At 38.5% G+C, this 72,089-nt stretch overlaps 2 non-coding genes across 2 annotated transcripts; one reads left to right on the top strand and one right to left on the bottom strand.

Moving 5' to 3' along the window:
- Positions 1-6,108: 6,108 nt before the first annotated feature.
- LOC112787126 (small nucleolar RNA R71) lies at positions 6,109-6,216 on the top strand. The gene has a single exon (XR_003194557.1). It is a non-coding gene; the product is annotated as a small nucleolar RNA R71 (small nucleolar RNA).
- A 33,911-nt stretch (positions 6,217-40,127) lies between these two features.
- Positions 40,128-40,235, bottom strand: LOC112786980 (small nucleolar RNA R71). Its single transcript, XR_003194419.1, has one exon. It is a non-coding gene; the product is annotated as a small nucleolar RNA R71 (small nucleolar RNA).
- Between the last annotated feature and the right edge of the window lie 31,854 nt (positions 40,236-72,089).

Raw genomic sequence — 72,089 nt, 5'->3', positions numbered from 1 at the left:
ATCATTAGGCAGCTGGAAGAAGGGTGCATTTTAAAGCGCGTGGCATATGACAGCATAAGAACCTATAAGTTGGTAACATTACTGCTCGCCTTACGGGTAAGAATGGAGGTAAAGTAAGGCAAGGCAATGGTAAACGAGCCCGTCAGGCTTACATAAACCCTGCATGTAAGCAATGCGGAAAAGAGCATAGTAACATGTCTTGCCAGTTTGGATCACCTAACTGCTATGCTTGTGGAGAACTTGGACACGTTGCCAAGGATTGTCCGAAGGGATTTACTCAAAATTCAGTTAGAACCCAGCAACAAGGACGAGTGTTTGCTATCACTATTGATGATGTTGTGCAATCAAACGCCCTCATTCAAGGTCAGGTTATGTTAAGAATCGATTTCTAACTGTACTGTATGATTCGGGTGCATCGCATTCTTTATTTCTCTAACTATTGCTCACGAGTTAGGATTATATTTCTTTAAATTGAATTTTTACTTGATTGTCTATACACCTGCATCCCAAAATGCTTTGACCAGTTTAGTGTGCCTGCAAGTACCATTCGCTATTAGGAACAGGACTTTTATACACTATCTAATCTGTTTGCCTCCATATGGTTTAGAAGTTATTTTAGGATTAGATTGGTTATCTAAGTATCATGTTTTCCTTGATTATTTTAAAAGAACTACTGTTATTCCATCTGATAGTCTATGTACTAAACCATTTCTATCCCACACCTTATATCTGAATTCTGTAAGAGTTACCTTAGGCGGGAGTGATTGTGAGGAGTACGTTCTGTTAGCAGCTAGCTCGAATGATAGTGAATTAAGCTTAGAACGAATCTAAATGATGAAGGAATTTCCTGATGTTTTCTTGGATGACATACCTGAGTCTCCTCCTCAGCGAGAGATAGAATTCAGCATTGATCTAGTACCTGGAGCCGGACCGATTTCCATAGCACTGTACTGGATGTCACCATTGCTTGCAGAGCTGAAGAAGCTGTGAGATAGGATCGTAGTGGCTTATGGAGGTACAAGAAAAGAATTTGTGTGCCTAACTCTGGAGAATTGCGACAAAAGATTCTTGCTGAAGCTCACCAAAGTAGACTTTCTATGCATCCTGGAGTGACAAAGATGTATCGAGATTTAAAACAAATGTTCTAGTGGCCGAGCTTAAAGAAAGAAGTAGCTGATTATGTCTCAAAATGTTTAACCTGCCAGAAGATGAAGGTGGAACATCAGAAGCTGTCAAGAACCCTGCAACCCTTAGAAATACCACAATGGAAATGGGAGCAGATTACTATGAATTTTGTCACGAGATTGCCAAGAACCTCAACAGGACACGATGCCATTTGGGTAATTATGGACAGGTTGACAAAGTCAGCGCACTTCCTTCTGATTCGAGTTGACTATACTTTAGAAAGGCTGGCACGGATATATATTCAAGAAATCATACGATTGCACGGGATACCTTTGTTAATTGTTTCAGATCGAGATCCGATGTTTACATCCAGATTCTGGAGAGCTTTTCAGAAAGCATTGGAAATAGAATTGCACACGAGTATAGCATACCATCCTCAGATAGACGGACAATCAGAGCAGACAATCCAGACGTTGGAAAACATGTTAAGATCTTGTGTGATGGATAACCAGGGCAGTTGGGATAGGTATTTGCCATTGGTCCAGTTCGTCTACAACAACAGTTACCAACAAAGTATCGGGATGGCACCATATGAAGCTCTCTACGGAAGGAGATGTCAGACACCATTGTGTTGGAATGATGACGGAGAAGCTAGTGTCTTAGGTCCAGACTTAGTGTAAGAAACCATTGAGAAGATAAAGGAGATTCGTCGGAAGATCCAGACAGCATAAGGCCGCCAAAAGAGCTATGCCGATAATAGATGTAGACCCTTAGAGTTTAGTGACGGAAACTATGTATTTCTAGAAGTAACCTCGATTACTGGAATAGGTAAAGTCCTTAAGACTAAAAAGCTTAACCCATGATACATAGAACCTTTCCAAATACTTAAAAGAGTCGGTCTAGTAGTTCATCAAATAGTCCTTCCTCCTTATTTATCAAACCTTCATGATGTTTTTCATGTCTGGCAACTTAAGAAATATATTCCCGACAAGAGTCACATTTTACAACCAGAGACAGTACAGTTATGAAATGATTTGACATATCAAGCATCACCGGTTCAAATCGTAGAAAGAAGTGATAAGCAGCTAAAAGGCAAGACTGTTCGCTTAGTCAAAGTAGCATGGGAACCAAGAGGAGAGGAAGAGCACACTTGGGAACTGGAAGATAAGATGAAAGTTGATTACCCGCATTTATTCCTAGGTAACTGAAATTTTGAGGGCAAAATTTTCTTTTAGGAGGGTAGAATGTAACAACCCTTATTTTCGAGTACATGAGATCTTTTCTGAAAGTACGGATTTCTCCAGAAGATCAGCAAAGGGAACACCTCTGCTATATCATCAAGCATCTCAATCCTCATTATCATTATGTCATCCTTAAGCTAGAACCTCCTTTAAGGCAAGCTCGATAATACAATCGCGAAGAACCTAGTTTTTGAACCGTATCGGTTGGCAGTTTTGATTCTGATTTTCGTAAATAGTCTCTGTTTGACGAACCGGACTCGATTCATGAGAGGAGAGAGATAATAGTATAATATTATCATTATATTAGTATTAGAAAATGCTTGAATGACATTATAAGGTTATCTGGTCTGTTTTTGTTAAAAACAGAAAATCGGTTTAACCGGGTTTACGGTTTACTAGTGCAGCTTAGCACCAGCACTCTCTGATGAATTTAGCAATGCTAAGGCCTCATTATACATGTTCTATTCTCATAATAAATATGTTACTAGTGTCATTTATGCTAGTAGCTCAGAAAATAATTTTTAGAGATGTTTTTACGAGTGTTCCGGTACACCTAGTTTTAGTAGTTGTACACCAGAGATATTTTAATATTATTTTAATCCACCTCCAAGCCAACCAATAACAACTCACCTTACACCCCCAAGACCTCCAAGGCTGTCTCATTTCATCATTTTGGCCGAAAATAACAAGAGAGAAAAGAGAGAAACTTTCATGAACACTTAATCTTCAAAGCTTGATTTCTTCTGAACTAAAACTCAAATCAAAATTCCGATTTCACCAAAATGATCCTCTCTTCTTCCTCTACATAACCATATAACATATCAAGGCTGGAAATAAGGTGAGATGGCTGTCTCCCTCCCATTTCAATTCGGTTTTCAAGGAAAACCATGCAAAACATGTGTTTTCTTGATGTTCTTCCTTAGGAATCATGCTTAACTTGACTTGAGGGCCAAAAAACGTGAATTTCCAGCAAGTCTAAGGTGAGATATCTCTTCCTAACATACTGAGTGAGATTTGGTCAGTTGAGAGTTTTTGGATTTAAAGTTGTTCTTGATGTGATTTAGGAGGAAAAAGTGCTTAAGGACCACCTGAAAGTTTAACTGGATTTGGAGCAGCAAATCAAGGTAGGTATTGACGAATTTAATCTTGATTGATTGTGTTTGAGTTGTGTGATTATGATATGGTTTGGCTGTGCTTGAAATTGATTGTTTGTATGAGTAATTCTTGTTGAAATTTTGGTGAAAATTTGATGAAATTTGATGAAATTCAAGCTATGAATGTGTGTTCTTGTGGCAGCTGGAAAACGAAACCCTAGAGCTTAAATTGAGGTTCAATTTGTGTTAAAATCATGTAGAAAAGATGGGGTTTTAGTGGCTGGAAATTTATTTTGAATTATGGTAAAAATCGGTTGCTGAAAAGACTGAAAAACGGGTAAAAACAGAGAAAGAATATGAAGAATTTATGAAGAACATGAAGAACACTTTGAGTGTGGTGAAGAACAATGAAGAACACCTTTTTGATTCATAAAAGGGCAAGGAAGTAAAATTTTTGGTGTTTAAGGGGTTATATGGTAATTTCTGGAAGTTAGAATGGTAAAAGTAGAAATATTAAAAGTTACGGGTGGTAAAAAGTGAATTTTAAAGGTTAAAGGTTAAAGTAAAGTTAATTTTCGAAAATATATTAATAAAATAATAAATAATAATAAAATATTAAATAATAATATTTAATTAAAAATAATATTTTAATAAAAATAATAAAATAATACAGAAAAGGCAGTTTTCTGTAAAAGCTTTAGAAAGACAACTTTAAGCGCAGAATCTCATAATTACCTTCATAAAACACCTAGGGAGTGGTAAGAACATATTAGTGAGGTAAAGATAAATAAAAGATAAAAAGTTAAAGAAAAGATAAACACCAAAGAAAAGTCTGTAAAGTTTTAATGACAGAAAAACAGACAGAGACTAGTGAACGAACTAGGGCAACTTAGTTAGTACTTGAGTTGCGACTAAGGTTAGGTATTATATTAAAAGTTAAACTGTTTCAGTATAGACTTAATGAACCTATACTTGGGACAGGCGAACTATTCATACCGAAATTTACATAAACTTTAAATACATACGTTAAGCAGAGAAATCAGAGTAGAGTAGAGAAACACAGAAAACAGAGTAACCAGAGTAAAGTAAAGAGATAAAGAGAAAAAGAGTAATATAGATACAGATGAAAAGAGTAATCAGAGAAGAGAAAAGAGATACAGAGAACAGAGTAATTAAAACAGAGTAAAGAGATACAGAGAAAAGAGAAACTAGAATAGAGTAAAGAGATATAAAGAGAAGAGTAATATAACAAAGAGCTATATTTATATATATTAGTTGCTTGATGCAACCCAGAGCTATATTTATATATATATTAGTTGCTTGATGCAACCCAGAGCTTCTGTAGGGAAACTAAGTTACCTACAGCTATTTTCCGCTTCCCAAGAGCAGAGCAGAGTATATATATTTTCCTGCAGTAAGCAGAGGCTGTCTCAAATGAGCGGCTATTATTATATGCGCATTTATTTAGGAACGGAAAATCGCATTCAGGAAATCGGGATTACTCGTGACCGGATAAATGTCGGGATTGCGGGCAGCCAACCGACACATGAGCTCATGGCCTGCGCTAGGGCTAGACATGCATCATTCTTGTCTGCGCATCATTCTCTGTTGCATTCCTTTCTGTGTGTGATCTACTTCTTTATGTTTGTCTGCTCGTATGCTATTTTTGTGCTTTATTTTCTTGTATTCTTTTGTTTGTGTTCTACTTTCTGTTCTTTCTACTTTCTCTTTCTATCTTTATCTTCTATTTACTGCTTCGCTATATTATGTTACTCGTCTACTAATCGACCCCAAATAAATGAACTTAACTAATAACCCCGACCCTACTAAGAACTCCCCAGTTCTTACCCCTTCTCTCTCCCTTTCCCCTTCAGATGGAAGTAAGAGTTCCTTTCTGTAGTTCGCTGACGATTGTACGCAAAAAGGGATTCCACTCTAGGCAGTCTTCTGAGTCTAGGGTGAATATCGTTCTCTGATTATATGTATAACTGTGAGACCAGCCAACATCTGCACCCCCGTTCGTATGCACACTTTAACCTAAATCCGGTGTACGAGATTCCTATTGTGTGGCTACTTCATGAGGCACCAGAGAGACGTCCTGTGGAAAAGTCTGATCGTGCAGAGGAGTAGCAGATGATGTTCTATCTTCTGATGACGTTCCACCTGACTTGAGTTTTGAAGACCTAGAACGTACTTTCCCTCGCTTTAGTAGTTTAGAGGGACTAGGTGAGTATAGAGTCTAGGCTAGCCTAGGTGCCAGCTTAGAGACCTTTGAACAGGTCAGGACCTGGGATGTTGTATGTATGTATATGTATAAAGTTAATATCTAGCTATATCTAGGGGTGTTCTAACTAAAGGTCTATACTCTAATAAAAGCTAGATAACTGAATGTTGCTAGCTACTCGTGATGTATTTATGTGTGGTTGTTTATAACTGTTTTATCTGTTATTACTTGTGAATTGATTTTGAGTGATTCCGTCTATTAATCCAAATGTTTTCAAAAAAAAAAATACACCTCACAAATTAACTACGTGTTTAACAACGAATCAGGCTCATATGATAAATAATAGATAATAATTAGGAAGACAAATTGGTAGCGCTCAGTTTCCGGTATGATCTAGACATATTGAAAATTGGGTCGTTACAGAAAGCATGTCAGAAGGACACTTTTTGGTCAGTCCTTCGTATCTCTCCCAAGCTTCATAGAGGGATTCACCTTCTTTCTGTCTGAAGGTCTGAACATCCACTCTAAGCTTACTCAGCTTTTGAGGAGGGAAGAACTTGGCTAAGAAAGCCTTGACCAGCTTATCCCAAGAGTTCAGGCTATCCTTAGGTTAAGAGTCCAACCATACTCTAGCTCTGTCTCTTACAGCAAAAGGGAAAAGCATGAGCCTGTAGACTTCAGGATCTACTCCATTAGTCTTAACAGTATCACAGATCTGCAAGAATTCAGTTAAGAACTAAAAAGGATCTTCAGATGGAAGTCCATAAAACTTACAGTTTTGCTGCATCAGAGAAACTAATTGAGGTTTCAACTCAAAATTGTTTGCTCCAATGGCAGGAATGGAGATGCTTCTTCCATGTAAATTGGAATTAGGTGCAGTGAAGTCACCAAGCATCCTCCGTGCATTATTATTATTTTCGGCTGCCATCTCCTCTTCTTGTTCGAAAATTTCTGAAAGGTGCTTGCTGGATTGTTGTAATTTAGCTTCTCTTAGTTTCCTCTTCAGAGTCCTTTCAGGTTCTGGATCTGCTTCTACAAGAATGTTCTTGTCCTTGCTCCTGCTCATATGAAAAAGAGGGATAGAAAAATAATAATAATAGGGGCCCTTTTTACCACAGTATAGAGGTCCCTGTGTGAGTAGAAGAAAAGAAGAAGAAAAAATTCGAACACAGATGGAAGAGGGGGTTCAAATTTGGGTAAGATGAAGTGTTAGTAGATGAATAAATAAATAGAAGGAGATAAGAGAGAGAGAGAATTTTCGAAAATAATTTTTGAAAAAGAGTTAGTGATTTTCGAAAATAGTTTTTGAAAAAGGTTAGTAATTTTCGAGAATTAAAATCAAAAATTAAAATAATTAGTTAATTAAAAAAAATTTTGTAAAAGAGCGAAGATATTTTCAAAAATTAGAGAGAGAAAGTTAGTTAGGTAGTTTTGAAAAAGATAAGAAACAAACAAAAAGTTAGTTAGTTAGTTGAAACAAATTTGAAAATCAATTTTGAAAAGATAAGAAGATAATAAGTTAGAAAGGATATTTTAAAATCAAATTTTGAAAAAGATAAGATAAATAGATATTTTTGAAAAGATATGATTGAAATTAGTTTTGAAAAAGATTTGATTTTTAAAATTATAATTAATGACTTGATTCACAAGAAATCACAAGATATGATTCTAGAACTCAAAGTTTGAATCTTTCTTAACAAGCAAGTAACAAACTTAAAATTTTTGAATCAAAACATTAATTGATAAGAAAAAGATGTTTGAAAAATATTTTTAAAATTTTTGAAAATAAATATGAAAAATGAAAAAGATTTGATTTTTGAAAAAGATTTTGAAAAAGATAAGATTTTTAAATTAAAAATTTGATTTGACTCATAAAAACAACTAGATTTTAAAAAGTTTTGAAAAAGTCAACTCAAATTTTTGAAATTTATGAGTGAAAAAGGGAAAGATTATTTTTTTTTTATTTTTGAATTTTTTATGATGAGAGGGAAAAACAGGAAAAAGACTCAATGCATGAAAATTTTGGATCAAAACAATGAATGCATGCAAGAATGCTATGAATGTCAAGATGAACACCAAGAACACTTTGAATGTCAAGATGAACATCAAGAACTTATTTTTGAAAAATTTTTAATGCAAAGAAAACATGCAAGACACCAAACTTAAAAATTTTTCATGTATAGACACTATGATTGCAAGAATGCATATGAAAAACAAGAAAAGACACAAAACATGAAAACATCAAGATCAAACAAGAAGACTTACCAAGAACAACTTGAAGATCATGAAGAACACTATGAATGCATGAATTTTTCGAAAAATGCAAGATGAATATGCAATTGACACCAAACTTTCAACTTGACTCAAGACTCAAACAAGAAACATGTAATATTTTTTATTTTTATGAATTTTTTTATTTTTTTGGGTTTTTGTATATTTTTTTTCGAAAAAACATATAGGAAAAAGAAAATAAGGATTTCAAAATTTTTTAATATGAATTCCAGGAATCTTGTATTCTTAGTCTAAAGCTCCAATTTGAAACATTTTTGGAAAAAAAAAAAAAGAAAATTACCTAATTTGAGCAACAAGATGAACCGTCAGTTGTTCAAACTCAAACAATCCCCGGCAACGGCGCCAAAAACTTGGTGCACGAAATTGTGATCTCAGGCAACGGCGCCAGAAACTCTTTACGCACGTCTTAATAAATCATTTTTCATTCACAACTTCGATACAACTAACCAGCAAATGCACTGGGTCGTCCAAGTAATAAACCTTACGTGAGTAAGGGTCGATCCCACGAAGATTGTCGGCTTGAAGCAAGCTATGGTCACCTTGTAAATCTTAGTCAGGCGGATATCAAATAGTTATGGAGTTTTCGAATATTAATAATGAATAGAAAATAAGGATAGAAATACTTATGTAATTCATTGGTTAGAATTTCAGATAAATGTATAGAGATGCATTCGTTCCTCTGAACCTCTGCTTTCCTGCTGTCTTCATCCAATTAATCTTACTCCTTTCCATGGCTGGCTTTATGTAAGGTCATCACCGTTGTCAATGGCTACTTTTTATCCTCTCTGAAAAATGGTCCGATGTGCTGTCACTGCATGGCTAATCGTCTGGAGGCATCACCCTTGTCAATGGCTGCATCCCATCCTCTTGTGAAAATGGTCCAAATGCTCTGTCACAGCACGACTAATCATCTGAGGTTCTCGATCATACTGGAATAGGATTCACCCTCCTTTTGCGTCTGTCACTACGCCCAGCACTCGCGAGTTTGAAGTTCGTCACTGTCATTCAATGCCAGAGTCCTACTCGGAATACCACAGACAAGGTTTAAACTTTCCGGACTCTCATGAATGCCGCCATCAATCTAGCTTATACCACGAAGATTCTGATTAAGAGATCCAAGAGATACTCATTCAATCTAAGGTGGAACGGAAGTGGTTGTCCGGCACGCGTTCGTGGGGGAATGATGATGATTGTCACGTTCATCACATTCAGGTTGAAGTGCGAATGAATATCTTAGAAGCGGAATAAGTTGAATTGAATAGAAAAACAGTAGTACTTTGCATTAATCTTTGAGAAACAGTAGAGCTCCACACCTTAATCTATGGAGTGTAGAAACTCTACTGTATGAAAATACATAAGTGATAATGGTTCAGGTATGGCCGAATGGCCATCCCCCATGAAAGTCTAAGATAGCATAAAACTGATCAAAGATGTCTAATACAATAGTAAAAAGTCCTATTTATACTAAACTAGTTACTAGGGTTTACAGAAGTAAGTAATTGATGCATAAATCCACTTCCGGGGCCCACTTGGTGTGTGCTTGGGCTGATCTTGAATGTTACACGTGTAGAGGTCAATCTTGGAGTTGAACGCCAGTTTGTAACGTATTTCTGGCGTTCAACTCTGGCTTGTGACGTGTTTCTGGCGTTTAACTCCAGATAGCAGCATAGAACTGGCGTTCAACGCCATTTTACGTCCTCTAAACTCGGCAAAAGTATGAACTATTATATATTTCTGGAAAGCCCTGGATGTCTACTTTCCAACGCAATTGGAAGCGCGCCATTTTGAGTTCTGTAGCTCCAGAAAATCCACTTTGAGTGCAGGGAGGTCAGAATCCAATAGCATCAGCAGTCCTTCTTCAACCTCTGAATCTGATTTTTGCTCAAGTCCCTCAATTTCAGCCAGAAAATACCTGAAATCACAGAAAAACACACAAACTCATAGTAAAGTCTAGAAATGTGAATTTAACATAAAAACTAATGAAAAGATCCCTAAAAGTAACTAGATTCTACTAAAAACATACTAAAAACAATGCCAAAAAGCGTATAAATTATCCGCTCATCATTCACCCCATACTATTATATATCGTTGGAAAGATTTAGATGTATACTTTCCAATGCATTTGAGAGCACATCATTTAAAGCTCTACAGCTCAAGTTATCCTCCTTGGATGGTGAAGAGGTCAAATGGCCTTACTGCAGGTTGATACTATGTTCATCTTTGCACTTTCGGGGTAAGTTTTCTCCCTCAGATTTAGTGTCCCTGATGCCAGGGCATTATGGCCTATTTTTCTATGCTTTTTTCAGTAAATTTTAATTCAGTTTTCATACAATTTCTGTTGATAAAGGAGCAAAAGCATGAAAAATCTCTGCATGAAACAAAATCTCAAGCATAGGTGAATTTTAGCTAATATACAGGGTAAATATGATGAAATAGATCACAATAAGTGAAGTGTTGATTTTGGGTATTATTAGCACACTTAATATAATGAAGTTTGTCTTGTATGTTACTTTGATACACTTTGTTTGCTTGATTTTAGACCAAAAGAAGCAGAGAAGAGCCACATTAGTAGCTACGTTAGCGCCACTAACGTGGCCATTAAAATGGAAAGAAGGAAAGCTTGGAAAGTTTGTGAGAACGTTAACGCCACTAACATTAGCAAAAGGCAAGAAGACCCACGTTAGCAACCTCGTTAGCTCCACTAACGTGGGCACTAACGTGGAAGAAAAGAGAAGCCCCAACGTTAGTGAGAAAGTTAATGGCATTAACTTTGAAGAAGGAGTAGCGTTATTGGCAAAAGTGAGTGCCAATAATGCTAGCGAAGTAAAAGAAGACCCACGTTAGCTTCCACGTTAGTTACATTAACGTGGGAACTAACGTGGAAAGAAAGGGAAACGTCAACTTTAGTGGAAAAAGTGAGTGCCACTAACGTTTGCGAAGCAAAGGAAGACCCACGTTAATGGCCACGTTAGTTACACTAACGTGGACATTAACATGGGCAAAGATCTCACCTGGCAGCCTGACCATGCATTCTTCAAACAAGAATAACTTGAGCCACAAAGTTCCAAATGAGGTGATTTTAGTGGCATTGAAAAGTAGGATTCCAGAGATTTCTAAGCATATATGGCACTACATGGTGGACACTAAATTTGAGGGAGAAAACCTGCCCCAAAAGTGCAAAGAGGAACATGGTATCAACCTGTAGTAAGGCCAGCTGACCTCTTCACTTTCCAAGAAATGTAACTCGAGCTGTAGAGCTCCAAATGATGCGCTTCCAAAGGCGTTAGAAAGTAGACATCCAGGGCTTTCCAAGAATATATAATAGTATGGGGTGGACATTAAGTTTGAACTTCAGAAGCTGGCAATATTCATCCCCTAATCGCTAACGTTATTGTGACTCACTTTTTCCAGTAATACCAGCGACTATGCCAGCGACCTTATCTTCTTCAAAGGAGCATAACTTGAGTTACAGAGGTCCAATTGAGATGATTCTAGTTGCATTAGAAAGCTGACATTCAGAGCTTTCCAACGATATATAATATTCTATAGTGGACATGAAATTGGAGCACAAACTAGAGGCATCTTTTAAGCCCCAAAAATACCAACTGGGTAGCAAGTTTGACGTTAGCCACACTAACTTCAGCACTAACGCCACACTTGTAGCGTTAGTGTGGCTAAAGGAAACAATAAAGCCAAGTCACCCTGGACCTTAATTTGATTTACTTCTCTCTCAAGTCCACTTCAAAGCTCAAGCAAGCAAGCCCACAATTTTCAACCAATCAAGACCCCAAGAAGAATGTAGAATTGTTAATTTTCATTTCATTGTAATTTGCTTTTAATTTCATTTCATTTTGTAATCTAGGATAGCCTATAAAAAGGCCTTAGTTTCTACATTGATTTCATTCTGGAATAGAGAATTGAAGGAAGGGGAAGAGAGTGAAGACCGATTCGAACTTCTGTGAATTGGCACACTCCAAGGGGAGTGGGTCTTCGGACCCCTCCCCTCCTACACTCTTCTTCCTTTTCTCTTTTTTTCTTCCTTAGGAGTAGTTTCGTTTTCTTTGTACTTTTTATTTATGAATTTTGAAGTTTCAATTTTAGTTTCAATCTTCATCTTTACTTTTCTACACTTTCTTTCTTTTCTATTTTGGTAGAGCAATGATCAACTAACTCTTTTCATTGGGTTAAAGAGCTCTATTATGATTCAATGGATCAATTGTAGTTCTTATTCTTCTTCTTCTTCTTTCTTTTCTCTTGATTTTACTAGAGAGCTTTCGACCTTCATCCAATTGAGTAATTGTCTCGGAAGAAAAATTGCTCATACTTGGATTTTCTCTGAACCTTGGAAGAGGAATGAGGAAATCATGCTAGAAATGCTCTTTCACATTGGATTAGATTGGGGATTGGATGGATATTATGACATTAAATCTTACCAATACTTTGATCTATGAATGTGTGAGGTATAATCAGTGACCAAACTTTATCTCTTCCCATGAGCAATTAAATCAAGGAATTGGGAAATTGTTCAAGCTTAGAGAGATTGGATTGCCAAGGAATTGGGATCCAATCACGTAAGATTGCCAAGGAGATCAATGAATGCATTGATTGAGGAAGAGATGAGAATGAAATTGATCCGGAGGATTGCAATATCTCTTGATCCCAATGTTCATTTTATTTTTAGTTCTTACATTTACTTTTCTTGCCAATTTACTTTTCTGCACTTTATTGCTTTCTTTACTTTTATGCCATTTACAATTCCTGCTGCTTATCACTCCAATATGATTCGTCTGACTAGGATAATCAATTAACCATTGATTGCTTAATCCGTTAATCTCTGTGGGATTCGACCTCACTCTATTGTGAGTTATTACTTGACGACAATTCGGTATAGTTGCCGAAGGGGAATTTGTTGAGAGACAAGTTTCCATGCATCAGTCCACCATGAAGTGCCATATATGCTTGGAAAGCTCTAGATTCCTACTTTCCAATGCCACTAAAATCACCTCATGTGGAGTTTTGTAGCTCAAGTTATTCTTATTGGAGTGTGAAGAGGTCAGTGTTACAAATCCTCTTTGCTTAACTCAGAATCCTCTTTGAGTTTGTTTCCAACTCTTTGTCCAACTTGGGAGTGTGATTCTTCTTTTAGTGCTTTTATTGCTTCTTTTTATATTATTTCCTACAAAATTTATAAAATCAAAAGATCAAAGAAATATACTATTTGAGCACATATGCATTCAATATTTAAGCACTAATAATCAATTTCTTGTATGAGAAAGCATAGAAAAACATGACATGATGGCATGTCATCACCTACCGCCTTCTCCTTTTAGAGGAAAATATTCTGAGGGAGTGTGCCCTACCACCTTCCTCTGGTTGTCGCATGATTCCGTGGGTTAGTGCCCTACCACCTTGCAATCAGAGAGAAGTCGCATTTTTAGGAGGAATAAATCCGAGGGATAAGTGCCCTACCACCTTCTCCTTTCAGAGGGAAACATTCCGAGGGATCGTGCTCTACCACCTTCCTCTGGTTGCGAAAAGTATGAGTGAGAAGCCCAGCTTCAACTCTCACATCCTAACGTAGGCGGGATTCTGCCACAGTCCATACGACGGATAATAATGCATATTATAATTACATATTCAATCTCAGAAGTCACTCCTCATAACACACTTCCACTCATACTCATTCCATCAACTTAGCCATTCACCAAATATAAGCCCAAAAGCCTATTTCTTTTATTCCCATACTCAAATATAAGCCCAAAAGCCTTAAAATGGTGCTATAGAAGATTACAACCTTGTTGGGAAGGTGAAGTAGTTCAAAACAAAGTTTAAAATTATGAAACAGGGCATGTGCATCTGCACAGGGGTGTGCGTGTGCACGCCCACAAAGATTTTGAAAGTGTACGTACGCACATGTACTAAAATTTATAAAGTCTGTTCACTCGCACAAGCTGTGCGAGCGCCCCTAACAGACGTCCCTTCCCAACTTGTACGTGTGCATAGGGCTGTACGTCCGCACAGGTCGTAATTCTTCATTGATTTGCGCACGCACAACCTATGCTAACGCTACTACCAGAGCCCTTTCCCCTGCCTGTGCGTATGAACAGGTCTGTACGTCCACACGTAATGTGCGCGTACGCATCCCTTCCCCTCCCCCCCCTCTTTTTTTTGAACATAACAAACAAAACTTGCACTTCAAGCAAAATGAAATTCAAGACAAAAGTGCAACTTAAACATACTAACATTCAAAGCATTAAAACAAGAATATTCAAAGAAGAAAACTACCTACAATGGCAACTCAAGGCACTTATTGATTATATTTACAAGAGAATGGAAAGAGTTTGTAACGACCCAATTTTTGGTACGTCATGATCATACTAGAAACTGAGCGCTACCAACTTGTCTTCCTAATTATTATCTATTATTTATTATATGAGCCTGATTCGTTGTTAAAAACATAGTTAATTTGCGAGGGACTTTTTTTTTGAAAACATTTGGATTAATAGACGGAATCATTCATAATCAATTCACAACTGATAACAGATAAAACAGTTATAAACAACCACACATAAATACATCACAAGCAGTCAACAACATTCAGTGATCCAACTTTTATTTAAGTATCGACTTTTGGTTAGAACACCCGTGGACATAGCTAGATAATAACTATATACATATACATACATACAACATCCCAGGTCCTGACCTGTTCAAGAGGTCCCTAAGCTGGCACCTAGGCTAGCCTAGACTCTATACTCACCTAGTCCCTCTAAACTACTAAAGCGAGGGAAAGTACGTTCTAGGTCTTCAAAACTCAAGTCAGGTGGATCGTCATCAAAATGTGGAAGGTCGTCTACTAATCCTCTGCACGATCATATGTCATCAAAGGGCGTCTCTCAAGTACTTCATCGAGTGGCCACATAACAGCAACATCGTACGGAGGACTTAGGTTAAAGTTTGTAGATAAGCAGGGTGCAGACATTGGCTGGCCTCACAGTATATACATATAAACAGGTAACGGAGTTCACTCTAGACTCAGAAGACTACCTAGAGCGAAATCCTCTTTGCAGAACAGTCATCAGCAAACTACGGAAAGGTACTCATGCTTCCATCTGAAGGGGGAAGGGAGAGAGAAAGGGTAAGAACTGGGGAGTTCTTAGTAGGGCCGGGGTTATTAGTTATGTTCATTAATTCTGTGTTGTTTAGCAAATAAATAGCAGAATACCGAGAAGCAGTGAACAGAAGAAGCAGAAAACTAGAGAAAACAGAGAAAATAGAAAGCAAAAAAAAAACAAGAGAATACAAGAAAATACAATACAGACATAGTGAATAGAATACAAACAAAGAAATCATACATTCAAACAACAACCATAACAGAGTAAATGCGCAACCAAATATGATGCATGTCTAGCCCTAGTGCAGGAAATGAGCTCATCTGTCGGTTACATACCCGCTCCCGACGTTACCCAGCAACCTCTGTCTGGATAAGGCTTTCCTGTTGGCAATATCCATTGCAAGCAACCTTTGTCTTGCAGGGTATCCACTGCAAGCAACCTTTGTCTTCCAGGGTGGCACTTATTAGCCGATATACGCCCAACAGACTCACTGTAAGCAACCTCTGTCTTACAGGAGCAACAACATACTCACTATAAGCAACCTTTGTCTTATAGGAGCAACAACACACTCACTGTAAGCAACCTCTGTCTTACAGGAGCACACTCATCTCGATACCTCTGTAAGCAACCTCTGTCTTACAGCAAAGCATTATAGCAAGGTATCCCAGGAAAGCATTCTCAGTGGTCGTACCACCATCTATCTGACTGCCTTTCTGCTGCAGATTCTTACATAATCATTCTCATTATCATCATTCATTAACATTCTCATTATTCATAATCACTTTCACATTCTTATGCAGTACCTCTTTCTTTCTCTGTTCAATCGTGCTATACAAACTCTACAGCTTTTACTTTTACAACATCTTAACTCAAACCATTTCTCTTTATCACATTACTCTTTTCTCTTTGTCTTTTTACTTTTCTCTGATTACTCTTTTCTCTGTATCCCTTTATTCTTCTCTGGTTACTCTGTTCTCTGTGTTTCTTTACTCTGCTTTGATTTCTCTGCTTAACATATGTATTTAAAACTTATGTAAATGTCGATATGAATAGTTAGTCTATTCCAAGTATAGGTTCATTAAGTCTATACTGAAACAGTTTAACTTTTAATATTATACCTAACCCTAGTCGAAACTCAAGAACTAACTATGTTGCCCTAGTTCGTTCACTAATCTCTGTCTGTTTTTCTGTCATTAAAACTTTACAGACTTTTTCTTCGACTTTTACCTTTCCTTCAACTTTTTATCTTTCTTTTATCTTTGCCTCACTAACATGTTATTACCACTCCCTAAGTGTTTTATGAAGGTAATTATGAGATTCTGCGCTTAAAGTTGTCTTTCTAAAGCTTTTACAGAAAATTGCATTTTTCGTATTATTTTATTATTTTTATTAAAATATTATTTTTAATTAAATATTATTATTTAATATTTTATTATTATTTATTATTTTATTAATATATTTTCAAAAATTACCCCACTTTAACTTTTAACCTTTAAAAATTCACTTTTTACCACCCGTAACTTTTAATATTTCTACTTTAACCACCCTAACTTTCAGAAATTACAAAATAACCCCTCAAACACCAAAATATTTACTTCCTTGCCCTTTTCAAGATCTAAAAGGTGTTCTTCATCACACTCAAAGTGTTCTTCATGTTCTTCGTATATTCTTCAGATTCTTTCTCTGTTTTTACCCGTTTTTCAGTCTTTTCAGCAACCGATTTTTACCATAATTCAAAATAAATTAGCAACAATTAAAACCCCATCTTTTCTACATAATTTTAACACAAATTGATCCCCAATTTAGGGCCTAGGGTTTCGTTTTCCAGCTGCTCCAAGAACATAATCTCAAAGCTTGAATTTCATCAAATTTCATCAAAATTTCACCAAATTTTCACCAAGAATCAATCATATATGCAACCAATTTTTAGCACAGCCAAATCATACAACATTCACACAACTCAAACAAAAATAATCAAGATTAATTTCGTGACACCCTACCTGGTTTTGCTGCTCCTAATTCGGTTAGACTTTCAGGTGGTCCTTAAGCACTTTTTTCTCCTAAATCACATCAAGAACAACTTTAAATCCAAAAAATCTCAACTGAACAAATCTCACTCAGTATGTTAGGAAGAGATATCTCAACTTAGACTTGCTGGAAATTCACGTTTCTTGTCCCTCAAGTCAAGTTAAGCATGATTCCTAAGGAAGAACATCAAGAAAACACATGTTTTGCATGGTTTTCCTTGAAAACCGAATTGAAGAGGGTGGGAGACAGCCATCTCACCTTATTTCTAGCCTTGATATGTTACATGGTTATGTAGAGGAAGAAGAGAGGATCATTTTGGTGAAATCGGAATTTTGATTCGAGTTTTAGTTCAGAAGAAATCAAGCTATGAAGTTTAAGTGTTCATGAAGTTTTCTCTCTTTTCTCTCCTTTCAATTTCGGCCACAATGAGAAAATGAGGCAGCCTTGGGGGTATTGGGGGTATAAGGTGAGTTGTGATTGGTTGGCTTGGAGGTTGATTAAAATAATATTAAAATATCTCAGGTGTATAACTACTAAAACTAGATGTATCGGAACACTCGTAAAAACATCTCTAAAAATTATTTTCTGAGCTACTAGCATAAAATACACTAGTAACATATTTAATATGAGAATAAAACATGTATAATGAGGCCTTAGAATTGCTAAAGTCATCAGAGAGTGCCGGTGCTATGCTGCACCAGTAAACTGTGAACCCGGTTAAACCGATTTCCTGTTTTTAACTAAAGCAGACCAGGTAACCTTATAATATTATTCAAGAAGCTTCTAATACTAATATAATGATAATATTATACTATTATCTCTCTCCTCTCATGAATCGAGTCCGGTTCGTCAAACAGAGACTATTTACGAAAATCAGAATCAAAACTGCCAACCGATACGGTTCAAAAACTAGGTTCTTCGCGATTGCATTATCGAGCTTGCCTCAGAAGAGGTTCTAGCTTAAATATGACATAATTACAATGAGAATTGAGATACTTGATGATATAGAAGAGGTGTTCCCTTTACTGATCTTCTAGAGAAATCCGTGGCTTCGGAAAAGATCTCGCATACTCGAAAATCAGGGTTGTTACCATAATTCAAAATAAATTAGCAACCAATAAAACCCTATCTTTTCTACATGATTTTAACACAAATTGATCCCCAATTTAGGGCCTAGGGTTTCGTTTTCCAGCTGCTCCAAGAACATAATCTCAAAGCTTGAATTTCATCAAATTTCATCAAAATTTCACCAAATTTTCACCAAGAATCAATCATATATGCAACCAATTGTTAGCACAGCCAAATCATACAACATTCACACAACTCAAACAAAAATAATCAAGATTAATTTCGTGACACCCTACCTGGTTTTGCTGCTCCTAATTCGGTAGACTTTCAGGTGGTCCTTAAGCACTTTTTCCTCCTAAATCACATCAAGAACAACTTTAAATCCAAAAACTCTCAACTGAACAAATCTCACTCAGTATGTTAGGAAGAGATATCTCAACTTAGACTTGCTGGAAATTCACGTTTCTTGGCCCTCAAGTCAAGTTAAGCATGATTCCTAAGGAAGAACATCAAGAAAACACATGTTTTGCATGGTTTTCCTTGAAAACCGAATTGAAGAGGGAGGGAGACAGCCATCTCACCTTATTTCCAGCCTTGATATGTTACATGGTTATTTAGAGGAAGAAGAGAGGATCAAATAAAGTGTAAAATACTAAAAATAACACAAAATAAGTGATAAATGTCCAAAATTATTCACCCAAAATAGCAATCCACAGACGGTGACGACGATGACCTCCCGACACTTAGATTAGAGCATCGTCCTCGATGCTATGGCTCGGACTCGGGGTGAGGGGCAACGGTCGCATCCGACTGGGACTAAGGCTGTGGCTCCATAGGGGTCTGCTGTGCCTCTGGGGTAGCCTGGGTCTGTGGGGGTGCCTCTGGATGAGCCTGCTCCTCCTCATGCTCCTCCTCCTCTGCTGAAGAAGGGTCGGCATCAGGGGGCATCTCGACGCCCAGTGCTACAAGCATCTGATCCACTCGATCAAGGCGTCGCATGATACGGTGCTTACGACGCTCCATGAATCGGAAAATACGCTGTTCCAGTAGATATGTCAGCTGGGGTGCTGGTGGTGGTGGTGCTATAGGTGCTACTGGTGCTGTAGACGGACCTGCTGCAGCTGAAGAAGATGAAGGTCCAGGTGTCGCTGCTGCTGAGGCTCAAGCTCTAGATCGACGCCGAGATGGAAGCTTCTCATTTACCGATGTCTCCCACGAAATCAGGCTATCCTTCCCGTGGACTGGGGGTGGTAACTCGTCATCTGCTCTCCATGGAGCACCGGCTCGCTCAGGCATCTCAGTGACTAAAGTTGGGAATGAGAGTGTGCCACGGACATGCCCTCGCCACATAAATATCCTTATCAATCGGGAAAAGTATACCTCCTTCCCCTCCATAATACAGCTAATCAGGACGAGCATGTCCACCGGAATCTAAGTAAAATGTGTGGTTGGCATGACATAGTGGGCAAGGGTCTGCTGCCATGTCCTAGCCTCCTTCGTCAGATGAGCACACAGCGTCTCCTTGGGTTTCCTATTATCAGCATCCATCTTCCAAGGGGCATCCGGGGTGGCATCAATACTCCTCAAGGCATCATAATCATATGTCATACAGTATATCTCCACCCCAGCCTGTATATAGGCATCTGTATCACCAGTCTTAGGCAGACAGTGGAGTGCATCCTCAATAGCAGCCTCTGTAATCAGTATCTGTTCGCCTCACAGGTAAACCGAATCAAGGTTATGTTTGAAGAAATTACAGTAGAACTCCTAAACCCATGATGTGTTCACCCTACCCAGCTCCCTATCAATAAAAGCTAGACCCATCCCCTCAATACGGGTCTCAATGGATTGCCTCAGGTCAGTGGGAATGGCCAGTTTCTTCTCTATGTTGAGGTTCTTCTGCCGATAGGTCGGGAAGCGGAGTTCACAGTACAGGTTAGGAAACCTGTTTGCGTCAGTGGAAAGTAGTAGCTGATCTGCTTTCTCCTTCTCTGAAAGAGGGTTCTTGGCATAATCGATGAAGGGAGAAGTAGCGGAAGATTGAGATTTCTTCCATTTTTGAGAGGTAACCTTTGCTTTCCCTCTATTAGACATCCTGAAAAACAGATATGAGAGGATATAAAAAATTAAGCCAAGTAGAGGAATATAAATCAAGGAATTAAGCACATATAGAAAGCAAGAGGATTGACATGTAGTCATGAAGTGAGTCAAAAAGATGAAAACTCGGAATGCAAGCAAACAAAATACAGAATTCAATCCAAAATGCAACCAAGAAATCATGCAACAATAATAGAATGCTTGTTTGTTAAGCCACAATAGTCATCATGCCTTAAAGAATATAGAGGAGTTAATGTGAAAACTAAAAAAATAGATTTAGAGAGTCAGCAGAGTTAGAAGTTAGAAAACTAGGTTAGAAATCAGTGGCATGACAATTATGGGCCTTAACCACAAGAAGCTCAAGAGGTATATAAAGAACAAGCATGCTCACAATCATGAGTGTGATGCAAGTCATTGATGATGAATATGAATTTGCATAAAAGCATACAATGGGAAGCAAGGCATCAACAATGCACAAGGTCACCAAGTTTAAATTGAAATGTGAAATGTTTGACACAGAAATCCGACAAAGAACTCCTTGAACTAACTTTTCCCAATGTGTATCAACGGGAACCCAAACAAAAATGGAAATGCCAGCCAAAGTAACTGGTGCACGAAGTTGTGATCATCAACAATGGCGCCAAAGGACTTGGAGCTCTCAAACGTGAATCACACTTTGTCACAATTCCGCACAACTAACCAGCAAGTGCACTGGGTCGTCCAAGTAATACCTTACGTGAGTAAGGGTCGATCCCATGGAGACTGTCGGCTTGAAGCAAGCTATGGTCATCTTGTAAATCTCAGTCAGGCGGATTTAAATGGTTATGGAGGATTGATAATTAAAAGATGAATAAAACATATAATAAAGATAGAGATACTTATGTAATTCATTGGTAGAAATTTCAGATAAGTGTATGAAGATGCTTTGTTCCTCCTGAACCTCTGCTTTCCTATTGCCTTCTTCCAATCATTCATACTCCTTTCCATGGCAAGCTTTATGTTGGGCACCACCGTTGTCAATGGCTACTTCCCATCCTCTCAGTGAAAATGTTCTACGCACGCTGTCACCGCACGGCTAATCATCTGTCGGTTCTCGATCATGTTGGAATAGGATCCATTGATCCTTTTGCGTTTGTCACACGCCCAACAATCGTGAGTTTGAAGCTCGTCACAGTCATCCCTTCCCAGATCCTACTCAGAATACCACAGACAAGGTTTAGACGTTCCGGATCTCAGGAATGGCCGCCAATAATTCTAGCCTATACCACGAAGGTTCTAATCTTAGATTAGAAACCCAAGAGATACACATTCAAGCTTGTTTGCATGTAGAACGGAAGTGGTTGTTAGTCATGCGTTCATAGGTGAGAATGGTGATGAGTGTCACATAATCATCACATTCATCATGTTCTTGGGTGCGAATGAATATCTTGGAGAAGAAATAGACTTGAGTTGAATAGAAAAACAAGAGTACTTTGCATTAATTCATGAAGAACAGCAGAGCTCCACATCTTAATCTATGGTGTGTAGAAACTCCACCGTTGAAAATACAAAAGTGATAATGGTGGTCATTGGCTTCGGCCCCAGAGAGGGAACCTGAAGAACCAAGATGAAAATACAATAGTAAAAGGTCCTATTTATAGAGAACTCGTAGCCTAGGGTTTAGAGAAATAAGTAATTAATGCAGAAATCTTCTTCCGGGCCCACTTGGTGTGTGCTTGGGCTGAGCATTGAAGCTTTCACATGTAGAGACTTTTCTTGGAGTTAAACGCCAGCTTATGTGCCAGTTTGGGCGTTTAACTCCAGCTTTTCTGCCAGTTCTTGCATTTTGATGCCAGAATTCTTAAGCTGACTTGGAACGCCTGTTTGGGCCACCAAATCTTGTGCAAAGTATAGACTATTATATATTGCTCGAAAGCCCAGGATGTCTACTTTCCAACGCATATGAGAGTGCGCCAATTGGGCTCCTATAGCTCCAGAAAATCTACTTCGAGTGTAGGGAGGTCAGAATCCAACAGCATCTGCAGTCCTTTTTCAGCCTCTGAATCAGATTTTTCCTCAGGTCCCTCAATTTCAGCCAGAAAATACCTGAAATCACAGAAAAACACACAAACTCATAGTAAAGTCCAGAAATGTGATTTTTATATAAAACTAATAAAAACATAATAAAAACTAACTAAAATATACTAAAAACATACTAAAAACAATGCCAAAAAGCGTATAAATTATCCGCTCATCAGTAACCTATGAATTGAACTTGGTGTAAGTCAAGTAAATCTCAAATTTGGAAGTGTCAAGTTCAATTCCTAGGTTGCAAGTTTAAGAACAATACAATTTCCAGAAATTTTGGCAGCATTCCGGCAGTAAATTGGATGTTCCCGAATAGCAAACAGTAGCAAAAACAGTCATATGAATCCCAAAATGCAGCAAAAAGGATATAAGCAAGGATTGAATATGCTCAGACAACATCAAGCATAATCACACAATTAAAGTTTAGCAAGGCAACAGTCAAAATCAGCATAGCAGTAAAATGATTTACACAGGACATCAGCATCATCCCTAATCAGCAAACAAATGACATTCAACCATATCAGATTAACAAGAACGGAGTATTTATCAGGCCTAAAATCCTCTAACAACAACCTAGCTACCTAACCATATGTATTTTTATCTAACCTAAGCAAACAGAGTGAATCAACTCATCTAACTTACATTAACAAACAGAATTGATTAAAAAGAAAGCAAACAGAGCAGTGGTGAGGCAGGGGAACCTGAAAGGTAGCAGGAATGGGAGGAACAGGAAAATGGGAAGGAAACGGGAAGCAGCGCCGCCCAGAGATGGTGGCAGCTTGGTTAAACTTGTGGCGGCGCAAAGATCAGTGCGGGGCAGAGAACAGAGGGCAGGGCAATGTCGCAGAGTAGCAAAGCAGAGCAGGGGTTACAGGCGCGAGACGGAGGAAGAGGGGCGACTAGGGGAGCAAAAAATGGTTGATAATGGGGAAGTGGCTCGCCGGTGGCAGTGGTGGCCACGGCGACGCTGGTCGGAGACGGGGATGGTTAGCCGAGAGAGAGGAGAGAGGCAGATGTGAGAAGAAGAAAAGAGGGAAGAAAGGAAGGAAGGGGAAAAGAGGGTGGTAGGCTCGGCGGCGGCGGTTCGCCGGACGGTGGCGGTTGATAGGATGAAAATGGTGGTAATGGTTTCTGAGGTTTGGAGAGCGAGTGTGAAGAAAGGAAATGTTGGTGGAGGAGAGGAAGTGAGGGACGCAATGTTAGGGTTCTAGCGTGGATGTGATTAGCGTTTTTGAATCCACGCATACGCGTCCTGTACGCGTCCGCCTGGCTGGGTGAAAAAGGAATGGACGCCGAAGCGTCATGTACGCTTAAGCGCGGATGGAGAGATTGCACTTCGACGCGTGCACGTATAGTGCGCTTCCACGTGGGCAGAGGCTTGTGCCACACACATAATGAGCGCGCAAAAGTTGCGCAACTCTCGGGTATGATGTATGGGATTCATGCTTCCGCATCGACGCGTACACGTCATGTACGCGTACGCATGCATAAAACTTGCGCTACACGCCCAGTGTTCGCATCATGTTTGCCCAACCCTTTGGAATCATTGATGGGGGCTGCATCCACTCATCGACGCGTACGCGTCTCTGCCCCCCCTCCCCCCCCCCCTTTTTTTTCAGAAATACTAAAAACAGCTTAAACTCTCCCTAACACTATCTACAACTCAAAACCAACCAAAAATGCAAAATCATAAAAATATTTTTGGCTTTTGAAGAGTTTTCAAGTACAAGCAAGGAAAACTTGCATCTGAAGCAACTAGCAACCAAGTTATTAAAACAACTATATGAATAGGAAACTACCTACAATGGCAACTCAAATCACTTATTAATCAAATCTTACAAGGGGGTGGAAAGAGTTTACCATGGTGGGGTGTCTCCCACCTAGCACTTTTATTTTAAGTCCTTAAGTTGGACATTAGGGAGTGATAAACCCATATTTTATGATATACATTGTGCTCAATTCAAGAGATTTATTCAATCCTTCACCTACTTATTCATGTAAATTGCATGGTTTTACTTTCCCTTCCTTATTATGTGATATATGTGAAATACATATTTCTTATGCTTTGAAATTATTTATTTTTAATTACCCTTTATTACCATTCGATGCCGTGATTTGTGTGTTGAGAAGTTTCAGATCTTCTAAGGCAGGAATGACTTAAAGGATGGAAAGGAAACATACAAAAATGGAAGGAAAGCACAAAATGGAGTTTTTCAAGAAACTGGCAGCGACGCGAACACATGGACGACGCAGCCACATGCCTAGTGCGAAAAGGCAGCGATGCGAACGCGTGACTGACGCGGACGCACACCATGAGCAGAACACAGATGATGCGTACGCATGACCGAAGCGAATACGTGACAAGGAAAACTCCAGATGACGCGACTGCGTGACCCACGCAGACGCGTGACAGACGCCACGCACCAGAAATTACAGAAAATGCTTCCAGCGATTTCTGAAACCCTTTTTGGCCCAGATCCAAGTCCAGAAGGCACAGATTAGATGCTATAAAGTGGGGGAATTCATCCATTCAAATGGAGATCTCCAATTATTCACTTTTTGTAGTTTAGATGTAGTTTCTAGAGAGAGAGGTTCTATCCTTTTAGGATTAGGTTTTAGGATTAGGATTTCTTGTTATTTCAATTTAGTATTCCGACTTTTTATCAGGTTCAATATTCCTTTTGTTTTATATTTCTATTTTGCTTTCAGATCTTTTAATGCTTTCCTTTAATTACTTTTGTTGCCAAATTGGCTTCTGAACCATTCATGTTTAGATTTGAATTTCTATTTAATATAATTTGAGGTATTTCAGTCTATGATTGCTTTCTTTTATTTATGTTACTGTTGCTTCCAATCTGAAGACATTTTTATTCGAGTAAGTTTACTTTTCCTCTTTTGGCTTTGGTTAAGTAATTCGTAACTCATGAGTTATCAAACTCAACGTGATTGATAATTGTTGTCTTTGCTAATTGAATTGAACTTCAATAATTCTAGTCCTCTCTTAGGAATTGACTAGGAACTGAGGATCAAACTAATTGGTCCACTTGACCTTCCTTTGCTTTAGTAAAGGCTAACTAAGTGGGATTAAAACTCAATTCTCATCACCATTGATAAGGATAACTAGGATAGGACTTCCAAATTCTCATACCTTGCCAAGAGTTTATCTACAGCTATTTATTTATTTTATTTGTCATTTAAATTTCTTGTTCCTTATTTCCAAAAACCTAATTCACAAAACTCATAACCAATAATAAGAACATACCTCCCTGCAGTTCCTTGAGAAGACAACCCGAGGTTTAAATACTTCGGTTATCAATTTTAAAAGGGGTTTGTTACTTGTGACAATCAAAACGTTTGTAAGAAAGGACTTTTGTTGGTTTAGAAGCTATACTTGCAACGGGAATTTATTCTGAATTCTAGACCACGCAAAAGTTCTCTCTTTAGGGAGGCTCTTTGTCATGGTGGCTTCTGCTTGTACTCATCCTTGAATCTCCAAGGGTCTTTGCTCCTCAATTGGTTGTCAGAAAGTCCAACCGTCTTCATCAAGCTTGGGTGAAATTCAACCCAAGATATGAGTTCCCAAAGTTGGTCTTCAAAGTGCGATTCGGGGTCCCATATCTTATCTTTACACCCGTCTTCAAGTTTATTGTAATGGCTCTTCCATCCGGGTGGTTGACACATAGAATTCTCCTTAGTGCACCAAAATCTCCTCCTAGACCCATACAAAGTAGCATTCATCCAATCATGGTGCCTATACCTTGAAGCTTTGACCTTAATGAGCCTAATACCAAACTTCCAACCACTACACAACTCCCTCTTACTATTAACTCTGCAAAGAGCTCTAAGTTGCCCATCCGTTTCAATCAAGCCGTATTCAAGTGAGAAAGTGAAGCTTAAGGGTAAGAATTTCACCCACTTGAATGTTGTGTTGGATGGTGACTTAGAAAGGGGCATCTTCAATGGTTCTTCAAGCACTATTCCCTTATGCTCTTCGTTGGTTGTTTCCACCTCTTGACAACTTCTTTCAATTTCTTCTTGCTTGTCAACTTCTTCCAATTCCTCCTCATCATCAATCAAGTCAACTCTTGGAGGTTGTGTGAAGTCCACTTCAATATTAGCTTCACATTCAATGGAAGGGTCTTTAACAAAGTCACCAATGTCAATTGGCATGTCCTTAATAACTTCAATTTCTTGTCCAATGGGAGAGGGTTCAACTTTTGATAGGAATTCGTTGATGATTGAATCCATCTCTTGATCAACCTCTTCATATTCTTCAATTTTGATATGCTCCGGAGGTTGTTGAGACTCCCATGGTAGTTCCGCATCTCCCAAATCTTCAACCACTTCTTCCTTTTCTTTGACAATCATAGGTTTCTCCAATTGTTCCAATACAAAACCCAACTCTTCCTTCTCCACCTGATTTTTCAATCTCTTCTTCATGCTTTGCTCTTCTTTTGATCTTTCACACGTGGTCACGGATGCACCTTGAGTGTTCAAGCATTGGTAGGCTAAAGTGTGGACTACCTTGGTCAAGTTAGTAAAAAATTCTAGGGTGTTCCTTTGCATATCTGCTTGTCCTTGAAGTAGCAAAGTGAGAGAATCATCCATTGGGGCTTGGGGTGGATAAGAGGGTTCATCACTTTGGAGAAAGGGTTCATAGTAGGAAGGTGGTTCTTCTTGGCAAGGGTATGGAGATTGTATGTATTGAGGTGGTTCTTGGTAGTAATCATGATAGGGTTGTAGTGGTTCCAAAGGTTCTTGCTCATAATGGTCACAAGGATGTGGTATGGGTGATTGGTCATATGATGTAACGACCCAACTTCCAGTACGTCATGATCGTACTAAAAGTAAGGAGTTACTAACCTATTTCCTTTATTAACTATTTAATATTGAGCCTTTAGTTCAATATCGCGTTTCTATTTTATAGAAAATTCCAAAAAATTTTGTTTTTGATTATCAAAATCATATATCAAACATTTCAAATTAATAATAATCACATAATTATTAATAATACTATCTTTTATACAAAAGATTTCAAATAAAACTCAGAAACAAATCCTATCCCTCTATATAAAATAAAAATCTTAAGCAATAAGGGCGAGGGAATTCTATGAAAGCAAATTAACTCACACTTAACTCATAAATAAATTCTATAATCGCCCGCAGCTTCACACTGTGTCTTCGAACTTGTGTCACTGAAAAGGTGGAAGATTTTTGGGTGAGAACAAACCACACGTTCTCAGTAGGGAATGGAAATGCCGTAAAAGTAATGATTAATATGCAAATAATTAACTTTGCTTAATAAACTATCTTTGTCAAACCCTTTGAAATACTTTTTAATCTTACTTTAGATAAATAATTACTTTCTTTAAATTTCTGAAGCCAAAACAGATCTCAATCGCAAAATATGTCATATTAAATATCTTTCAGCCATATAATTGATTCTCAGTCATAACAAACAATTATTAATAATCTCTATACATTCACAGACTACTAGCACAAGTAAAACTCAATTCAACACACAAACAAATCACAATAAAACAAACAACACAATCACAGAGAAGTAATACAAGCAAACACAACCAAATGCAAATGCACAACCACTATGATGCATGTCTGTCCTAAGCAGGCCATGAGCTCATGTGTCGGTTTACACCCTGCAGCCCGACATTACCTAGGAACAAGTCCCAGATATGGCTTTTCTTTGTGTCCTTAGTGCATATGTGTCGGTGGTAAGAATACCACTCCTTCGTGAGTACCGGCAGTCGATGCAAAGCCCGACCTCATGATATACGCACAAGGGGAAACAGTGATCCTCAGTTTGTGGGCGTCCCCGAGATCAACACACAAACAAAACAAAGATCCTCAATTCGGGGGTTTCCCCGAGATCAATACACAAATAAAACAGAGATCCTCAGTTCGTGGGTTTCCTCGAGATCAACATACAACAAAACAGAGATCTTCAGTTCGTGGGTTATTCCCCGAGATCAATACACAGCAAACAATGATCCTCAGTTCGTGGATTATACCCGAGATCAACATACAACAAAACAGAGATCTTCAGTTCGAGGGTATTCCCCGAGACCAATACACAATAACATAGCGATCTTCAGTTCATGGGTTATACCCGAGATCAACATACAACAATTCATGGGTTATTCCCGTAATCAATGATTATCAGTCCGTGGGTTTTTCCTGCATATAAAACAAATAACAATTTATAGATTTTCCCGAGATCAATGATCATTCAGTTCGTGGGTACTTCCCGAATTTAACCAATTATCAGTTCGTGCGTTTCCCCCGTAGTTAAACAACTAACAGTTCGTGGGGTATTCCTGCCTTTTATAATTTTTCATTATCCTTTCTCAATATCAACAATCCACAAACCAACCTTCATTCTCTCTTTCCCTTTGAATCCTTAACACATCTTCTTAAACCTTTCTTAACTTTCTCAAGCCTTTGTTCATGAAAATCTTAATCCTCATTTCAGCTCATAATCTCTACTTTGGCAGTCTTGAGTCAAGCCAACTTTAAAACTATTTTTCAGTTTAGTCCTCTATCAAAAGACTCAAGAAAATCATTTATTTTAAATTCATTAAACACCTTTCAAATATAACCTCTCATTTGAAGTAATCAAATAAAACTCTTTTCAGTTATAACTTTCTAAATACTCAATCATCTACTCAAAAACTTTATAAAAAAAATATAATCCTTTATTTCAAACCTAAAACATAACTCTTTTCATATTAAATCAAACTCAAAACATAAACATTTCCTTGATAAATCGATTTCATAATAATATAATTCTTTTTTCTCAATAAATAAAACTCCAAACATAGTTTATTTCTTTTCTTAGTAAATTAAAATCAAATAATATAATTTTCTCAAATCCAAATCTTTTAAAATAACTTTTCAATAAAACCTCAGATTTCATAAAATTTCGGCAGCACCTCCCCTAAAACTCGGACTTAGCCACCCTTACAGGTTCTCTCTTTCTGAACTATTCATCAATCCTTTTCTCAATAATTATCAAACAGAAAATTCTCAATCGAACAGAAATTCACAACTCATGATAAATAGTAATTCGATTATGCTCTGCAATTCCCACATAATCTATCAATCCAATTCCATTCTTATCAATTCGTAACTAATTTCCACTTAATCCATCAATAACTTCCATTTCATCAATTCATCAATTATTTTAACCAACGGACTAACAGTTTTTCACTTTCCAAATACCTAAAACACTTTATCACCTAACTCAATCAAAATCTTAGCAATATTCACACCGAAGCACATAGAGTATGTAGTATTTACATAATTCCAATTCTCTTATAATATGTTCACCCAAAAATTCTGTTCCTTATAGTTTCCAATTATTACAAGTTATCCTTATACTCTTAGAGTTACTGATTTTATCTCTAAATTCAGATTTCATAAAAAAAAGTCAATTTAATAATCAAGCTTCAATCTTTTAACAACTCTCAAACTTAATTCTAATTAATCATGAACCAACCTTAACAACTACCAAAACCAATTCCAATCAGTCACAAGTCAATTTCACAGCCATTCCGATACATCAGATAACTAAAAACAGCAACAAGCACCTACTCTCAATAACCAAAATGCAGCCATACAACTCAACTAAGTCAGTATAATCACATAGAATCAGAACTTTTCAATAATTCCATCAAAATCAGAAAAACCAAAATCAATTACAGCTTCAAACACTCACAACAAAGCCCAAAAACATTCATAGCCATAACCTGAATTCAATACTCCAATTAAAACACTAAAACATCATCAAATTTAATCCAAATTTCACAACCTCAAACCAAGCTTATTTCTATCAATTAGTCTCTCATAACAACAAAACCAATTACATTCGCAGCAGCAATCCAAACTCAATTCATCAATTATCCATTCAACAGCTGTTCAATAATTAACTCGACATATTTCAATTTAATAAGTTACACTAAATTAATCATTATTCACAACAACATCTAAGTTCAATCACAGCTCAGAATAATCACAACGACTAACTAATTTCAAATGCATTTCAAGTCATTCATGTTAATTAAGAAATTCTTAACCATTGTTAACCATTTGCACTTATCTAATAACTTTGTAGGTATTCTAAATTAAAAATGTTTAACTTTAAAAATAAATCCCCTACCTCAAAGTTGAAACTCGCAAAAATCACTAAGCGCAGCTGCTCCATTAGCAATTTCCAGCACCTATTTCCCTGGCAGCAACAATGACAAGGTTAAACGCCTCCTCTCCTCTCCGATCTCAATTAGACAATAATAACAGAACGAGGAAACGGCGGCAGCAGGAACGGCAGCCCAGGGTTGACGGCGACGCGGCTCCAGCACCAGTGACCAAGAAGCATAGCAGAGGCGTTTACCCCACTCAACGGCGTTCTCTCCTTCAACTGGCCTTCCTCCACCCATGAGCTCCTCTCTTGGCGGACCAGAGAAGCACAAATGGAGCTCCATTGTGACTCTCTGCTTTGGACGGCGACGCACAGTAGTGAGACCCGGCGGCGGCAACAGGAGTGGCTTCAACAGCAGCACCCAGGCGCGGTGGCAACACAGCAGAGGCTCCCTCCTCCCTTGGGTCTCGCTTGGCTCCTCCTTCCTCCTTGAACAGCATCGACAGCGTCCCTCTTCGTCGGCAATAATGGCGGCGACGGTGGTGAGGTGGGCTGGACGCGATGTAACTCTGTTCATAGTGTGTGGGTGTGTGAAGGAAGGAGTGTGGGCTAAGTGGGTGTAGTGTTCTGAGTGTGTGTGTGCCGCGGTGAAGCTAAGAGAGAGAGGGTGAGTTCGTGTGTGTTTGTTACGTTGAAGGAGGAGGGTGAGGCTGCATCTGTTAGGGTTAGGAATTGGGGAAATTAGGGATTCTAAATGAATTTGGGGATTTTGGGATTTAGGGTTAGAAATTAGAATTTTATAAAAGAATAAAGGATAGCTATGAATAGATATTTTGATAAAATTGAAGGGTAGAGTAATTTTAAAATCAAATATACTCTATTAAAAATATTTCGGAACATTATTTATCAACATATTGCAAAGTTAAATTAATTATTTCTAATTATAAAATAAACATATTAATCACATTTTTATAAAATATAGTTTAAACTCAAAATATTAATCATTCATTATTTTTTTTCTATCCCCGGAACTTTAATTTCAATTTATAAAATAACTAATTATGATAAAAATTGTGCATAAATATTAACTGACTTAAACATAAAGTATTTATAAAAATTAATCTAATCATTTCTAGTAAATTAATTCCTAAAAGTTCAAATTAATAATATAATTCATTCAAAATAGAATTTATTTAAATTAAATTATACAATTCTTTCTTATTTTTCAATTACCAAAATTATAATTTCAATTATACCAAATATCTAATAAAGATTATATAAAAATTCTAATTAATTTAAACTCCAATTATCATGAAACACCATTTAATTACCTTTAGTAAAATAATTTTTTTAAAATAAAATTATCAACAAATAAAATAAATCACAAATAACTAATTATTTGATTTTTAAAAATTAGGGTTGTTACATATGATGGATAAGGGTCATAGGAAGGTACTTGGTAAAGAAAGGCTTGTGAGTATGGTTGAGGTTCATGTTGAGGATAAGATTCATAGGCATATGATGGAAGTTGTTGATTGTCACAAAAAGAGTCACCATAGCCATTGAATTGACATGCATTAGGGTGGGAATTATACCTATACGTATCCAAAGGTTGTTGCCAATAGGAGTGATCAATTCCTTGAGGCTTGATGACTTGCATCATCTACCCTTTTTTCTTGCATAAAAAGGACCATAAAAGAGCATAATCTCATTTGATCATTACAATTCATGCATTATTTGATGAATATTATGGTACATTGCTTTGAAATGAGTTTGTGCTGAATTTCAGGTGAAAAAGACATCAAAAAGGGGGAGAAAACAACAAAACAAGCTGGGCGTGTGAAACTGGCGTGCCACTTGGAGCAAACGCCACAAAAATGTATGGGCGTGGCACGCCAGGAGCTGAGCGTGGCATGCCAGGAGCTGGGCGTTGCACGCCAAGAGCTGGGCGTGGCACGCCAGCTATGATTTCCAGAGAAGCATACTTGAGTATTTTACATGGGCGTGGCATGCCGGGTGCTGGGCGTGGCACGCCAGTGTAATTTTCCAGAGAGCAATGTTGAAGGCCACTGAAGGGGCGTGGCACGCTATGCTGGGCGTGGCACGCCTAGCCCATCACATACTATGGGCGTGCCACTTGAACCATGGGACGTGGCACGCCAGTTCATCCATCCAGAGGAGATCATCACTTGCGCGTGCCACTTGATATCAAAGGCGTGGCATGCCAGCATCAATTTGTCACTTGGGCGTGCCAATTGAAGGCCCAGGCATGGCACACCAAGCTTAAAAGAGCCACACTAAAGGGGTGTGCCACTTGGTATCAAAGGCGTGGCACGCCAGCTCTCATTGTCACTTGGGCGTGCCACTTGAAGACCCAGGCGTGACCAAGCCCTCATCCTCACTTAAGTGTGCTACTTGAGCATCCGGGCGTGGCACGCCAATGATAAGAAGGTCCAAAGCAAAGGATGTGCGTGCCACTTGGTGTCAAAGGCGTGGCACGCCAGCTCTCAACTCTCACTTTGGCGTGTCACTTGAAGGACCAGGCGTGGCATGCCAACTACTAGATCAAAGAGGAATGCTGGGCGTGGCACGCCAGACCCTTGGCATTCCACGCTAGTTCAATTGGCCAGAGAGAAGAATCAAGCACACATAATGGGCGTGGCACGCCAGACCCTGGGCGTGCCATGCTAGTTCAATTAGCCAGAGAGAAGAACCAAGCAAACAAAATTGGCGTGGCATACTAGACCCTGGGCGTGCCACGCTAGTTCATCTTTCTAGAAACAAGAAGAAGAAGAAGAAGGTCTGGGCGTGCCACGCTTGTTCATCTTTCCAGAAACAAGAAGAAGAAGGAGAAAGCTTGGGTGTGCCACTTGAGGTTGAAGGCGTAGCACGCCAGGCTACACAAGTCCTTAAAGAACCCTGGGCGTGCCACTTGGGCTCGAAGACGTGGCACGCCAGGGATGCCAATGAAGGAGGGCGTGCCACTTGAAGAGTTGAGCATGGCACGCCAAGCCAGATTTAGAACTGGGCATGGCACGCCACTGAAGCGCCAGTTACACGCCAGCTGGGAGGGTCACATTTATTGAGTTTCTTTTCCCTCCAAATTATATTTTTTCTTTTGACTTTTGTATTTTCTTTATTCTAGTGCTAGGAGTAGTATAAATAACCCCAAAAAGCACTGAGTGGGGGTTAAGCAGTTGAGCTATTAGTTGCAGTAGAGTTAGATTTACTTTTGCACTTTATCATCTCTTCCATCTCTTGTATTTTTCTCTGAGCTATGAGTAACTAAATTCTCTCTCATTAAGAAAGCGAGCTCTGTTGTACTTGATGGATTAATGTTAGTTGATTTCTTCTTCTCTTCATCTTCTCTTTGATTTGCTAGAAGAAATTCCGTTCTTCATGTTTAGTGTTCAATCATCTTGGAAAAGAGGTTGAATGCAAAATGGGTTTCATGGGAACCTTGGAAAAGGAAACATGAAACCATGCTAGAAATCCCTTCTCACACTTGAGTTGGATCTGGGTTTTGGTGTTTGGATATGGTGACATATAATCCTCCCTCTACTTGGACCTATGATGATGTGTGGTATAATTAGGGACCAAACATATCTCTCTTCATGAGCAATTAGACCAAGGAATTGGCTATTGATCAAGATCTGAGAGATTGAATCACCAAGGGATTGGGGTTCAATCAATCATGATTTCCAAGAGGTCAATGAGTTGCATGATTAAAGAGGATATGAACTGGATTTAATCCAAAGAGAACAACATCTCCTGATCTCAATGAATTCCCCTATTCTTATCTTCCACCTTCTTCATAGCTTTCTTTATATTTTGCAAATCCCCATTCCCATTTACAATTAAGCCATTTATGTTTCTGCACTTTACATTATTGCCATTTATTGCTTTCCTTTACTTTTGAGTCATTTATAATTCTGCGCATTTACAATTCTGCAATCATAATCTATTCTGTTCAGCTTGACTAATTCACCAATTGATTAAAATTGCTCAAATCTACCAATCTCTGTGGATACGATCCCACTCCACTGTGGGTTATTACTTGAGGATAATTTTGGTGCGCTTGCCAAAAGAACGGATTCATCAAAATTTTATATGGGGAGTGAAATCCGGTCATCAAGTTTTATGGCGCTGTTGCCGGGGATTGGTTTGAATTTGACAATGATTAAATTGATTAGAGAGCTAGATTAAGCATTTTAATTACCTTGTTATTTCCTTTCCAGTTCTTTAGTTTTCCTTCTGTTCTGCTTGTTTTTTTTATTTCGATAATTTTAGTTACTCATCGTTCATATTTCCATTCTTCTAACTGTTTGATTAATTGCATAACCAAGCTAACCACTAATCTTAACAAGAAGTGATTCCTCCACTTGTTCTCTGCTTGCTGTTTGTTGAATGTATGACAGGTAGAAGGGAATAAACTTCCTCCTTCTTTGATAGTGAACCTGAGAGGACCTTCCTTAGATTAAGGAGGGAAGCAAGAGGCAAATGCATAGTCAGAGAGGAAGTAGTAGAGGAAGATCTAGGACCTACTATGGAAGAAGAAGTGCAAAACCATGTTGGAGTAGATGCTGGCAATCATATTGGGCAAGAGAGGAGAGTCTTAGGCTCTTACATCAACCTAAATCCAGGAAACTGTGGCAGCAGCATTCTCAAACCAACAATCCATGCTAACAACTTTGAGTTGAAACCTCAACTCATCACACTTGTCCAGAATAATTGTTCATATGAAGGGAGAGCCCAGGAGGACCCAAACCAACATCTCACTATATTCTTGAGGATTTGTGACACTGTAAAGTCCAATGGTGTACACCCTGACACCTACAAGCTACTTTTGTTCCCTTTCTCACTCAGAGATAAGTCGGCGAAATGGTTTGAAGCATTTCCCAAGGAGATCCTAACAACTTGGGATGAAGTTGTAAAAAAATTTCTAGCAAGATTCTACCCTCCACAGAGAGTCAATAGATTGAGAGCTAAGGTGCAGACCTTCAGACAGCAAGATGGTGAAACACTTTATGAGGCCTGGGAGACGTTCAAAGACTTGACAAGGAGGTGCCCTCCAGATATGTTCAACGAATGGGTTCAACTCCACATCTTCTATGAAGGGCTATCATATGAGGCAAAGAAAGCTGTGGACCACTCTTCAGGGGGTTCACTCAACAAGAAGAAAACCGTTGAAGAAGCCATAGATGTTATAGAGACTATAGCTGAAAATGAATACTTCTATGCTTTATAAAGGACTCAAAAGAGAGGAGTGCTGGAGCTAAATTCTATGGATACCTTGTTAGCATAGAACAAGATGATTGTAGCACAACTAGCAGCCCTAACAAAGAGGATGGAAACTGGCCAAGTCTCAGCTATCCAAGCTCAAGCACCACAAGAAGAAGATGCCCCAGAAATTGAAAGTGAATGGGAGCCGGCAAACTATGTGAACAATTCTTTTAGACAACCATATGACTGATGAGCGGATAATTTATACGCTTTTTGACATTGTTTTTAGTAGGATCTAGTTACTTTTAGGGATGATTTCATTAGTTTTTATGTGAAATTCACATTTCTGGACTTTACTTTGAGTTTGTGTGTTTTTCTGTGATTTCAGGTATTTTCTGGCTGAAATTGAGGGACTTGAGCAAAAATCAGATTCAGAGGTTGAAGAAGGACTGCTGATGATGTTGGATTCTGACCTCCCTTCACTCAAAGTGGATTTTCTGTAGATACCGAACTCAAAATGGCGCGCTTCTAATTGCGTTGGAAAGCAGACATCTAGGGCTTTCCAGCAATATATAATAGTCCATACTTTGGCCAAGAATAGATGACGTAAAACTGGCATTCAACGCCACCTTTCTGCACAAATCTGGCGTCCAGCGCCAGAAAAGAAACCAAAACCAGAGTTGAACGCCCAAACTGGAACAAAAGCTGGTGTTCAACTCCACAAATGGCCTCTGCACATGCAACACTTAAGCTCAGCCCAAACACACACCAAGTGGGCCCCGGATGTGGATTTATGCATCAATTACTTACTCATGTAAACCCTAGTGACTAGTTTATTATAAATAGGACATTTTACTATTGTATTAGAGCATCTTTGGTCTCAGTTTTAATCCATTGTTCACCTAAGGAGACTATTGATCACGTTTTAGGGGGCTGGCCATCTCGGCCATGCCTGGACCTTTCACTTATGTATTTTCAACGGTAGAGTTTCTACACTCCAGAGATTAAGGTGTAGAGCTCTGCTGTTCCTCAAAGATTAATGCAAAGTACTACTGTTTTCTATTCAACTCATCTTATTTCGCTTCTAAGATATCCATTCGCACCCAAGAACGTGATGAAGGTGATGATTACGTGTGACGCTCATCACCATTCTCCTCTATGAACACGTGTCTGACAAACACTTCCGTTCTACATGCAATGAGCTAGAATGAATATCTCTTAGATCTCCTAACCGGAATCTTCGTGGCATAAGCTAGAATGATGGCGGCATTCAAGAGAATCCGGAAGGTCTAAACCTTGTCTGTGGTATTCCGAGTAGGATTCAATGATTGAATGACTGTGACGAGCTCCTAACTCGCGATTGCAGGGCGTTAGTGACAGACGCAAAAGGATAGTAAATCCTATTCCAGCATGATCGAGAACCGACAGATGAATAACCGTGCCGTGACAGGGTGCGTGAGCATATTATTCACTGAGAGGATAAGATGAAGCCATTGGCAAGGGTGATGCCTCCAGACGATTAGCCGTGCCGTGACAGGGCATTGGATCATTTTCCCAAGAGATGACCGAAAGTAGCCATTGACAGTGGTGATGTATCACATAAAGCCAGCCATGGAAAGGAGTAAGACTGATTGGATGAAGATAGCAGGAAAGAGAGGTTCAGAGGAACGAAAAGCTTCTCCATTCGCTTATCTGAAATTCCTACCAATGATTTACATAAGTACCTCTATCCCTATTCTATTATATAATATTCGAAAACACCATTATCACTTTATATCCGCCTGACTGAGATTTGCAAGGTGACCATAGCTTGCTTCATACCAACAATCTCCGTGGGATTCGACCCTTACTCACGTAAGGTATTACTTGGAGGACCCAGTGCACTTGCTGGTCAGTTGTATCGAAGTTGTGACAAATTATGAATGTGTAATCACGATTACGCGTACCAAGTTGCTCACGTGCCAGGAATAGTTTGAGCCTGGACATCACAATTTCGTGCACCAAGTTTTTGGCGCCGTTCTCGGGGATTGTTCGAGTTTGGACAACTGACGGTTCATCTTGTTGCTCAGATTAGGTAATTTTCTTTTTGTTTTCTTTTCAAAAAATTTTCAAAAATATTTCAAAATTTTCTCACCTGTTTTCGAAAAAAAAAAAGAAGGTTTTAAAATAAAAATGTTTTCAAAAATATATTTTCTTTTCAAAATTTTTAAGAATGAATTCTAGTGTTTCATGGAGCATGTTGAAGCCTGGCTGGCTGTAAAGCCATGTCTAATTTCTTTGGGAATGAGTATGTCAGGCGTGTCATGTCTGAGTTACATACTAAAGCTTGGCTGGCTAGTAAGCCATGCCTGACCCTTTGATTGGAGCTTTAGAGCATAAGATTCCTGGAATTCATATTAAAAATTTTGGAATCCTTATTTTCTTTTTCAAAATAATTTTTCAAAAAATATAAAATAAAAATCCAAAAAAATTAGAAAATCATAAAAATAAAAAATATTTTTGTGTTTCCTGTTTGAGTCTTGAGTCATATCATAAGTTTGGTGTCAATTGCATGTGCATCTTGCATTTTTCGAAAATTTCATGCATTCATGGTGTTCTTCATGATCTTCAAGTTGTTCTTGGTAAGTCTTCTTGTTTGATCTTGATGATTTTTTTGTTTTGTGTCTTTTCATGTTTATCATATGCATTCTTGAATTCTTAGTGTCTAAGCATTAAAGAATTCTAAGTTTGGTGTCTTGCATGTTTTCTTTGCATTAAAATTTTTCAAAATTGTGTCTATGATGTTCATCTTGACATTCATAGTGTTCTTGGTGTTCATCTTGACATTCATAGCATTCTTGCATGCATTCATTGTTTTGATCTAAAAATTTCATGCATTGCATAATTTTCATGTTTTTCATAAAAATTCAAAAAATCAAAAAAAAAATATCTTTCCCTTTTTCTCTCATCAAATTCAAAAATTTGAGTTGACTTTTTCAAAAATTTTTTAAAATCAAGTTGTTTCTCATGAGTCAAATCAAATTTTCAATTTGAAAATCCTATCTTTTTCAAAATCTTTTTCAAAAATCAAATCTTTTTCAAAATTTTTAGTTATTTTCGAAAATTCCAAAAATATTTTTCAAAAAAATCTTTTTCTTATTTTTATACGAAATTTTCGAAAATAACAATAACAATTAATGTTTTGATTCAAAAATTTCAAGTTTGTTACTTGCTTGTTAAGAAAGATTCAAACTTTGAGTTCTAGAATCATATCTTGTGATTTCTTATGAATCAAGTCATTAATTGTGATTTTAAAAATCAAATCTTTTTCAAAAAAAAAAAAAAACTAATTTCTATCATATCTTTTCAAAATATCTTCCTATCTTATCTTTTTCAAAAATATCTTTTCAAAATATCTTTTCTAAATTCCTAACTTCTTATCTTTTCAAAATTTGTTTCAACTAACTAACTAACTTTTTGTTTGTTTCTTAACTTTTTCAAAACTACCTAACTAACTCTCTCTCTCTCATTTTTCGAAAATATCTTCCCCCTTTTTCAAAATTTCTTTTTAATTTATTAATTAATTTAATTTTTAAATCTTAATTTTCGAAAAATTACTAACATTTTTCAAAAACCATTTTCGAAAATCACTAACTCTTTTTCAAAAATATTTTTCAAAAATTCTCTCTCTCCCATCTTATTCTATTTATTCATTCATATCCTAACATCTCATCTCACATATCTAGCCTCCTCACAGTTGTGTTTCTTCCATTATATTACATTCTTTGTCTCCCCCTCTTCTTCTACTCACACAGGGATCCCTATACTGTGGTATAAAGGACCTCTATTATTATTATTATTTTTCTGTGCCCTCTTCTTTGTCATACGAGCAGGAGCAAGGACAAGAACATTCTTGTTGAAGCAGATCCAGAACCTGAAAGGACTCTGAAGAGAAAATTAAGAGAAGCTAAATTACAACAATCCAGAGATAACCTTTCAGAAATTTTCGAACAGGAAGAGAATATGGCAGCCGAAAATAATAATAATGCAAGGAGAATGCTTAGTGACTTTACTGCACCTAATTCCAATTTACATGGAAGAAGCATCTCCATTCCTGCCATTGGAGCAAACAACTCTGAGCTGAAACCTCAATTAGTTTCTCTGATGCAGTAGAACTGCAAGTTTCATGGACTTCCATCTGAAGATCCTTTTTAGTTCTTAACTGAATTCTTGCAGATATGTGATACTGTTAAGACTAATGGAGTAGATCCTAAAGTCTACAGGCTCATGCTTTTCCCTTTTGCTGTAAGAGACAGAGCTAGATTATGGTTGGATTCTCAACCCAAAGACAGCCTGAACTCTTGGGATAAGCTGGTCACGGCTTTCTTAGCCAAGTACTTTCCTCCTCAAAAGCTGAGCAAGCTTAGAGCTGATGTTCAAACCTTCAGACAGAAAGAAGGTGAATCCCTCTATGAAGCTTGGGAAAGATACAAGCAGTTGACCAAAAAGTGTCCTTCTGACATGCTTTCAGAATGGACCATCCTGGATATATTCTATGATGGTTTATCTGAGCTATCAAAGATGTCACTGGACACTTCTGCAGGTGGATCCATTCACCTAAAGAAAACGCCTGCAGAAGCTCAAGAACTCATTGACATGGTTGCTAATAACCAGTTCATGTACACTTCTGAAAGGAATCCTATGAGTAATAGGACGCCTATGAAGAAGGGAGTTCTTGAAATTGATACTCTGAATGCCATATTGGCGCAGAATAAAATATTGACTCAGCAAGTCAATATGATCTCTCAGAGTCTGCATGGAATGCAAGCTGCATCCAACAGTACTCAAGAGGCTTCTTATGAAGAAGAAGCTTATGATCCTGAGAACCCTGCAATAGCAGAGGTGAATTACTTAGGTGACCCTTATGGAAACACCTATAACTCATCATGGAGAAATCATCCAAATTTCTCATGGAAGGATCAAAAGCCTCAACAAGGCTTTAATAATGGTGGAAGAAACAGGTTTAGCAATAGCAAGCTTTTCCATCATCCACTCAGCAACAGACAGAGAACTCTGAACAAAATACTTCTAATTTAGCAAACTTAGTCTCTGATCTATCTAAGGCCACTGTAAGTTTCATGAATGAAAAAAGATCTTCCATTAGAAATCTGGAAGCACAAGTGGGCCAGCTGAGTAAAAGGATCACTGAAATCCCTCCTAGTACTCTCCCAAGCAATACAGAAGAGAACCCAAAAGGAGAGTGCAAGGCCATTCACATAAGCACCATGGCCGAACCTGTGAGGAGAGGAGAGGACGTGAATCCCAAGGAGGAAGACCTCTTGGGACGTCCAGTGATCAATAAGGAGCTTCCCTCTGAGGAACCAAAGGACTCTAAGGCTCATCTAGAGACCATAGAGATTCCATTGAACCTCCTTATGCCCTTCATGAGCTCTGATGAGTATTCCTCTTCTGAAGAGAATGAGGATGTTACTAAAGAGCAAACTGCCAAGTTTCTTAGTGCAATCATGAAGCTGAATGCCAAACTATTTGGCATTGATACTTGGGAAGTTGAACCTCCCTTGTTCATCAATGAACTAAGTGATCTGGATCAACTGACATTGCCTCAGAAGAGACAGGATCCTGGAAAGTTCATAATACCCTGTACCATAGGCACCATGCTCTTTAAGGCTCTGTGTGACCTTGGTTCAGGAATAAACCTCATGCCCCTCTCTGTAATAGAGAAACTGGTAATCTATGGGGTACAAACTGCTAAAATCTCATTAGAGATGGCAGACAGTTCCAGAAAACAGGCTTATGGACAAGTAGAGGACGTGTTAGTAAAGGTTGAAGGCCTTTACATCCCTGCTGATTTCATAGTCCTGGATACTGGAAAGGAAGAGGATGAATCCATCATCCTAGGAAGACCTTTCCTGGCCACAGCAAGAGCTGTGATTGATGTTGACAGAGGTGAAATAGTCCTTCAATGGAAAGAGGACTCCCTTGTGTTTAAAACCCAAGGATCTCCCTCTGCAACCATGGAGAGAAAGCAGAAAAAGCTTCTCTCAAAGCAGAGTCAACCAGAGCCCCCACAGTCAAACTCTAAGTTTGGTGTTGGGAGGCCACAACCAAACTCTAAGTTTCGTGTTGAACTCCCATATCCAAACTCTATGTTTGGTGTTGGAGAGTCTCAACAAAGCTCTGCACATCTGTGAGGCTCCATGAGAGCCCACTGTCAAGCTATTGACATTAAATAAGCGCTTGTTGGGAGGCAACCCAATGTTTATCTAACTCTATTATTATTGTTTTTCATGTTTTCTTAGGTTCATGATCATGTGGAGTCACAAAATAAATATAAAAATTGAAAACAGAATCAAAAACAGCAGAAGAAAAATCACACCCTGGAGGAGCATCTGTCTGGCATTCAAACGCTAGAACAGAGCATGGTTCTGGCGCTGAACGCCCAGAATGGGCAGCATCCTGGCGCTGAACGCCCAGAACAAGCATGGTTCTGGCGTTCAACGCCAGAAATGGCAGCAAATGGGCGTTGAACGCCCAAAATGGGCACCAACCTGGCGCTGAACGCCCAGAGTTGTGTGCAAAGGCATTTTACATGCCTAATTTGGTGCAGGGATGTAAATGCCTTGACACCTCAGGATCTGTGGACCCCACAGAATCATCTCAAGATATGTGGACCCCACAGGATCCCCACCTACCTCATCATCTCTTCCCATTCATGATCATCCCTTCTGTTTTCCATTTACCACTCACATCCATACACCCACTACCTTCAAAATTCAACATCTCTCACCCACCCAATCCCACCCATATGGCCGAATACACACTCCCATCCATCTCCTCCATATCTTCTTCATTCTTTCTTTTTTTGCTCGAGGGCGAGCAACATTCTAAGTTTGGTGTGGTAAAAGCATAGCTTTTTTGTTTTTTCCATAACCATTGATGGCACCTAAGGCCAGAGAAACCTCTAGAAAGAGGAAAGGGAAGACAAAAGCTTCCATCAAGGGTCTATAGCTCAGTGGTAGAACATTTGACTGCAAATCAAGAGATCCCTGAGATACCTCAGGGGATACATTTTCTTCCACAAAAATATTGGAAGCAACTAAGGGTGGAACATCAAGAGCACTCCATCATCCTTCATGAAATCAGAGAAGATCAAAAAGCAATGAGGGAGGAGCAACAAAGACAAGGAAGAGACATAGAAGAGCTCAAGGACATCATTGGTTCCTCAAGAAGGAAACGCCACCATCACTAAGGAGGATTCATTCCTTGTTCTTGTTTCTTCTGTTTTTCGTTTCTATGTTATGTGCTTATCTGTGTTTGTGTCTTCATTACATGATCATTAGTAGTAGTAACTATGTCTTAAAGTTATGAATGTCCTATGAATCCATCACCTCTCTTAAATGAAAAATGTTTTAACTCAAAAGAACAATAAGTACATGAGTTTCGAATTTATCTTTGAACTTAGTTTAATTATATTGATGTGGTGACAATGCTTCTTGTTTTCTGAATGTATGCTTGAACAGTGCATATGTCTTTTGAAGTTGTTGTTTAAGAATGTTAAATATGTTGGCTCTTGAAAGAATGATGACTAGGAGACATGTTATTTGATAATCTGAAAAATCATAAAAATGATTCTTGAAGCAAGAAAAAGCAGCAAAGAACAAAGCTTGCAGAAAAAAAAAAATAGGCGAAAAAAAATAATAGAAAGAAAAAGCAAGTAGAAAAAGCCAAAGCTCTTAAAACCAAGAGGCAAGAGCAAAAAGCCAATAACCCTTAAAACCAAAAGGCAAGGGCAAATAAAAAGGATCCCAAGGCTTTGAGCATCAGTGGATAGGAGGGCCTAAAGGAATAAAATCCTGGTCTAAGCGGCTAAACCAAGCTGTCCCTAACCATGTGCTTGTGGCGTGAAGGTGTCAAGTGAAAACTTGAGACTGAGCGGTTAAAGTCAAGGTCCAAAGAAAAAAAAGAGTGAGCTTAAGAACCCTGGACACCTCTAATTGGGGACTCTAGCAAAGCTGAATCACAATCTGAAAAGGTTCACCCAATTATGTGTCTGTGGCATTTATGTATCCGGTGGTAATACTGCAAAACAAAGTGCTTAGGGCCACGGCCAAGACTCATAAAGAAGCTGTGTTCAAGAATCATCATACTGAACTAGGAGAGTCAATAACACTATCTGAACTCTGAGTTCCTATAGATGCCAATCATTCTGAACCTCAATGGATAAAGTGAGATGCCAAAACTATTCAAGAGGCAAAAAGCTATAAGTCCCGCTCATATAATTGCAGCTATGTTTCATTGATAGTTTGGAATTTATAGTATATTCTCTTCTTTTTATCCTATTTGATTTTCAGTTGCTTGGGGACAAGCAACAATTTAAGTTTGGTGTTGTGATGAGCGGATAATTTATACGCTTTTTGACATTGTTTTTAGTATGTTTTTAGTAGGATCTAGTTACTTTTAGGGATGTTTTCATTAGTTTTTATGCGAAATTCACATTTCTGGACTTTACTATGAGTTTGTGTGTTTTTCTGTGATTTCAGGTATTTTCTGGCTGAAATTGAGGGACTTGAGTAAAAATCAGATTCAGAGGTTGAAGAAGGACTGCTGATGTTGTTGGATTCTGACCTCCCTGCACTCAAAGTGGATTTTCTGGAGCTACAGAACTCAAAATGGCGCGCTTCCAATTGCGTTGGAAAGTAGACATCCAGGGCTTTCCAGAAATATATAATAGTCCATACTTTGGCCAAGAATAGATGACGTAAACTGGCGTTCAACGCCACCTTTCTGCCCAAATCTGGTGTCCAGCGCCAGAAAAGGAACCAAAACCAGAGTTGAACGCCCAAACTGGCACAAAAGCTAGCGTTCAACTCCACAAATGGCCTCTGCACGTGCAACACTTAAGCTCAGCCCAAATACACACAAAGTGGGCCCCGGAATTGGATTTATGCATCAATTACTTACTCATGTAAACCCTAGTGACTAGTTTATTATAAATAGGACCTTTTACTATTGTATTAGAGCATCTTTGATCTCAGTTTTAATCCATTGTTCACCTAAGGAGACTATTGATCACGTTTTAGGGGGCTGGCCATCTCGGCCATGCCTGGACCTTTCACTTATGTATTTTCAACGGTAGAGTTTCTACACTCCATAGATTAAGGTGTGGAGCTCTGCTGTTCCTCAAAGATTAATGCAAAGTACTACTGTTTTCTATTCAACTCATCTTATTTCGCTTCTAAGATATCCATTCGCACCCAAGAACGTGATGAAGGTGATGATTATGTGTGACACTCATCACCATTCTCCCCTATGAACACGTGTCTGACAAACACTTCCGTTCTACATGCAATAAGCTAGAATGAATATCTCTTAGATCTCCTAACCGGAATCTTCGTGGCGTAAGCTAGAATGATGGCAGCATTCAAGAGAATCCGGAAGGTCTAAACCTTGTCTGTGGTATTCCGAGTAGGATTCAATGATTGAATGACTGTGACGAGCTCCTAACTCGCGATTGCAGGGCGTTAGTGACAGATGCAAAAGGATAGTAAATCCTATTCCAGCATGATCGAGAACCGACAGATGAATAGCCGTGCCGTGACAGGGTGCGTGAGCATATTATTCACTGAGAGGATAAGATGAAGCCATTGGCAAGGGTGATGCCTCCAGATGATTAGCCGTGCCGTGATAGGGCATTGGATCATTTTCCCGAGAGATGACCGAAAGTAGCCATTGACAGTGGTGATGTATCACATAAAGCCAGCCATGAAAAGGAGTAAGACTGATTGGATGAAGATAGCAGGAAAGCAGAGGTTCAGAGGAACGAAAAGCATCTCCATTCGCTTATCTGAAATTCCTACCAATGATTTACATAAGTACCTCTATCCCTATTCTATTATGTAATATTCGAAAACACCATTATCACTTTATATCCGCCTGACTGAGATTTGCAAGGTGACCATAGCTTGCTTCATACCAACAATCTCCGTGGGATTCGACCCTTACTCACGTAAGGTATTACTTGGACGACCCAGTGCACTTGCTGGTCAGTTGTATCGAAGTTGTGACATTATGAATGTGTAATCACGATTACGCGTACCAAGTTGCTCACGTGCCAGGAATAGTTTGAGCCTGGACATCACAATTTTGTGCACCAATGACCCAAACTCCTAGACATACAACTCAGGTTGGAAGAACCACCCAAACTTTGGGTGGGAAAACCAACAAAGCCACAACCAAGACCATAACAAACCATACCAATCGAACCAATACAACAACCATAACCCCAACCATTTATCAGGCAACAGACCTTACCATAACTCACAAAACACTTCATATCATTCAACCCAACAAACACACAACAACCACCATCAAGACACATCAACCCCAACCATGTAACCATGTGAAATCAAGAGCAATTTTGAGAGAGTGGAGGCTGCAATAGCACAACTGTCATCACAACTGACAGGAGCTATTTCCACTCTTTTGGAAAGACAAGCACAGGCTGAAAGAAAGATAGATGCCAACCAAGAAGAGTGCAGATCTAACCTAAAGAATCAATGTGCAGTAATCTCAAAACTAGAAGTACAAATAGGGATCTTATCTAAACAAATACCAATGCCCACACATACATTCTCCAGTGATACCATGACCAACCCAAGAGGGGAATGCAAGACAATCACACTTAAAAGTGGAAAAGTTGTAGAAGAAGCATCCCCAAATCAAAACAATCAAGAAAAAAAAGCTGCAAAGGAGCCTGAAAACAAGAAGGAAGAAGAGACCCCTGCACCATCCTCAACAAAGTCAGTCCTAAAGCCTTATGTGCCACAAGCACCCTATCCGCAAAGGCTAAGGAAGGATGAAAAAGACAACCAGTTCTCCAGGTTCCTAGAAATTTTCAAGAAGCTCCAGATTAACATACCCTTTGCTGAGGCATTAGAGCAAATGCCCCTCTATGCCAAATTTTTAAAGGAGCTCATGACAAGAAAGAGGAATTGGGGAAAGAAAGAAACCATAGTGCTAACTGAAGAGTACAGTGCTATCATACAAAAGAAGCCTCCCCAGAAGATGAAAGACCCAGGGAGTTTCCAAATTCCATCCATCACAGGTGATAACACCATTGAAAAAGCACTGTGTGACCTGGGGGCTAGCATCAATCTCATGTCCTTGGCCATGATGAGAAGGATGAAGATTGAGGAAGCCAAACTAACAAGGATGGCACTCCAATTGGCTGACAGAACATTCAAATTCCCTTATGGGGTGGTGGAGGACTTGTTGGTGAAAGTGGGAGAGTTTATTTTCCCAGCTGACTTTGTTGTGCTAGATATGGAAGAAGAAGCCAACACATCAATCATCCTAGGAAGGCCATTCCTAGCCACTGCTGGAGCCATTATTGATGTTCAAAAAGGGGAACTAGTCTTCAGGTTACATGAAGAGAAGATGGTCTTCAATGTCTTTAAGGCAATGAGTTACCCCAAGGAATCTATAGGAGTGTGCATGATGATAGCGTTTTTAGCCCATTTGGCCTAACTTCGGGCCAAACCTTTAAAATTAACGCCCGATTTTCCATTTCTAGTGTTTTTCTATGGTTTTTGACTATTTCAACTTTTTTCTGCGCAGCACGGGCAGACTTGAACCGATTCACTTGGTTCAATTGCCGGTTCGCGATTTTTTACGGTTTTTCGCAGAAAACACATTTTCTGACTCGGAAAGACCCACTGAGTCCAAAAATGATGTTTAAAAATCTCAAATTCTCACTCTAACTTTTCGGAATCTCATTTGGGAAACATAATCACTTAATTAACCGGTTCGATTAATTGCGGTTCTTACAGTTTGAGTCTTTTGTTTTTTTTCTTGTTGAATTTTTCGAAATTTTTGAGTCTGTCTTTCTAAAAATTTTCAAAAATAGTTTCTTTGTTCAAATCTTGTATCAATCTTTAAGTTTGGTGTCTTCTTGTGTATTTTCTTTAAATTTTCAAAAATTTTGTGTCTGGTTTTCAAAAATTTTAAGTTTGGTGTCTTTTACCTGTTCTTGTGTTCTTTAAAGTTTTTAAGTTTTGTTCTTGGTGTTCTTCTTAATCTTCAAAGCGTTATTGGTTTTCTTTTTGTTTTGATCTTAAAATTTTTAAGTTTGGTGTTCTTTTGGTGTTTGTCTTCAAATTTTCAAAAATTTAGGGTCCTAGATCTAAAAATTTTAAGTTTTGTGTCTTTTGCTAGTTTTTCTCTCTCTTCATTAAATTCAAAAATCAAAAAATAAAATATATTTTCTTATCTTCTCATTAATTTTCGAAAATTACAACATAAAAATTCAGATTTTAATTTCAAAATTTTTATCTTATCTTGTCTTAGTTTAAATTTCAAAATCAAAATCAAATTTCAAATCTTATCTTTTTTAAATCTTTTTCAAATCTTTTTAAATTTCAAATTTTTAAATCAAATCTTTTTCAAATCTTTTTTATTTCTTCTCTTATCTTTTCTTATCCTTTTTTAATTTTAAATTTTTAAATTCAAATATTTTATTATTTTCTATCTTAGCCAGTTTTTAAATCTTTCTTAATTAATTACTTATTTCTTTCTCTTATTTTTCAGACCTTCCTAACTAATTCTTCTCTCTTATTTTCCAACAACTCTTTTTCTTCTTCTCTCTTTTCTATTTTCGAAAATCTACTAACTAATTTTCAATTTTTAATTTATTAACCATATTTTTGAAATAAATAAACAAATAAATAAAAATATTTCAATTTTTGTTTATCTTTCCTATTTCTAATTCTTCTCATCTCTACTTAAATTATTCGAACTATTCTCCTCTTTAATCTTCCATCTTTACTTTTCTATCTTCGTCTTCTTTCTTCACATCTCACTGGGAGCCTTCTATACTCAAATTAGACATAGAAGCTTCCTTTCTTTCTTTTCTTCTTTTCTTGTTTATGACCAGCAATAGGGATAAAGAACCCCTCTTTAATCTTGATCCTAAACCTGAGAGGACTTTAAGGAGAAATTTACAACAAGCTAAAGCACAACACTCCGGAAGAAACCTTTCAGAAAATTTTGAACAAGAAATAGAAGACATGGCCGAACTTGAAGGAGATGCAAGAAAGGTTTTTGGTGACTTCACCATGCCTACCTCTAACTTTTATGGCAGAAGTATTTCTATACCTGCCATTGGAGCTAACAATTTTGACCTTAGCTCTCAGTTAATCTCTCTTCTACAACAAAATTACAAATTCCATAGACTTCAAATGGAAGATCCACATCAGTTCTTAGATGAATGCTTGCAAATCTGTGATACTATTAGGACCAATGGAGTGAATCCTAAAGTCTACAAGCTTATGCTCTTTCCCTTTGCTGTAAGAGACAGAGCTAAGATATGGTTGGATTTAGAACCAAAAGAGAGCTTAGACTCTTGGAAAAAGCTGGTTAATGCTTTTCTAGCTAAATTCTTTCCCCCTCAGAGAATGAGCAAAATTAGAGTGAAAGTTCAAACCTTCAGACAAAGAGAAGGTGAATCCCTCTATGAAGCTTGGGAAAGATACAAGCAACTGATCAGGAGATGTCGTCCTGATATGCTCTCAAAATGGTCTATCATAGGTGTGTTCTATGATGGTCTATCTGAGATGTCCAAAATCTCATTCGACAGCTATGTAGGTGGATCACTCCACTTGAAGAAAACACCTGCAGAAGCAAGAGAACTCATTAAGATGGTTGCAAATAACTAATTCATGTACACTTCTGAAAGAAATCCTGTAAACCATGGGATCCCTCAGAAGAAAAGAGTTCTTGAAGTTGATACTCTGGATGCCATATTGGCTTAGAACAAGATCTTGACCCAGCAGGTCAATATGATCTCTCAGCATTTGACTGGAATGTAAACGGAAACTCAAGAAGCTTCTTCTGAAGTAGAAGCTTATGATCCTAATCAACCCACCATGGAAAAGGTGAATTACATGGGAGAACCTATGGAAACACCTTCAATCCTTCATGAAGGAATCATCCTAGCCTTTCATGGAAGGATCAACAGAAACCTCAGCAAGGCTTCAACGATAATCAAGGTGGAAGAAATCAGAATAGGTTCAACAACAGACCGCCATTCCCATCTTCTCAAGGGAATATGTGATGCACGGAAACTTGTCTCTCAACAAATTTCCCTCGACAAGTATACCGAATTATCGTCAAGTAAAAACTCACAATAGAGTGAGGTCGAATCCACAGGGATTAACGGATTAAGCAATCAATGGTTAATTGATTATCCTAGTTAGACGAATCAGATTGGAGTGATAAGCAACAAGGAAATGTAAATTGCATGAATGTAAAGGAAAAAAAACTATAAAGTGCAAAGAAGTAAAATGGCAAGAAAAGTAAATGTAAGAACTAAAAATAAAATGAACATTAGGATCAAGAGATATTGCAATCCTTCGGATCAAGTTCATTCTTATCTCTTCCTCAATCAATGCATTCATTGATCTCCTTAGCAATCTTAAGTGATTAGATCCCAATTCCCTGTCAATCCAATCTCTCTAAGCTTGATCAATTTCCCAATTCCTTGATTTAATTGCTCATGGGAAGATATGAAGTTTGGTCACTGATTATACCACATGCATTCCCAAATCAAAGTGTTGGTAGGATTATATGTCACTATATCCATCCAAACCCCAATTTGGTCCAGCATGAGAAAGCATTTCTAGCATGATCTACTCATTCCTCTTCCAAGGTTCCGAGGAGATCCAATTATGGAGAGCTTCTCTTCCAAGATAACTAACCAATTGGATGAAGAACGAAAGCTTTCTAGTAAAATCAAGAGAAAAGAGAGAAGAAGAAGAATGAAAACTACAATTGATCCATCAAATTACAATAGAGTTTTCTAACCCAATGAAAAGAGTTAGTTGTTCATTGCTCTACCAAAAACAGAAAAGAAAGAAAGTGCAAAAAAATAAAGATGAAGATTAAAACTGAAATTGAAACTTCAAAGTTCATAAATGAAAACTACAAACTAGAATTAAACTCCTACTAAGAAAAGAAAAAGAAGAGAAAAGAAAGAAGAGTGTAGGAGGGGAGGGGTCCGAAGACCCACTCCCCTTTGAGTGTGCCAATTCACAGAAGTTCGAATTGGTCTTCACTCTCTCCCCCTTCCTTCAATTTCCTGTTTTTCCTGAATGTTAAAACTAAGGCCTTTATGTAGGCTCTCCTAAATTATAAAATGAAATGAAATTAAAAGCAAATTACAATTAAATGAAAATTTCTATTCTAGATGCTTCTTGTGGCCTTGATTGGTTGACACTTGTGGGATTGCTTGAGGTTAGGTGGTCCTTGAAAGAGAAATGAATCAAGTTGAGGTCCAGGTGCTAATCGTTAGTGCTACCGTTAGCCACACTTACGCTACAAGTGTGGCATTGGTGCTGAAGTTAGTGTGGCTAACGTCACACTTACTACCCAGTTGCTATTTTTGGGGCTTAAAAGAGGCCTCTTGTTTGTACTCCAATTTCATACCCACTATAAACTATTATATGACGTTGGAAAGATCTGCATGTCAGCTTTCTAACGCAACTAGAATCACCTCGATTGGACCTCTGTAACTAAAGTTATGCTCCCTTGAAGGGGACAGGGTCGCTGGCGTAGTCATTGGCGTTATTGGCAAAAGTGAATGCCAATAACGTCAGCATTCAGAGTATTAATATTGCCAGGTTTTGGAGCTCAAAATTAATTTCCATCCCATACTAGTATATATTGTTGGAAAGCCCTGGATGTCTTCTTTCCAACACTTTTGGAAGCGCAACATTTGGAGCTCTACAGCTCGAGTTACACTTCTTGGAAGGTGAAGAGGTCAGCTGGCCTTACTACAGGTTGATACCATGTTCATCTTTGCACTTTCGGGGCAGGTTTTCTCCCTCAAATTTAGTGTCCACCATGTAGTGCCATATATGGTTGTAAAGCTATGGAATCCTACTTTTCAATGCCACTGGAATCACCTCTTTCGGAGCTTTGTGGCTCAAGTTATTCTTGTTTGAAGAAGGTATAGTCAGGCTGCCGGGTGAGATTTTACCCACGTTAGTATCCACGTTAGTGTAACTAACGTGGCCCTTAACGTATGGATACCAAAGCTCGAGGGAGTTAGTGACACTCACCTTTGTCACTAATGCTACAAGAATCTCCCTCTTCCATGTTAGTGCCTCACATTAATGGCACTAACGGGGCCACTAACGTAGGTGTTCTTGGCCTTCGCTAAAGTTAGTGGCGTTAACGTTGCCACTAACTTTTCATGCTCTCCATCTTCAAAGTTAATGCCATTAACGTTCCCACTGTCGTTCCAAACTTTCCTTCCTTCCACGTTAACGGCCATGTTAGTAGCGCTAACGTAGCCACTAACGTGGCTCTTCTCTGCTTCTTTTGGTCTGAAATCAAACAAACAAAGTGTATCAAAGTTACATACAAGATAAACTTTACTATACTAAGTGTGCTAATAATGCTCAAAATCATACTTTCACTTAGTGTGATCTATTTCATCATATTTACCATGTATATTAACTAAAATTTACCTATGCTTGAGATTTTATTTCATGCAGAGATTTTTCATGCTTTTGCTCCTTTATCAACAGAAATTGTATGAAAACTGAATTAAAATCTACTGAAAAAGCAAAGAAAAACAGGCCATGATGCCCTGGCATCACAACACCAAACTTAAATCTTGCTTGTCCCCAAACAAGAGGAGAATCATGCAATAAGGTTTGACAATCCAAGGTAAGAAGAGTAGCAGTGTAATGTTCATGGTTAGCTAGCTTTCTAAGCATGCAGCAATCACAAAAGAAATTCAGATGATTTATGCCTCTATCTAGCTCATTTTATGAAATTTTTTCTGTATGTTTCTTCCTTGAACAAGCTTTTCATTCTCTTTTTATCTTATCTTCTAGGTGCTTTGCACCATGATTTGAAAGCTACGACTCTAAATGCTTTATTTTCAAGTATTACCACTTGATACATAAGCACCACAAGCATTTAATCAGAGGACTCTTTTGGCTCATTTTGTTTTCTTGCCTTCTTGACTCTCTAATCATTGATGCTTAGAGCCTTGAGCTTTGAGAGAGTGTTTTTGCACTTGAGCCTAGCCTTGACTCTAAATGTTTTGTTTTCAAGCTTTTTGCTTGATACATAAACACCACAAGCACTTAACAATTGAATTGTCATTGGTACTCAGAGCCTTTTGCTTTCTCATTCTCTCCCTTTTCTTTTCTTGCCTTATTTGCAATTGCTTTTTCAAGATTTTCATGATTTCAAAAATTTCATAAAATGTCCTAGATGAAAACTTCAATTAAATAAATTCAAATGCAATTGAGCAACAATAGTCATGCTAGCTTCCCAATACTTATATGCTCATGCTAACTTCTTCTTAAATGACCTTGTTTGTTTATGATCATGAAACTACATTGCTTTGGACTCACAAAAATTCAAGATGGCAATCATAATGTCACAGCAACATATTGTAATTCAAAAATCAAACTATGCTTATTCATACGGAGCAAGCACACATACATACAAAGAAATTAGAAGACAATCATGCCATTGAATGTACTGGAAATAAGTAAGGGGAAAAAGGAACTTTACAACCTTGTAGTTCATCTTCATTTTTGTTGCCCTTTTTCTCCTACTTTTCTCCCTTCCCACACCAATTTAGACTAATTGCTTATCTTCAAGCAGCAAATAAAACAGTGGTGGTGGGGTCTATGATGGGTCATAAACGTCTTACATACTGAAATGGAAGTGATGTATGTGGTTAAGCAAGCAAAAATTAAGGATAACACTGCAGGCCAAAGAAGCACAGACATTATGATTATACAAATAAGTGGTGTTGCTGGATACATTGCATAGAAAAATAAACGGTACACCAAACTTAGTGTGACACTTTCTCTTGGAATTGATGCAAGTATCTAGAAAGATTGAAAACAGAATGTTGCAGGGCAACACCAAACTTAGAATGTGATTGATGAGCGGATAATTTATACGCTTTTTGGCATTGTTTTTAGTATGTTTTTAGTAGAATCTAGTTACTTTTAGGGATGTTTTTATTAGTTTTTATGTTAAATTCACATTTCTGGACTTTACTATGAGTTTGTGTGTTTTTCTGTGATTTCAGGTATTTTCTGGCTGAAATTGAGGGACTTGAGCAAAAATCAGATTCAGAGGTTGAAGAAGGACTGCTGATGTTGTTGGATTCTGACCTCCCTGCACTCAAAGTGGATTTTCTGGAGCTACAGAACTCAAAATGGCGCGCTTCCAATTGTGTTGGAAATTAGACATCCAGGGCTTTCCATAAATATATAATAGTCCATACTTTGGCCGAGTTTAGATGATGTAAAAGGGCGTTGAACGCCAGTTCTACGCTACTGTCTGGAGTTAAACGCCAGAAACACGTCACAAGCCAGAGTTGAACGCCAGAAATACGTTACAAACTAGCGTTCAACTCCAAGATTGACCTCTACACGTGTAACATTCAAGCTCAGCCCAAGCACACACCAAGTGGGCCCCGGAAGTGGATTTATGCATCAATTACTTACTTTTGTAAACCCTAGTAACTAGTTTAGTATAAATAGGACTTTTTACTATTGTATTAGACATCTTTGGATGATCTTTGATGAGTTTTATGCTATCTTAGACTTTCATGGGGGCTGGCCATTCGGCCATGCCTGAACCATTATCACTTATGTATTTTCATACGGTAGAGTTTCTGCACTCCATAGATTAAGGTGTGGAGCTCTGCTGTTCCTCAAAGATTAATGCAAAGTACTACTGTTTTTCTATTCAATTCAACTTATTCCGCTTCTAAGATATTCATTCGCACTTCAACCTGAATGTGATGAACGTGACAATCATCATCATTCCCTATGAATGTGTGCCTGACAACCACTTCCGTTCTACCTTAGATTGAATGAGTATCTCTTGGATCTCTTAATCAGAATCTTCGTGGTATAACCTAGATTGATGGTGGCATTCATGAGAGTCTGAAAAGTCTAAACCTTGTCTGTGGTATTCCGAGTAGGACTCTGGGATTGAATGACTGTAACGAACTTCAAACTCGCGAGTGCTGGGCGTAGTGACAGACGCAAAAGGAGGGTGAATCCTATTCCAGTATGATCGAGAACCTCAGATGATTAGCCATGCTCTGACAGAGCATTTGGACCATTTTCACAAGAGGATGGGATACAGCCATTGACAAGGGTGACGCCTCCAGACGATTAGCCATGCAGAGATAGTGCATCAGACCATTTTCCAGAGAGGATTAAAAGTAGCCATTGACAACGGTGATGTCCTTACATAAAGCCAGCCATGGAAAGGAGTAAGACTGATTGGATGAAGACAGTAGGAAAGCAGAGGTTCAGAGGAACGAAAGCATCTCTATACACTTATCTGAAATTCTCACCAATGATATACATAAGTGTTTCTATCCTTATTTTCTATCTATTTATTATTTACGTTCGAAAACTCCATAACTATTTTATATCCGCCTGACTGAAATTTACAAGGTGACCATAGCTTGCTTCATACCAACAATCTCCGTGGGATCGACCCTTACTCACGTAAGGTTTATTACTTGGACGACCCAGTGCACTTGCTGGTTAGTTGTATCGAAGTTGTGAATGAAAAACGATTTATTAAGACGTGCGTACAGAGTTTCTGGCGCCGTTGCCTGAGATCACAATTTTGTGCACCAGTGATCATATGCAAATTTTATTTGAGAAGAAGCTAAGTAAAAAAAACTGTTGTATTAATAACAAAATCACCAAGAGCCAGAGCTATCACGAACAGGGGCTTCTTGGTGAGGCATTAACACAAACAGTTAGATAGCAAAAGAAAATAAAGAAACAAAAGAAAACAAAGACAAAAGAAAAGTGTCTAATCTAGTAAATCAATCAATCGGTAGTTTGTTAATCACAATTAATCCCCAGCAATGGCGGCAGAAACTTGATGCACGGAAACTTGTCTCTCAACAAATTTCTCTTGGCAAGTATACCGAATTATCGTCAAGTAAAAACTCACAATAGAGTGAGGTCGAATCCACAGGGATTAACGGATTAAGCAATCAACGGTTAATTGATTATCCTAGTTAGAGGAATCAGATTGGAGTGATAAGCAACAAGGAAATGTAAATTGCATGAATGTAAAGGAAAAAAACTATAAAGTACAGAGAAGTAAAATGGCAAGAAAAGTAAATGTAAGAACTAAAAATAAAATGAACATTGGGATCAAGAGATATTGCAATCCTCCGGATCAAGTTCATTCTCATCTCTTTCTCAATCAATGCATTCATTGATCTCCTTGGCAATCTTAAGTGATTGGATCCCAATTCCTTGGCAATCCAATCTCTCTAAGCTTGAACAATTTCCCAATTCCTTGATTTAATTGCTCATGGGAGGAGATGAAGTTTGGTCACTGATTATACCACATGCATTCCCAAATCAAAATGTTGGTAGGATTATATGTCACTATATCCATCCAAACCCCAATTTGGTCCAGTATGAGAAAGTATTTCTAGGATGATCTCCTCATTCCTCTTCCAAGGTTCTGAGGAGATCCAATTATAGAGAACTTCTCTTACAAGATAGCTAACTAATTGGATGAAGAACGAAAGCTTTCTAGTAAAATCAAGAGAAAAGAAAGAGGAAGAAGAATGAAAACTACAATTGATCCATCAAATTACAACAGAGCTCCCTAACCCAATAAAAAGAGTTAGTTGTTCATTGCTCTACTAAAACAGAAAAGAAAGAAAGTGCAAAAAAATAAAGATGAAGATTAAAACTGAAATTGAAACTTCAAAGTTCATAAATGAAAAGTACAAGCTAGAATTAAACTCCTACTAAGAAAAGAAAAAGAAGAGAAAAGGAAGAAGAGTGTAGGAGGGAGGGGTCCGAAGACCCACTCTCCTTGGAGTGTGCCAATTCACAGAAGTTCGAATTGGTCTTCACTCTCTCCCCCTTCCTTCAATTTCCCGTTTTTCCTGAATGTTAAAACTAAGGCCTTTATATAGGCTCTCCTAAATTACAAAATGAAATGAAATTAAAAGCAAATTACAATTAAATGAAAATTCCTATTCTAGATGCTTCTTGTGGCCTTGATTGGTTGACACTTGTGGGATTGCTTGAGGTAAGGTGGTCCTTGAAAGAGAAATGAATCAAGTTGATGTCCAGGTGCTAATCGTTAGTGCTACCGTTAGCCACACTAACACTACAAGTGTGGCATTAGTGCTGAAGTTAGTGTGGCTAACGTCACACTTGCTACCAGTTGCTGTTTTTAGGGCTTAAAAGATGCCTCTTGTTTATACTCCAATTTCATGCCCACTATAGACTATTATATATGGTTGGAAATCTCTGAATGTCAGCTTTCTAACACAACTAGAATTACCTCGATTGAACCTCTGTAACTCATGTTATGCTCCCTTGAAGGGGACAGGGTCGCTGGCATAGTCGCTAGCGTTATTGGCAAAAGTGAGTGCCAATAACGTCAGCGTTCTGGGGATTAATATTGCCAGGTTTTGGAGTTCAAAATTAATGTCCACTCCATACTATTATAGATTGTTGGAAAGCCCTGGATGTCTTCTTTCCAACATTTTTGGAAGCGCAACATTTGGAGCTCTACAGCTCGAGTTACACTTCTTGGAAGGTGAAGAGGTTAGCTGGCCTTACTATAGGTTGATACCATATTCATCTTTGCACTTTCAGGGAAGGTTTTCTCTCTCAAATTTAGTGTCCACGATGTAGTGCCATATATGGTTGGAAAGCTCTGGAATCCTACTTTCCAATGCCACTGGAATCACCTCTTTCGGAGCTTTGTGGCTCAAGTTATTCTTGTTTGAAGAAGGTATGGTCAGGCTGCCGGGTGAGATTTTGCCCATGTTAGTGTCCAAGTTAGTGTAACTAACGTGGCCCTTAACGTAGGCATATGAAAGCTCGAGGGCGTTAGTGACACTCACCTTTGTCACTAACGCTACAAGACTCTCCCTCTTCCACGTTAGTGCCTCACGTTAATGGCACTAACGGGCCACCAACGTGGGTGTTCTTGGCCTTCACTAAAGTTAGTGGCGTTAACGTTGCCACTAACTTTCCATGCTCTCCTTCTTCAAAGTTAATGCCATCAATGTTCCCACTAATGTTCCAAACTTTTCTTCCTTCCACATTAATGGCCACGTTAGTGGCGCTAACGTAGCCACTAACGTGGCTCTTCTCTGCTTCTTTTGGTCTGAAATCAAACAAACAAAGTGTATCAAAGTAACATACAAGATAAACTTTACTATACTAAGTGTGCTAATGATGATGAAAATCATACTTTCACTTAGTGTGATCTATTTCATCATATTTACCATGTATATTAACTAAAATTCACCTATGCTTGAGATTTTGTTTCATGCAGAGATTTTTCATGCTTTTGCTCCTTTATCAACAGAAATTGTATGAAAACTGAATTAAAATCTACTAAAAAGCATAGAAATACAGGCCATGATTCCCTGGCATGAATATGGAAACCCTTAAGAATAGCCTCTCTGACTTAGTCACTCTTATTTCCAGCCTCTCTAAGACCACTCATAGTTTCATAACTGAAACAAGGTCCTCCATTAGAAACTTGGAGGTACAAGTTGGTCAGCTGAGCAAGAGGATCCCTGAGACTCCTATTGACACTCTTCCTAGAAACACTGAGATGAACCCAAGAGAAGAGTGCAAGGCCATCACCTCTGAGGCTGAAGTTGAATCTGGAGAGATTGGGAAGGCATTAAACGCCAGTGAGGAAGCCCTCACTGGGCGTTCAACGCCCAATCTGGGAGCAAGCCTAGCACTGAATGCTAGTGAGGAAGCACTCACTGGGCATTCATCACCTATCCTGGCAACAGAGCTAGCATTGAACGCCAGCCAGGGAGCATTGGCTAGGCGTTCAATGCCCAAATAGGCAAGGATTCTTGGGCTGAACGCCAGTGAGGAACCCCTCACTAGGCGTTCAACGCCCAACTAGACAAGGAAGCTGGCATTGAATGCCAACCAGGATACCCCTGCTGGGCGTTCAACGCCTAAAATAGTAAGGGTGCACAACATGGGCATTCAACCGTTCAACGCCCAAGGAGCCATCAGAGCTAGCATTAACACCAGTAAAGGCACACCCTCTGAGTGCTCAATAACCACTCAAGAAACCCCTATCCAAGAACTAAAGGAAGCCAAAGCTCACGTAAAGACCATAGAGGTTCCTTTGCATGCACTTATACAGTTCATGAGTTCTAATGAATGCGCATCCTCTGATGAGGACGAAGACACTAGGGAATAGCAAGTTGCTCAGTACTTAGGAGCTCTCATGAAGCTAAATGCCAAGATATTTGGTACAAAGCCTTTGGCGAAAAAACCTCTATTGCTTTCCAAAGAAGTCGATGCTTTAGTTCAGCAGAAGCTACCTCAGAAGCTTCCAGATGCTGGATGCTTCCTGATTCCTTGCACCATAGGCACCATGACATTTGAGAAGGTCCTGTGTGACCTAGGGTCAAGCATAAACCTCATGCCATTCTCTGTGATAGAGAAGCTGGGAATCTTTGAGGTACAAACTGTAAACATCTCACTAGAGATGGTAGACAAGTCAATGAAGAAGCCATATGGTTTAGTAGAGGATGTCTTGGTAAAGGTTGAAAACCACTACATCCCTGCAAACTTCATAGTCTTGGATATTGGAGAGGATGAAGATGACTCTGTCATCCTTGGAAGACCTTTCCTAGCCACTACCATTGCCATCATTAATGTGGATGAAGGAGAACTGACTCTACAACTAGGGGAGATCACATCTTGTTCAAGATACCTCATCCCAATTCTCCCTCTGAGAAAAGAGAGATAACTGTGTAATACTTAGTATTCCAACACTCTCATTCTGTGGAGATCTTTGTAGAGCCTCCAAACAACAATTCTAAGTTTGGTATTCGGCAGCCATTAACAAGCTCTAAGAACAAAGGTACTAGGAAGAAAGTACCTAAAGGCTGGAGGGACAACAAAGTCCCAACTAAAGGCCTCTAACCTGGCATGAGAGTTGTCTTCACCAAGAAACTAGTCATACCACAGACATTGAGTCGTATCCTGTCTTTAGAGCATGTAGAGCTCATTCACGAGAAGACAGGAAGAAAGTTCACTGTAAGAGGTGAACTTCTGAGCCCATACTCACCTCCGTAAGGAGCTAACCGTCAAGCTAATGACGTTAAAGAAGCACTTGTTGGGAGGCAACCCAATCTTAATTAATTATTTTTATTCAGTTTGTTTTCCTTTCAGTTATTTTTAGGGTCATGATCATTTACAGTAGTCAGAATAGAGACAGAAATGTTAAGGCAGTGAAAATAGAACACTCTGGATGGAGTGTTATTGAAGTAGTTGAACGCTAGCCAAGGAGCATACACTGGACGTTCAACGCCCCAAATGGGTAGCATTGCTGGCGTTGAACGCCAGCCAAGAAGCAGACCCTGGGTATTCAAACGCCAATACAGAGGGTAGGGATTCTTAAATACCTAGCCTCCCAGGACCAATGGGTCCCACAACATCTTCACCTACCCCACTTACTTTAACACTTCCCCACACATACTTCCCTATAAACCCTAGCCCAATCACATCCATATCACTTTTCCAAAACCATCATAACTCCCACCAACCCCCACCCACTTCAAAATCAAATTTCCCTCCTAATAACACATCCATGGCTGAACCCAAAGCCTACCCCACTCCTATAAATACCCATCTTCTTAACCCGTCATACACACACCTCTCATACACTCATAAGCCCCACGGCTGAGCCTTCTCTCTCCCTCTATCTCCCTTTAAGTTTGGTGTTGGAAAAGCGTTGCATTTTGCTTTCCATTACCACTTATGGCATCCAAGGTTGGAGAATCCTCTAGAAAGAGGAAAGGAAAAGCAGTAGCCACCACCTCTGAATATTGGGAGATGGAGAGATTCATCACCAAAGCCCACTAAGACCACTTCTATGAAGTAGTGGTAGAGAAGAAAGTGATCCCTGAGGTCCCTTTCAAGCTCATGAGGAATGAATATTCAAAAATTTGAAAAGAGATTAATGAGTCCATATTTAATGGAATATTTTGACTCAATTTGGATGGATTCTAGCACATGAACTCACATTTAAGCACCAAAATAGCATACTTTTGTTTTGATCCCTAATGTGAACCTAAATGTGAAAATATGCAATTTTGTGCTTTAATACAGCAATTTAATTCCACTTTTATGTCATCCGATGTTGTGATATGGTTTGTGAGTGATTTCAGACCATGGAGGCAAGAATGGATAGGCAAAAGTGGAAGAAAGCATGTACAAGGGAGAAAACATGAAGAAAACAAGGAAAAGCACACACAGCAAAGTGTGGGTGCGCACAAGCAAGAATTTCCATGTGTGTGTACGCACGCACCTGTGCGAATGCACAGGTCAATTTTCATCCGAGTGTGTGGACGCACACGTCTGTGGGTCCGCACAGGTCCCTGCACGTGGTTACATAAATGAAACGCGTGCCTGACGATTTCTGGGTGCTTTTGGGCCAAATTTTGAAGGCTTGAGGCTGAATTTGGAGTGCTATATAAGGGGGGTTCAGCACATATGAAGGGGGAGCTCACTTAGATAGTTTTAGAGAGTAATTTAGGGGTAGGAGTAGGAGTAGTGTAGCATTGATCTCTTAGGATTTAGTTTTCATTTCCATTGTAGCATTTTATAGAAGCTTTTCTCTTGGATTTTTGCATCTTTAATTGTAAGTACTCTAATTTCCACTTTAATTACATTGTCTTTATTTTCATTTCCTTTGGTTCAAGCACTTTGTTTAAAATTGCAATTTTGAGTTCTTGAAGTCTTGATTAATGAATTTAATGTTTCATGCTTTCTTTATGCTTGCTTGGATGTTTATTGTTGATTTTGTGCATGGTTAGTTATAGCTTTCTATTTTCCTTTACAATTTTCCATGCTTTACTTTTATGCACACAAGGTGTTTGTGAAAATGCCAACCTTAGGATTTGAGTAGATTGTCACAGCTTGGCTTGTGGTTTGAGTTCCTAGGATACTAGAGTCATAATGTCTGACATTTAGTGGTAATTCTTGGGTAGTTAGTTGACTCTTGTTTCCATTGATGCTAGTCTTTTATCAACTAGTTTGGTAAGTTGGCTAGGACTTATGGATTAAGGTCAATTATGCTTGCTTGACTTACTCCTCGATGGTTGGGGTTGACTAGGCGAGATTGACTCATCATAATTACCATAGTTGTGGTTATGGCGATGATAGGATTCCTTGGACACTCACTCCCAAGTCAAGGCGCCTTATTGCATTTATAGCATTTTCACTAGTTTTGATCTCATTTTCTCTTTACTTTCATTTACATCAATTTTGCTCATTTCTCAGTTCTTTTCTTGCTAGTTCTTTTAATCTTTCATTCCTTGCTTGAAAACCCCCTTTTTCCCTCACAACCGAAAGAGAAACACTCTCAATTGCGTCCTAGGGAGAACAACCCGGGAGTCTAAATACTCTTGGTTAATTAGAATTTGAATTTTTTATTTGATCTTGAGAATTCATTGTTGGTTTGGACTATGCTACCAACGAATTGATGCTTATTTTGATTGATTCCGAACCGGCAATAATTCTCTTGTCAAATTTGGCGCCGTTGTCGGGAATGCAATTGAGTGCTATCTTTAGGTTGTTATGAATATGTCCATAATGTAAATATCTTACTTTTTGGTTGTTTGGTTACTTTTGGTTATACTTATGTGTTTGTTTTCTTGTTTGTTGATGTCTTTGGCTTTTATTTTCTACTTTCTCTATGAGCTATTACCCTTGTTGCTTGGAGCTTGGTTGTGAATATTTTGTAGGGTATGATGAATCCAAATTGGGATTGCTTCATGGAGTGGGAGAATCAATTTAGGGAGGAACCAATTGTGTATGAGCAACACTCATGGCAAACACCTACCTTATACTACAAGCCAAACCCTCCCCTATATGAATATCATGCCCAAGGATATGAGAGATACCCTATACACAACCCTCAACCACCAAACCTTTAAGAACCACCCTATACACCCCCATGGAATCAAAATGTCTATACACCTTGTTACCAACCATATGAACCACACCCTTATACACCACCTCAATACCCTCACCCACATGATATACCTTCCAACTATACAACCTTTCTTCCAACCTTTGAACCTTTTTTTCCACCTCAATATGAAGTTTTCCAACCCTTGCCCCAAGAAGAACAAGACCTTCAAGCATTCTTTCAAGAGCAAGAAGGGTTCCGAAGGACACAAGGGGAGTTCGTTGCTACCATAGCCAAAGCGGTGAGCTGCTTGGCCTCTCTACACTCAACCACTCAAGCCACCCCCCTTGACGAAGGTGGATGAGCAACTGAGGAGTGTAGTAAGGAGGGAAACATAGAGTCTCAATTCAAAGAAGTGGAATTGAAGCTTGAGTCACAAGTAGAGGAAGGTAGAACTAGTGAACCGGAACAGTTAAACAATGAATTGAAGGAGTTTGATCAAGAAGTGAATTGCATTGATGACAAGTCATCTTAGCCTAGTTTCACTAGCCTTTTTCTTTTGTTTTCAATTGAATTATGCACTTTTTTGAGCCAAAAGCAAGCCAATTGGGTAGATTTTCATGCTTCCTTTGATTTAATCAACCATGTATGAATTCATGCTATTTCATGAGGTTTTATGCTATAATTGTCACATATTATGAAAGAATGAATATCTCATGATTTTGAGCATAGCTTTGATGTGTTTGGTTGATTGATGATAGGTGAAGAAAGCTTGGAGAAAGGTTGATGCAAGAAGGAAGGGTTAGGAGGAAGAGAGAACAAGAAGTTTGAGCAAAAGTTTGCCTCAAACTTTAGCTCAAACTTTTGGATTAATTATGAACCAGGAAGCAAAAGCTGGAGCAAAAGTTAGCCCCTAACTTTTTGGCTAACTTTTGGGCAAAAGCTGGACCAAAAGTTAGCCCCTAACTTTTTGGCTAACTTTTGGCATGAAAAACACTCCCTGGATGCACCAAAAGTTTGTGCCAACGTTAGCCCCTAACTTTTTGGCTAACGTTGGCGCATGAAAAACTCTCCCTGGGCTAGCAAAAGTTTGCGCCAACGTTAGCCCCTAACTTTCTGGCTAACGTTGGCGCCATGAATAACAAAGGGGAGGCCAACGTTGGAGCAAAAGTTAGACCCATAACTTTTGCCCCAACGTTGGTATCAGCAAAACAAGGGTGCTGATGTGAAAAGTTGGAGAAAAAGTTAGCCCCAAACTTTTACTCCAACTTTTACTCAAGCTTTCATGATTCCAACCCGGTTCAATTCGGTTCTTCTCCAAACTCCAAGAGCAATCAACCAAGGCCTCTCTCAACCCAATTCCACCAAGAGCAAAGGCCCAATTGAAGGCTTGAAGACCATTTGAAGAAAGTGTATAAATAGCATAGGATTTAAGTTTTTAGGGGAGCTTCCCTTTTAGTTTTTCAGAATAGCTTTCTTTTTGGTTTGCTTAGAGCTCACTTTTACATTTCTTAGCATTGTTGTTTTAATTCAAGAGAATTTGGGAGGAGAATTGATCTCTCTTCTTCCTTGTTCTTGCCCAGCACTCTTTACTTTTCTTGTCTTGGATTTTGGGTGGAGAATTGAAGAAATTCTGTTTCAATCTCACCTTGGGATCTTGTTTAATTTTCTGCTTAATTGAATTTCAGTTTCGGTTACTTGCTTCTTCATCTACTTTCTTTGCAATTTACAATCTCCTTTGCAATTGTTCTTGTTGGATCTAGGAAGGCATTGAGATCTAGACTTGGTTTTCTAGTCTCTTGGGTCCTGAGATCTGAATTCCAATTTTACATCCTCTGTTTACTGCTTTTCATGCTCATTTACATTTCTGTTTTAGATCTGATTCAATCCAAATCTTCTTCTATTTCTCTATTTGTTGCAATTTTACATTTCCTTGTTTAATTTCTGCAGATCCAACTCCCCATTCCCTTTACAATTCAAGCCATTTACATTTCTTGCACTTTAAGATTTTGCAATTTACATTTCTTGCGTTCTAGGTTTCTGCCATTTAATTTCTTGTTCTTTAAGATTCAGCACTTTAATTCCTGTTCTCTTTAATTTCATGCCAATTACCCATTCCCTTTACTTTCTATGCAATTTAAATTCTGCAAATCACAAATCTCTCAACCAAATCTTGATTCGCTTGACTAAATCAACCACTAAACTAAAATTGCTCAATCCTTCAATCCCTGTGGGATCGACCTCACTCCCGTGAGTTATTTTTACTTGATGCGACCCGGTGCACTTGCCGGTTAAGCTTGGGTGTTTTGGAGAAATTCGTTTCTTCCACAAAAATAATCCCATCATGCATCATCAATGATTTTTTGTCCACCTTGGTCAACCCCCTCAATGATCTTGAGGAAGCTTTCCCCTTGGAGTTTGAGAGAGAAGGGGAAGAGCTAGAAAAGAGTGGTGAGGAAGAGGTGAACACCCAAGAAGTGGAAGCATTCAGACCAGAGTCCAAGAGAGTGACTCCAACCGAAGGACAAGTTGAATGGGTAACAATTTCCTCCATGAGCTTCATTGGCCCATATCAATTTGCTCTATTGGAAACGGATTATCAACTGAAGATGCTTCTTGGAGTATTAAATGGTGAAAGATTGGGTGTTGGTTGCCAAAGGATTTCAAAGCATAAGTGGTGTGAGGTCCAATTTGGAGGAGTCCAACGTTCAAGTTGGGGAAGAGCTAGAAAAGAGTGGTGAGGAAGAGGTGAACACCCAAGAAGTGGAAGCATTCATACAAGAGTCCAAGAGAGTGACTGATGCAAGGGTTTATACCGGTTCGGAATTTCACAAAATAATTCTGTTGTTAGTATAGTCCAAACCAATAGTAAATCCTCAGATCAAATTAAATTTGGTTTTGTCACAAGTACAAACCCCAATAAGAATTAACTGAAGTATTTAGACTCCGGGTCATCTCACAAGGAATTGCAATGAAGTGGTCAATTATTGGCTATAAAAGGGACAAAGGGGTTTTGATTTACAAGAGAAACAAGAAAAGGTAAATCAAGCAAGTAATTAAAGAAAGCAAGATAAAGTACTCTTGGCTAAGACTTAGGTAATTTAGATCACTATCCTTGTCAACAACTCACATATTGATAATTATGAGGAACCGACCGCATTAGGTCTACTCACTAAAGCCTTAAGTACGTAATGTCTACTCCTAGGCTTGGAGTATGTCAATTGGCTTGATCAACATCAATCCACAAGTCCCAACCTAGCTACTAATCAACTTAGTAGTAGGGTAGAGTCAATGGTTATCAAATTGATCCCCAAGGGTTCTGGAATTACCAATTCAACGAAGCCCAAGGACTCAAGATCACTCAATCCCCTTAGCCTAGGCCAAGGGTCAAGAGAACTACTCAAAAACTATAGGAAGCATTATATCAAACACCTAATGTGCAATAAAAGTAAACATCACAAAATGCTAAAATTAAGGAAACCCATAACTGTCATAACCGAGAAATCAATAATAGCAAGCAAGATCAACATAAAAGAAACATAGAAACATGAAATTGCATTAAAAGGAGATTAGTTCCAGCAATGCTCATCAACATACAAGAAAGCAAAATGAGAAATTAACATTACAACTAAGAAAATCAAGATGTAGAAATGAGAAATTGTAAAAGAAACAAGATGAAATCAAGTAATTAATTCAAGATCCAAGACAATTTAACCTAATCCTAACCTAATTCTAGAGAGAAGAGGGAGCTTCTCTCTCTAGAAAACTAACTAAAGGTTCATGTTGACTAACTAATTGCTCCCCCTCTGCTTAGACTTCAATTCTGCATGAAATACACTCAGAAACAAGTTAGATTTGGGCCTGGGCAACTCAGAAATCGCCCCCAGCGTTTTGCCTTTAAGTGAGTCACGTGCGAGTATCGGAGCGTATGCGCCATGTGCGCGTGCGCGTCGATTGGCTATTTCTTCATCCGCACGTACGCGTCATGTACGCGTGCGCGTCTTTATGTGAAGTCACTTCTGTGCTCACGCGCCTTGTACGCTTGTGCACCCATCGATGCATTCCCAATCCTTGTTTCCTCATGCATTCTCCACTTTGTATGCTTTTCTCCTCATTTATTCCATCTAATACTTGCCTTATGAACCTGAAATCACTCAACAAATACATCAAGGCATCAAATGGAATTAAAGTGAGTTAAAATCACCAATTTAAGGGCCTAAAAAGTATCTTTTTACACTTAAGCATAATAGAAGGGAGAATTACAAAACCATGCTATTTCATTGAATAAATGTGGGAAAGGGTGATAAAATTCCCTAAAATAAGCACAAGATAAACCACAAAATTGTGGTTTATTAGTGACTCCAACCGAAGGACAAGTTGAATGCGTAACAATTTCTTCCATTGGCCCATATCAATTTGCTCTATTGGAAATGGATTATCAACTCAAGGTGCTTCTTGGAGTATTAAATGGTGAAAGATTGGGTGTTGGTTGCCAAAGGATTTTAAAGCAAAAGTGGTGTGAGGTCCAATTTGGAGGAGTACAACGTTCAAGTGGGTGCTTAAAAGGTGGTCCAAGAGGTTGTTCATCCAAAGGTACAAGTGAAAGTCAACAAGAGGATGATGGAGAAATCAAAGTGTGGGATCCAGGCATACATGTCTACCACTATCAATTTTGGATCCCAATTTCTTGCTTGAGGTTGCTTAGGAGCTTAATGTCCTTTGTTTGGGATCCCGGAGGATTCTTGAAGAGCAAACATGGGTGGCAACTCAAGGATGAGTGGAAGCATAAGCCACCATGACACAAGCTTCACTCAAAAAGTCCAACTTGAGGACTATAAACCAAAGTGCTAGGTGGGAGACACCCCACTATGGTAATATCCTTTCATCTCTTCTCTCTTTAGCTTTTGTTTATTGAATTTTGTCTCTTTAATTAGTTTAGTTTGATTGCATTCTAGGTTTAAATTAATTGCATTTCATGTTTGATCATGTGTTTTTGATGAATGATGTGTTTTGGGCTTGAAAAAACTTTGATTGATATCATAGTTGGTGCCTTAGAGGCTTTAAAAATGTTGCAGGAATAGAGTTCTGTGCGTGCGCACAGCCTCGTGCGTACGTACACTTCCCCTATTTTTCGCTACCTGTACGGACGCACAGCAGTCTGTGCCCGCACACGCATTGTAGCACACTCTGTTCGCAGCGCTCGCACTTTCCATGCACGCGCACACCACCATATTTTCATTCTGTGCGTACGCACACCTCCCTGTGCGTACGCACACATGGTCATTTTCTCCTTTTCAAAAAAAAAAACTCTTTTGCGAGCGCATAGCTTTGTGTGCCCGCACAACTTGTAGCGACCCCTCCGGTTGCAGCGCACGCACAGGTTGTGCGTGTGAACCAAACCCCTTTTCCTCCTTTTGTGCGACCGCACACACTTTGTGCATCCGCACAGGCTGCGGTACATCTTCTGGTCGTAGCGCTTGCACGCTGCTGTGTGCTCGCATGCCCTCTCTTTTCCCTGGTGTTCATATGCACACTACCCTGTGCGTCCGCACAGGTCGAATTCTGGGCAATAATGAGAAAGAGTGCTGTAACAACCCTGATTTTCGAGTACATGAGATCTTTTCTGAAAGTACGAATTTCTCTGGAAGATCAGTAAAGGGAACACCTCTGCTATATCATCAAGCATCTCAATCCTCATTATCATTATGTCATCCTTAAGCTAGAACCTCCTTTGAGGCAAGCTCGATAATGCAATCGCGAAGAACCTAGTTTTTGAACCGTATCGGTTGGCAGTTTTGATTCTGATTTTCGTAAATAGTCTCTGTTTGACGAACCGAACTCGATTTATGAGAGGAAAGAGATAATAGTATAATATTATCATTATATTAGTATTAGAAAATTCTTGAATGATATTATAAGGTTACCTGGTCTGTTTTATTTAAAAACAGAAAATCGGTTTAACCGGATTTACAGTTTACTGGTGCAGCTTAGCACCAGCACTCTCTGGTGACTTTAGCAATGCTAAGGCCTCATTATTCATGTTTTATTCTCATAATAAATATGTTACTAGTGTCATTTATGCTAGTAGCTCAGAAAATAATTTTTAGAGATGTTTTTGCAAGTGTTCCGATACATCTAGTTTTAGTAGTTATACACTTGAGATATTTTAATATTATTTTAATCCACCTCCAAGCCAACCAATCACAACTCACCTTATACCCCCAAAACCCCCAAGGCTGCCTCATTTGCTCATTGTGGCCGAAAATCACCAAGAGAAAAAGGAGAGAAAGTTCTTGGTTCATAAATCTTCAAAGCTTGATTTCTTCTGAAGTAAAACTCAAATCAAAACTCCGATTTCACCAAAATGATCCTCTCTTCTTCCTCTACATAACCATGTAACTTATCAAGGCTGGAAATAAGGTGAGATGGCTGTCTCCCTCCCTCTTCAATTCGGTTTTCAAGGAAAACCATGCCAAACATGTGTTTTCTTGATGTTCTTCCTTAGGAATCATGCTTAACTTGACTTGAGGGCCAAGAAACATTAATTTTCAGCAAGTCTAAGGTGAGATATCTCTTCCTAACGTGCTGAGGGAGATTTGGTCAGTTGAGAGTTTGTGGATTTAAAGTTGTTCTTGATGTGTTTTAGGAGGAAAAAGTGCTTAAGGACCACCTGAAAGTCTAACCGAATTTGGAGCAGCAAATCAAGGTAGGGATTGACGAATTTAATCTTGATTGATTTTGTTTGAGTTGTGTGATTATGATATGGTTTGGTTATGCTTGAAATTGATTGTTTATATGAGTAATTCTTGTTGAAATTTTGGTGAAAATTTGATGAAATTTGATGATATTCAACTTTGAATTTGTGTTCTTCATGGCTGCTGGAAAAACGAACCCTAGACCTTAAATTGGGGTTCAATTTGTGTTAAAATCATGTAGAAAAGATGGGGTTTTAGTGGATGCAATTTTATTTTGAATTTTGGTAAAAATCGGTTGCTGAAAAGACTGAAAACGGGTAAAAACAGAGAAAGAATCTGAAGAATTTACGAAGAACATGAAGAACACTTTGAGTGTGGTGAAGAACAATGAAGAACACCTTTTAGATCTTGAAAAGGGCAAGGAAGTAAATATTTTGGTGTTTGAGGGGTTATTTTATAATTACTGAAAGTTAGGGTGATAAAAGTAGAAATATTAAAAGTTACGGGTGGTAAAAAGTGAATTTTAAAGGTTAAAAGTTAAAAAGGGGTAATTTTCGAAAATTTAATGATAAAATAATAAATAATAATAAAATATTAAATAATAATATTTAATTAAAAATAATATTTTAATAAAAATAATAAAATAATACAGAAAAGGCAATTTTCTGTAAAAGCTTTAGAAAGACAACTTTAAGCGCAGAATCTCATAATTACCTTCATAAAAAACTTAGGGAGTGGTAAGAACATATTAGTGAGGCAAAGATAAAGGAAAGATAAAAAGTTAAAGAAGAGATAAAAATCGAAGAAAAAGTATGTAAAGTTTTAACGACAGAAAAACAGACACAGACTAGTGAATGAACTAGGGCAACTTAGTTAGTACTTGAGTCACGACTAGGGTTAGGTATTATATGAAAAGTTAAACTGTTTCAGTATAGACTTAATGAACCTATACTTGGGACAGACTAACTATTCATACCGAAATTTACATAAGCTTTAAATACATACGTTAAATAGAGAAATTAGAGCAAAGTAGAGAGATACAGAGAAAAGAGAAACCAGAACAGAGTAAAGAGATATAAAGAGAAGAGTATAAGAATAAAGAGTTAAGCCTTGTAGCATGATGTTCGGTTGGATGTTCATCTGCTGCTTTTCCATTGGCCCTAGAGGTCTTGTAGGCCCAAGTTCACCTACAGTGAGTTGTTATTCCTGTAGGCCGAAGTTCACCTGCAGTGAATATCAATTGTGTATCTCAGGGTGTTGCTCCTGTAGGCCGAAGTTTACCTACAGAGAGTTGTGATACCTGTAAGCCGAAGTTCACTTACAGGGGCGCTATTTCTGTAAGCTGAAGTTCACTTACAGAGGTGTTATTTCTGTAGGCCCAAGAGATGTGTTTATTCATTTGTTGCGTTAAGGCAACTCCAGATATACTTGTATAATCATCTGCTGCAGAGAGGCAGTCAGATAGATAATGGTGTGATCACTGAGAACGCTTTCCTGCGGTACAGATCCATATTTTATTTCTGTAAGGCAGAGGGGTTATTTCCTGCTACAGAAGTACCGTGACCACCTGTTCCATTTCTGTAGTGGCAGAGGGGTTATTTCCTGTATACAGAAGGTGTGTCGGCATACAAACCTGCAGTGGCAGATGTGTTATTTCCTGCGTGCAGTGGACCCTGTGGTGGCAGAGGGGTTATTTCCTGTACACAGGGGTATAGCCAACAGGAAAGCCATATCCGGCTAGTAATGCTGGGTTACGTCGGGAGCGGGTAGAAACCGACAAATGAGCTCATTACCTGCACTAGGACTAGACATGCATCATTCTTGTCTGTGCATCATTCTCTGTTGCATTCCTTTCTGTGTGTGGTTTATTTCTTTATGTTTGTCTGCTTGCATACTATTTCTGTGTTTTATTGTATTCTTTTGTTTGTGTTCTACTTTCTATTGCCTCTACTTTCTCTTTCTATCTTTATCTTCTGTTTACTGCTTCGCTGTATTATGTTATTTGTTTGCTAATCAACCCCAAGTAAATGAACGTAAACTAAAAACCCCGACCCTACTAAGAACTCCCCAGTTCTTACCCCTTTTCTCTCCCTTCCCCCTTCAGATGGAAGTAAGAGTACCTTACCATAGTTTGCTGATGACTGTTCGCAAGAAGAGGATTCTGCTCTAGATAGTCTTCGGAGTCTAGGGTGAATATCGTTCTCTGATTATATGTATATACTGTGAGGCCAGCCAACGTCTGCACCCCTTCGTATGCGCATTTTAACCTAAATCATGTGTACGAGACTCCTATTGCGTGGCTACTTGATGAGGTACCAGAGAAACGCCGTATGGTAATGTCTGATCGTGCAGAGGAGTAACAGATACAGTTCTACCTTTTGATGACGTTCCACCTAACTTGAGTTTTGAAGACCTAGAACGTATTTTCCCTCGCTTTAGTAGGTTAGAGGGACTAGGTGAGTATAGAGTCTAGGCTAGCCTGGGTGCCAGCTTAGGGACTTCTTGAACAGGTCAGGGCCTGGGATGTTGTATGTATATATATGTATATAGATATTATTTAGCTATATCTAGGGGTGTTCTAACTAAAGATCTTTACTCTAATAAAGGCTGGATCACGGAATGTTAACAAATGCTTGAGATGTATTTATGTGTAGTT

Source organism: Arachis hypogaea, chromosome 20, assembly GCF_003086295.3.
Source record: "Arachis hypogaea cultivar Tifrunner chromosome 20, arahy.Tifrunner.gnm2.J5K5, whole genome shotgun sequence".
In the NCBI taxonomy this organism is placed as follows: domain Eukaryota; kingdom Viridiplantae; phylum Streptophyta; class Magnoliopsida; order Fabales; family Fabaceae; genus Arachis; species Arachis hypogaea.
This window is presented reverse-complemented; position numbering and strand designations above follow the sequence as displayed.